Source organism: Eschrichtius robustus, chromosome 4 (assembly GCF_028021215.1).
Source record: "Eschrichtius robustus isolate mEscRob2 chromosome 4, mEscRob2.pri, whole genome shotgun sequence".
Classification (NCBI taxonomy): domain Eukaryota; kingdom Metazoa; phylum Chordata; class Mammalia; order Artiodactyla; family Eschrichtiidae; genus Eschrichtius; species Eschrichtius robustus.
The window spans coordinates 81063908-81135996 of record NC_090827.1 but is presented as its reverse complement, the minus strand read 5'-3'; the positions used below and the strand labels follow the sequence as shown (position 1 = coordinate 81135996).

Below are 72089 nucleotides of genomic sequence, written 5' to 3'. Positions count from 1 at the left end.
CGGCTCTTTCTGAGCAAAGAGAAAGAAGGAGAGACCGGAGACAGGGCTGGGGACAGGAACAGGCTCAGGAAAGGGCAGCTGACTCAGTAATCCAAAAGTGAGCCAACCCATGTACTACACACCCACATGGAAAGCACATATAATCTCCCAGCCTGCATGGTGACTGTCTGCCTATAAGAATAATAAATATTATAGACTATGCTCTAAAGCAGATTTACAAAGTCCCAGAAACAGAATAAACTCAAGGCAGGGAAAGGATTACCTATGTATGCATCTGTACTGGCTTGAATAGTGTCCCTCAAAAATTCATGTCCACCAGAACCACAGAATGGGACCTTACTTGGAAATAGGGTCTTTGCCTTTGGAATTAGTTATGGTGACATCATACTGGATTAGGGTGAGCCTTAATCCAATAAGACTGGTGCCCTTGTAATAAAAGGGGAGAACACAGAGACACAGGGAAGAAGGCCATGTGACTATAGAGGCAGAGATTAGAGGGATGCAGCTACAAGCCAAATGCCAAAGAGTGCCAGCAATCACCAGAAGCTAGGAAGAGGGGAGGAAGGATCCTTTCCTAGAGCCTTCAAGGGACATAGCCCTGCAGACATCTGGATTTTGGACTTGTAGCCTCCAGAACTGTTAGCAAATAAATTTTCAGTGTTTTAAGTCACCGGGTTTGTGGCAACTTGTTACAGCAGCCCTAGGAAACTAATGCAGCATCTCTCTATTTTAGCTACTTTCAAATACATTGCTGTATAGTCATTCATTCACAAATAGTTAATTTGTACGAATTCTGTGCCAGGCACTCTTCTAGCAATGAACAAAAGCAAAGAAAAATCTCTGCCCCCATGAAGCTTATATCTGAGAGTAGGAGGAGACAGAAAATAATCAAAATAAAGAAGTAAAATACATAGTCTGTCAAATGGTGATAAGTTCAGTAAGGGGTCCTATGGCATGAGGTGGAGTATTAGTTTTAAATTTGAATAAATTAACCATTCTCAGAGGATTCTGATCCAAACATTGAACCTAAGATTCTAGTACAGACAGTCCTCGACTTAACGGTTTTTCTGCTTTATGATGGTGTGAAAGCGATACGCATTCAGTAGAAACCACACTTTAAATTTTGGATTTTGATGTTTCCCTGGGCTAGTGGTACGTGGTAAGCTACTCTCTTGTGATGCTGGGAGGGGTCGCGAGCTGCAGCTCCCAGTCAGCCATGCGATCATGACGGCGAACAACTGATATACTTAAAAGAGCCCTGCACCCAGATGACCATTCCGTTTTTCACTTTCAGTAAATTACTGAAATTTACTGATTCAGTAAATTACCTGAGATAGTCAACACTTTATTATAAAACAGGCTTTGTGTTAGATGGTTTTGCCTAACTGTAGGCTAATGTAAGTTTCCTGAGCATATTTAAAGTAGGCTAGGCTAAGCTGTGATGTTTGGTAGGTTAAGTATATTAAATGCATTTCAACTTATGATGATATTTTCAACTTATGAAGGGTTATTGGGACATAACCCCGTTGTAAGTCAAAGTAGATCTGTACTGTCATTCTTGGGGAAAATGGTACAACACGTAAAGGTACGTAGGGGAGAGAAGAGCCTCACTCTATTATATCAGAGTTTCTGCTCTAAAACCAGGAAAACCATCAGCCATAAAGCTCACTGTGAAGGGAAAAGAACAATTCGTTAGCAAAAATCATCAAGGCTAAGGGTAGAATTTCTAAGGATTTTGTGACTAACACACACACTTGTTGGCTGATTTATAATAAATGTTAAATATAAAATTTATTATGTGATTATATAAATTATGTAAATCATAAATAGTCATTTACCATTCAACAAATGCCCTGGCAGTGATTCAGCTATGCAAAACCACTCTTAAGAGAAAAAGAAGCAAAGGGAGTGCTGGACAGAAAAACTTTTATCATCCAAGAGTCTCACTGAATTATCACTCAAGCAAAAGAAAGCTCTAGAGCTAAGAGAACATTCCTCAGTGAAGGATATGTTCTGTCCACACTGTCTAATACAGTAACCACTGGTCACATGTGATTATTGAGCACTTGAAATGTGGCTAGTGAGACTGAAAAACTGAATTTTTAATTTAATTTTGATTAATGTAAGTAACCACATTAATTAAATAACCACATGTGGCCAGTAGCTACTCCATTGGCGAGAACAGCTGTAGAATCACAGAAGGCTAGCTGCGGAGACAAACCTGAGAGGCTCATAAATGTGAGATGGGACCAGCTCCACAAATAAAAACAGGTAAGGGAGACTTCACAGAATGTATAACTATTATGTAGAGTTTTTCTAGGACATATTTCTTTCCTTAATGCTCACCATGCCCTTATAGATATTCAGTGGTATTATCCCCGTCGGCCGGAAGAGGAAATCAAGGTTCAGCAAGATTTTTTGATTGCCCAGGGCCTTGCAGCTTTTAACGGCCAGAGCCAGAGATTTGAATTTGGCTTTGACACCAAAATACATACTCTAGCCACCAAGGCACTCCATTTACAGCACCTTTCACTCTTGTGATGTCTTCCATTCAATCCACCCTCTCTGAACAGTCTGAAACACAAAAGTGTGTGTCTGCATGTGTGTGTGTACACATATGTGTGTCTGAGTAGATTTTGCAGAACAGGTAAGTCTGAGAGTTACTTGAGTTCTTAGTGTGGATCAAGTATTCCGTACAAATCAATATCCTCTAGACAACCAGCCCCATTCTCCACTTAATCAGGCAAGAACAGGATGCATGAATGCATGCTTGTTGACTAACTTATTAAGGCCAAAGTGGCATGTTAAATAAACCCTTCTTCCTCGGACACATTCAGCAAAAATTCTATAACCCAGCTTTCCTGGTCCTCAAGGAGCTCCCATTCCCCCCAGCCATAGACAAACTCAGAAACTCTAAGACCACAGGTCTTCAAGTCAAGGGAGCCTGGAGGTAAAGGAAAGAGGAAAACTGAGCAACAGGGCACCTCATTAACGGTATGGAGATTTGAAAATACCGGTTTCAGAGAGTGATGACACTAACCCTCTGGAGATACGGGGATGCTCAGCTTCTCCCCACAATCTCCTGTTTGCCCCCAACAATGGAGAAGGGCAAGTGAGGGGCTTGTGGGGACATACAGCCAGCAAGTGTGGAAATCCAGGTGAAGCCAAGGTGGGAGATATGGCCCTCCTAAGACACAATCACACCTGGTTGGTGGTGGAGGCACTGATGCCTGTTGTGCTGTTATTAGTAAGATTTCTGCAGCGTTCTGAAGAAGGTTTCTAATGGGACTAATTTTGCATCTTTTAAGAAAAGTTTCACTATGCCTAGAAATATACTTGCTGAGATTAATAAAGCAATTCTTATTTGTCTCTTTAACCTCCTGGAAGGTTTAGCTGAGTCTTTCATCACTGTACTATACACCTATCCTGCAAGGAACGGTCTGGGAAGAGTCCTTTCCCCAAAATAAAGCTTTACAGCATTTCCAGGTTTTGAGATTTATGTGATCCCATACCCAACTAACTTTGAAAATAGTTCATCCTAGTGTGACTCTCGGTGTCCTGGGAAGAATTCTATGGAAAGCCTGACTGCTCAGCCCAGTAATCACACATGTCTCTGCAGACAGCTAGTCTAACCTCTCAAGCCCCAGGAACCTGGTTCGAGGGACTGATTTCTAGCCTAATTTCCGCACAACAAAACTAATGACACCAAATAATACAAACAAGCTGGTGAATGTTGTGCTGTGACAAAAACTGATTTTATAACGGTTATTTCCAAAATTAATGTGTTGCGACATCTTTAATTTCAACACCTTCAGCTAAAATGTGTGTCTTTGGAAAATGATCACCAGTAAGTCCTGACTTCGCTCTGTTTCTGGTAGCAGTCGGCATTCCTTTGCAGAGTTTTGATTCCATCAGTAAATTATTGAATACTTTACAAAGGGGGTGGGGGGCGAGGGGAGACTACGAACTACAGATGGACACAGAGAAGTCGTCGCGGTCTTATTCAAGAGGGAGCCCGTCTTTGTAGTGCATTGTTCTCAGAAGTCTCCCGCGGAAGGAAAGCTCTACTTTACGAATTGCCGGGACAGCGTCCCTGGGAACGCCCAGCCGGGCCGCTTCCCTGATGAGCTCGCAGCTCTGAGCGCGCAGGGCTCGGTCCCGGGAATGACAAGCAGTGCAAAAAGCGCCTACACCGCCATCCACCGGCCCCGAGCGGGTGGCACCCGGAGTGGCGAGCTCGCCACGAGAGCTGGGGAAGAATCCCGGCAGGATCCGACCCAACGCCACCTTCCTCCCACAAGCGCAGCCCTGCGTCCCTGCCCCGAGAGCGGTCCCTGGTCCCCGGCTCCGCGCAGCGGGGACCACGCCGCAGCGAATGGATTCCGGGACCCTCCTGACACCGAAGAAGGAAGGCAGCGCCCAAAAGAGACCCGGTTCCTGGGGGCTCAGGCCAGTGAGGACCTGCCGTGGTGCTCTTCCCTACCTTTCCTCTCGCGAACCAGGGGCAACGTTGTCCCTTCCCAGGACAGGATCGGAGCCCGCCAAACCCGGAGTAGCTCGAACCCGCAGCCCCTACCCCAGCCCCGCCCCCCCATGGCGGCCGGCGCCCGGTGTGCCCAGGCGGGTACTCGCCGCAGACGAAGTTTGCGCGCAGGGTACGCAGGAGTTCCCAGCACCCTGCAAGGGGCAGCGCTCAGATGGTGCTGGGATGTCCACGCTCAGATGGTCCAAGGATAACCGGCACCGCTGGTTGCAGGGGAACCGGGCGCGAGTCCGGGCTCTAAGAGGGATGAAGACCCAGGCGCGCGCGGCCGGGAAGGGAGGCTTGCGTCTGGGGCAAGCGAGGCTGCGCGGTCCTTCCAGATGCCGGGCGTCGGCGCAGAAAAGAAGCCGCGGACCCCCGAGGGGCTGGTTCCGACGGCTCCTTCAGCAGCCTCCTCAGGCGCCCGGGCGCCGCCGAGCCCACTTGATGCGTGGAGGGCGCCCCTGCAGGGGACGCGGTAGCGCCTCTGGCAAGGAGAGCGTGGTCTCCGGACCGACCCGACCCGAGCTTTAAAGGAAACCCTACCCATGGCCCTGGGAGGGTCCCGGACGCTGGGCGACCGGGATGGAGGACCGTGCGCCCGAGGACTGGTCACAGGGTGCTTAGCGTGGCGCTGGGACAGCCGAAGCTCACCGACGGCAGGGAAAGAAGGTGGCACCCGAGGGGAGGAGGGGGCGGGACGGGAGGGATTGACCCTGAATTCATCCGGACTGAGAGGTCATGCGACCTGTTCGGCGGCAGAGCGCGGTTCGTGGATCTTACCCGCTCCGGGGCCCCGGCTGGGCGGTAGCGCTCTTCCGGAGCGCGGGCGGGGGACTGTTTCGTGGAAAACATGTCTCGCTTTTTCTTCCGTCCACTCTTATCCTGGTCGCTTTTCTCTCCTCTGCGTGCCCCTGGGAGAGGCACTACGGATGCCTTGCTCCTCGCTCAGGAAGAGACAAGTTGAACTTCAAGGGACAGGGGCTCCACATTTTGTCTGCTCGACAGATCCCACCTCCCTTCACTCCCATCTCTGGGTCCCACCCATAAGAACCCTTAATGACAGATCCTCTACAACCCCACCTCTTTGCATTCAAAGAAGTTATTCTTCAGGGGCAGAGGGGAAGCCAAGCGGACTGCGGGTCCCCCCACCCATGCCCACCCCAAACTTACGCCCCGCGACGGCAGCACGAAGAGGACGAGACCTGAGCGTTTGGGCTGTGGGAGACCGAGTAATTGGGAGCAAAGGAGTAACCTCTCGGCTCTCCCAAATCTCATCACATCCTAGACCATTCTCTTTTGGCCAGAGCGTAGCCAAGTAAAAATCAGAATAACTGCAGGCACTGGCAATTAAAGGGCAAGTTTGTTATCTCAACACAGATTTACGTTTCTAGGGCGAGCATTATTTGCTTTAGGCAAATGGAAACTAGCTTCTCTGTTTAGGGAAGGAACTGCTTTGCAAGAGTGCCTGAGACTTTGCTGAGGCTGCAGGGACCCGGGAGTGAACCTGAGCCTGCTTCCACAAACCTAGCAGCGGTTTCCTGCGGAGAGCAATCACAGGCTGAATCCTAGGGTCCAACAACTCTGTGCCTTTCTGTCACTCACCAGCAGCCCCTCTTCCTCAGGCAGCGTCAAGGAGGCACTGCAGGTATTTACCATGGTAGAGACTACCATTTGAAGCCCAAGTTGTCATACGTTTGGCAGAAAATGACTACACTTGAGTTTCTCTTAGAAATATATATTTTTTAATCCAACTTTAGTCAAGATCTAAGGAAAATTTCAAAAATCACTCATGAGGTTACTGAATAAATCCATCTCCATTATTCTGGCAGAGGCTATGCATAGTCAACAAAATATGTATCAGGCACTTGTTCCTTGAATATTATAGCTGGGGGAGGGGGGTTATAACTTGTAAAATTGGGGGGGAAATCGGTATTCTGTTTCTGAAGTGAAGTGAGAAAGTAGAAAATATTGCAAATGCATGGTACAATAGTTGAAATAGGGAGTTGAAGTAACCAGCCTAAGTTTTAAGTTTACACAGCTAGCAAGTGCTGAGCTGGGATTCTGCAGAGATGTAATTTCAGGACTGTGTTCTTCTAAGATACTGCCTCATCACACGTCATTGTCATCACCACAGGGACACCAGTCTGAAAATCAAGAGCCTAGGCGATTTGTCTGCCAGCTCTACCTTGAGCAAATCCCCTAGTCTTTCTGGGCCAGTTAACGCAGTCTGTAAAACAAGGGTTGGATTCAATCCTCAAGGTTTCTACAGGCATTCTGAAGCCAAGTATGAACTGCTATTCACCTCCTTTCTCTTCCACTTTCTGCCCTCTAGTGGAGGCGTTAAAGGAACTGTGAAATTTAAGTAGCTAAATCAGTGAATTTGAGATAACTAGGGTAAATAAGTCTTCTCTCTTTCACTACTATACAGTACTGTTCTTCAGAGAGCTAAAGCTGATTGCATTGGTAAAACAGCATTCTTAAACTTCCTTTTAGCAAGAAAACCCAACCAGTTCTAGGCACCAATGGCATCAGAGTAAATATTTGAGGTAGTCTTTGCATGAGGGCAAACAGCTATTTTTATATTCTTTGTAACAAACTTCTATAATGTAAGGAATCATAACAAAAGTTAGAAATCTCATAACATATGTGAATAATTTGAATATGCAGAGGGCTCACAGTAATCTTCAATGACCTATTTGAATTATTCCTTTTAAAAAAATTTGCCACATTTGCTTTTCAACTTAAAGTGACAACCATCATCTAGTTTCTTACATTTCATTTTACAAAAAGAAACATTTATGGCCTTTTGAAATTTTTATTGTCCAGTATTTCAAACATATATCTAACTAATTAGATGGTTTAAAAGAAAAAACATAAACCTTAATGAGATTTATGGGAAAATTAACTTAAAGGTGTAGTGAGTATACTTCTGGAAAGGGTGATTTTACAGATTAAACTTTAGTCACATTTCATGTACAGACCAATTTTAGTGCTTAGTACTACAAATAAAGGCAATTTGAGAAAAAGAAAGAGGTATCTTAGAGAAGCAGCCAGCATCCCAGGATAAGAAGAGGAAAGCAGTGGCTAAAATAGATATGCTATCCCACGGCTTAACACTCATTTAGGATTTATTAGCTGCCAGATGAACAAAATTGAGTTCCTGCCCTCACAGAACTTCCTGGCATAATAAATACATTAAACTGGGACTTCCCTGGTGGTCCAGCGGGTAAGACTCCTCGCTCCCAATGCGGGGGGCCCGGGTTCAAACCCTAGTCAGGGAACTAGATCCCACATGCATGCCCTAACTAAAAGATCTGCATGCTGCAACAAAGACCCGGTGCAGACTAAATAAATAATTTAAAAATAAATAAATACATTAAACAAACACAAATATGTAAACTATGGAAAAACACTTACAAGTAATATAGGACTATATTTCAGGTAGTCAGAATGTGATATTTTTAGCTGAGATCTAAAGATGCAAAGCCTTTAAAATAAAAAATATATTAAAGAACAGAGCAAGAAACAGGCGAATTGGACATTTACCTATTGCAGGGAAGGAGAGTTTACTTAAACTAAGAAGGGAAAACAACATGCCCATATCTGAAGTAATATATTCCAGCACACTGAAACATTCTGTATATGATAAAAGTAGGCCGTGTACACATTCTGTTTGCTGTATATAATATTTCTGGGACATCAATCTCTTACTCTAATATACTAGTCACTGGGAGAAGGTAATAAGAACCGGCCCACAAAAAGTTTCAAAGGAATTTTATTTCTAGCACCCTCACACACCTAGTGCTGGTTCCCCCCCACCTCCAGGGCTGCCATTTGACTGCCCACATCCGGCCTAGTCTTCCTAGGGATATTACCCCCTCAATGACAATGACCACGTGAGCAAAAAACTAAGGTGGCTCAGTTTACAATATGTTTTTCTGACCTGTGAATCAATTTGTAAGAGAAGTTATGATGTTAAGTCACATTTATCTGTATTATTATAGCTAAGAATTTCTAAGCACTATGTGCCAGGCCCTTCACAAAGTGACATGTATATTTTTTCAGTTTTTAATTCTTGAAACAAAACCTAGTTTCCTTTGTTGTAAAATGAGAATAATAATAGCCCCGCTGCACAGGCTGTCACGGGGGTTAAGTAAATACAAAAAGTGCTTTAAAAATAGTTGTAGACACATTATAATAGCTAACACTTACTGAACACTATTATTTCTCCTTGTTTCTATTTTACAGATGAGGAGGAAAGTGCGTCTTACGAACGTTAAATGATTGCCCAAGATCTCACAACTAGAAAAGGGCAGAACCAGAACTGGAGCCCAAGCAATCTGGAACTAGACTGACCTCTTAACCCCTACCTCCTGTAGTACAATTATTAAGACAGTAATGGAAAATGCCCCAAAAGTTTACGGCCTAGAATGACACTGTGAATTCAGTCATTCATCCATCAAATATTTATTGAGCACTGCAGTGGGTTGAATTGTGTCCCTCCCCAAAATTAATGTCCAACCGAAACTAAATATGTAACTTCCCTTATTTGGAAAGAGGGTCTTTGCAGGTGGAATTAGGTAAAATGAGATTATACAGGAGTAGGGTGGGCCTTAACTATGGAGGGTGTTCTCCTAAGAGACAGAAAAGGACACACACAGACATGGAGAAGGCAGCCAAGTGGAAATGGAGGTAACACTGGAGTGACGTATCTATGAACCAAGAAACGCCAAGGATTGACGCCCAAAACCAGAAGCTAAGAGAGAGGCATGGAATGGCTTCCTTCACTGAGTCTCCAGAAGGAACCAACCCTGCTGACACTATGATTTTGGACATCTGGCCTCCTGAACTGTGAAAGAATAAATTTGCTTCAAGCCACTTTCTTTGTGATAATTTGTCATGGCAGCCCAAGGAAACTAATACCAGCATCTGCTATGTGGCTCAGCATGGTTCCCCACTCCGGAGTTACAGCAGTAAACAAAACTGCACCCCTGCCCTCATGGAGCTTTCCTTCTAGTGAAGGAGACAGACGATAAACAAATATAGAATACAGTGTTAGGTCCTATGTAGCGCTACGAGGAAAAAATATTGTATGAAGATAGAGAACACCAGATGAGGGTGGTTATTAGGGAATGTCTCCCTAGAGGCGTTTTTAACTCGAATGAATCTGGATTGTGGAATTTTAGGCTGCATATGGGTAATTCTTCACAGCACCACTGAAATACATGCCCTTGCATTAACTGGAAATAAAACTTAGCAAGAACAGCAGATCAGCAAACAACAGACCTAAACTTGCTCAACAGACCAAGATTCTGAAACACATGAAAAGGGTTTCCCAGAATGGACACCCTTAAGAGTTTCTGGAAAGCAGAGGGGTTCCCAGCTCCTCGCACTCCTGCCAAATTCACATCTCTTCTAGGAGGTAGTAACCAGTACTCTGCTTTTCCCTCCTTCTATGAAGCTTGCTAACCTCAGAGGTAGACCCTAAGGTCTAAGGCTTAGACAGTGGTCTAATCACTGTCACTGAATAAAGAGGCAGCTTCCGCAGACCAAAGAGATATAGCTACCTTACATCAGCTCTAGCTCCAGAGCTCAGACTTCTGTCTCACTTCCCAGTACCCAGGGATGGACAAACCTAGCCGCCGGAGGAGTCCCCTGGGTCATCTGAAATACACGAAGAGCCCAAATTTTTTATAGGTCATCTATAAACACTAACACAAATACTTACCTCTTTCTAAAAATTTTAACATTCATAGCCATGAAGTTCAAGCATCAGACTTCTTTGCAAAAAGCAAACATTTTCAATGTTTTGCTTCAGTAAAGTTCCTTTGGCAATTTCAGCAAAGATTACACCAATTTATTTGATTTTAATTTAGACTTGAATAGTGAAGTTAATTGAAATACAAGCACTTAGATGTTGGTCAATCCCTAAAAGTGTTTAAACTGAAAAATACTAAAAGATTTCAATATAAATATTCCACAAATTTCAAACAGTAAGCTAATAAACTTTTATAATGACACACAGTAAACAGTAAAATAAGGCCATCACATTCACATTTTTGTCTATGTCATTGTGAGTGGCTATTTGGTAACTCTTCCATTCCTTCTCTAACTGGCTTAGATTGAAGCAAAAAGGTCAACATGTACCGCTTTATTTCCCTCAGAACAAATTAACGTTAAGTATTTAAACAAAATTTCATTTCATTTTGACCCTTTTAAAGAAATGACTTATTTCCTCCCCACTCCACTCATTGTGCAGCAGTTTCCGCAGTGTCCTCATGCCACTCCTTCAGGGCAGTGGGGAACCGAGGGAACTGCAGGCCCGAATCACTGAGTCGAAGCACCACCAGCACCTCCACCCTGGGCTGCCTCCCGCTCATCTCCCTCCCTGCTTTTACCCTGGATTCCTTAGAGCCTTCTCTCCACACAGCAGCCAGAAGACAGTTATCTTAAAAGAACAATGACCGACAACTATTCCCCACTTAAAACTTTCCAGTGCTGCCCACTGCAACTAGAAATAAACCCCAGTTCCACAGCATGGTCTATCAAGCACGCTGTGAACCGGCCCTGGGCGCTCTCTCCCCATCGCTCACTAAGCTCCAGCCACACCAGCCCTTCTGTCTGTTCCTCAGCTCTGCCAAACATCTCCCGACTTAGTGACTTTGTACTCGCTGATTTCTCTCCCTCATAGACTTTTCCCTCAGATCTTCAAATGTCCCCATCTCAGAGGGACCTTCCCAATCTAAACTAGCCAGTGCCTTTTCACCCGCCTCTTTCATCACTTTCTGTAACATTTCTCTCATTTTTTAATACCGCTTATCATACGTGAAATCACGTTCATTTTACTGTGTATCTATTTCCTGCCCGCTCTCTTCCACTCCTTAGCAGGCCCCTGAAAGGATCACCATTATCTCCAGTACCTAGAAGGTTCCTGGCACGCAGTAAAGGCATACGTTGATTGAATAAATGAATAGTTGGGCAACGTTGGGTTAATTAATTAAGCTCTGAGCTACTAGCCAAGCAAATAAAAAACAGCAAACTGCTTCATTTATCATTCACTCAATCTCCCTCTTCCGCACAAATCAGAAAGAAAACTTAGCAAGAACACAAGCCCAACAAAGAGGCATGAACTAGGCTTCAGGTTTGTTTATTAGGCCAAGATTTTGAAATACATGAAAAGAGCTTCCCACATGGACACCTAACATTCATTTTAGAGTACAGTAAGGTAATGACTTGAGTGTAACAGCTCTAGTTTAGAGCTTCTGAAACACCAACCCAGTAACTCTAACATTGGGAAAGGTAAAAAAGAAATCTAAAATTAAAACAAAAATACCATAAAGAAAGGAATGACTGCCCTTCCACTTTAGATACCAGCAATACTTGATTAAGGAATATAACATCAAATAAATTGAGTTAAAGAAAGCAAAATTTTAAAATCCTTCTTTGTACTTTTACCACTTCTACCACTTTTTAGTACCTATCAATTACTATGTTTTACATCAAGCATTAGAGTTGTATATCGCGATAAAATTATAGGTTCCTGAATATTTTAAATAGTAAATATTCTAGATTAAAAATTTGGTATGAAAAATTTTAATGAAAACATTAATTATACAAAAATTAAATAGCAAAACCATTTAAAATGACTTACAATTCAAACAGATTTGGCTTACTGATATTTCTCTATCAGCTTGTTTTCGTAAGAACTTATTATTTCCAGCTGAAAAAAATCTACTTATACGATTGTGGTAAGAAGAAATGAGAATAAAGTACATAAAGCTCGTAAGCCTGTGCTCAGCATATATTGCTCATAAATATTAGTTTTTCTTTTATTATTACTTATTATTATTACTTTGAAAAAACACATACAAGTTTTACAAAACATGTCAACTTCAGTTAAAAGTTTCTTATACAAGACATAGCCACACGTGAGGAATCTAGCCTGGCATTTTTTGAAAACAATTATATTTTCCTCTGAGTGACATACTACATAAAATTTTACTTCAATAACTGATAAAAATTCCTCACTAATAAACCAATTTCTTAAGTCTAATTATATAGCTTCATGTTATAATTTATGAGGTCTTTTAGAGAATATATATATTTTAAAAAGTACAAAGTTACATGATCAGGAAAAGTACCTTTTAATAAGTAACCAAAACATCGTGAAATATTCCTCTTACTACACATACGGCTCAGTTTCATCTTAATTTTGCCAAAAAAAAAAAGATGGCTCTAAATAGTAAATGAAACAGTTATGGTAATACAAGGAAGCACAATGAACAACTAACATGTTACCCTGCCACTGGCTATGCCTTATGAAATATTTTACAATTTCAGTCATGCTTTTACTATTGCTACTTCTAGTATGATAATTAAGATAAAGCTTAACATTCTGTCCTTCTAACAACCGCTGGAAGAGAATAGAGAGGTGAATGTGAATATATATCATGTTCTACAACATTCACTTTCTAATATTCCAAATTTAACAACTTATCGAAATCTAATCTGAGGTATATTAAGAGATCAAACACTTTTTAATCCACACCATGGGCTATGTACCATGCAAACACTAAAACCAGAACTGCACACACTGGAAAGAGATAATATTTATATTTTTGCCACAGCGTTAGCTCAACTGCCACTTCATCTCTCTTCCTGTTCTTCTTCCGACGACCCTTCAGTCTGTTTTCAAAAGCCTCCAGTTCGGCCTAAATCAAAACAGTATCACTTTTGTTAAATTCAATACACACACTGATTTAAAATTTTCCACTTAGATAAAAATAAATTTGGGAAATGTTTTAATAGTAATGGTATATAATAAACATATTGATTTGATTTTTTAAAAAAACATCTCTCCACTACTGATTGTATTCAACAAATTCAGAACTTAGGTAAGCAGAAAGGGAACTAGGGAGTAGTGAAAGAGATTATTTCAGATTGAAGGCCTGCCTTGGATACTAAATACAGAAACATCTGATTTAAAATATAGACATTAGTTTTATACATCAACACCATTAACCTATAATTAATGGGGCTCTATAATATAGAGCTTCTAGTAAGTGCTAACAGATGACCCATTAGAATAAAGACACCTATAATTCTAGTTTTACACAATGCTGGTAATAAACATTACTGGCTTGTACGGAAGAAATTCAAGTGAGTGAAGAGAAAAAAGCTGCCGGAAATTGATTCCTCTCTGTCAAATACATTTAAAAACACAGAGTAAAAATTCTTCAGGGGAAAAATGCTTCATGCTTTAAATCAAAATGACTCTTTTAGAAAGTAGAATTATATAAAAACTCGTTCTAAAAAAGGATAACTAGATGACACTCATTATAAAGTAGAGATTTTCAGTCTACTGTTAAGAACTTACTTATTAAACTTTAATGCATGATAATATAACACGATACACTATAGTGCACTGTTATTAACTAAAACCGGATACTTATTAACTAAAATATATATGTAATATTCATGCAAGATTCTGTAAATGTGTATTTAAAAGGAAATAGAAATTTCAGTTAACATATCCATGACTTTGCTCATAAACCACACTGGAAGAAGACCTAACGTATACTTAATATAAAGTGGCATTCTTCGAAGAACCAAAATGTCAGAATATTCTCAAGTAGTTGTTGATATACAGCAAAAGGTCAAAATACATTAAAAGCAGTCAAACTTGAGAACTACTGACACAGTAAAATAACTAATGCTTTAATGATGACTCACAGTCATCAAGCATGGTTTAAATTATTTTCTATACACTCTGTTTAAAAGGTGAGTAAATAGAGAATATGTCTAAGATTTCTATCCACAACTGTTTATGAAAAGGGGAGGAAGGGACACCCTAAACTGTTCTTAATAATTTAATCTCCCAGGATTTTAGTCGATCCATGTCTTACTGTATTAGCTCTGGTAACTTATTTTTTGATATTAGGCAAACCAACTTTATAGAACCATAAAACACCAGAGGTCATTTTATCCCACCCTTGCTACATGAGTTGTTTTTAGTGCCCTGTCTCAAGTCATGCAAATTTCAATTTCTTCATTCATAAAGGCAACAGTTTGCATACAATATACACTGCTTGATAAGTATAAAGCATCTCAAAATGCAAACTGACAAAAAATTACATGTCACTATTACAAAGTTAAGACACTCTTTGGACTGTGATCAATAAATATAGTATTTGAGCAAACAGGGGATATCAGGAATGTACTTGTTATCTAGGTAATAACAAAGAACAGATAAAAATCCTGCATTCAAGTATCTAATGGGTAAATAAGGGGATGTATTATTAAAACAAATGTATTGGTTAGTAAACAGCACTTATTCGTCACAGATAACCTACAACTCAGTAAAACAGAACTCAAATAATTTTAGATGAGCGAAGACATGCACTCCAGAGGATGACCTGAAATGGATGCTGCCATGCCCTGACCCCCACCCCTCAACCAAAGGGGGAGTTATCTCTTGAGAATGGATGAAACTGGCAAGGAAGTAAATTGGGAATACACAAAATATCTGTGAACATACAAGGTCCCCTGCTTCTTCAGAGGTTCAGTATACCTGGACTGAAGTAAGTGAGTGGCTAATTTTTGTTTTACAAGAACTGTATTTTCAGTCCAGAACTGAGCTCACCAGATCCTAATTTGTATGTTTCCACATATCTTGTATTTGCATAAAAAGTAACAATGATGCAAAGAGACAGAAGTCTGTGTATTTTTTGTTTAGTTACCTGTTGTCTTCGTTTTTCCTCTTCAAGAGCAGCTTTGGCTTCTGCTTCTTTTATCTGTTTATAGACATTTAAAAGTAAATTAACATTGTAATCATCAAATTTTACATAGAATTTTAACATCTTTCCTCCCAGGCTCCACTAACCCATAACAACTTCTGGGAGCTTTAAATTGAAAATTATTTAAAGAAACGTAAATGTTACATACCAAGGTATATCTAACAGAGATGTGTTACCAAGGCACTATCTAACAGATGGGGGGTAAGGGGAGGTAGGTTGTTATACCTTATATAAACATTTCAGCTTTACAACTGTAAGAGATATTAGATCACAATTCAAAGAGTTACAACACTGCAAACTGAAATACTTTTAAAACTGGACTTTTTCTCTTAAGTTACCATACTAAGACTCTATAATAAATTATTGAATACCACTCTTTGCCTAGAGTTGAAATTGACCATTTTCCTAAAATGCCCTTTCTGGAAGGGAATCCTTAGTTTCAAACAAAACCAAGAGCTTACTCCTTGATTGGGTTGATGGACAGAAACAGTGATGCTAGAAGTAACCCAAACAGCAAAGAACCCCAAAACCTTATTTTTATATTATTTTAACATAATTTTCAGGAGGCTTAAACTAACATTAAAATGAATAGCTATGTTCCAGAGCATATACACTAACTGGTACAGAGGATGGAAAAATCTAGTACACACCAGACCATAAAAAGCACACCTGAGGGTTCAAAATAGGCCAACAAACTAGGCTTTTATCACAAAAACAAAAAAGGATGAGATTTTGAGTTGTTCATAATAAGCACATAAATTAATGCACAAAGTTAAGTAGGGAAAGGCCACTAACACATTAAAAGTGACATTTAACCTGACATTACCTCAGATGCTTTCCGCTTCATTTCCTTGCACGTTATGTCACATTCTATGGAAATCTGATTTTCACGTACTTTGTTGCACTGCAATTCCTACAAATAAAAGTTTTTAAAAATTTGATTTTAAAAGATTTTCCCTCAAAGTTGTAACTGTATGCCATAAAAAAGCAAAATTTCTCTAGCAGCTAAAGATTATGCATATTATTTAACAGTCGTGTTAATATTTAATAATGACATGGCTGCATGCATTAAATGTCTTAGTTCAAACAGTGATTATTCTCTATCTCTTAACTGCGAAAAAAGTGAATACCATAAAATTAAAACCATCCATTTAATAATCATTTACTAAACACCACTACCAACTCAGCTTCAATTTCATTTTTATTCTTCATTTTTCTTTATCGTCTCTTGTTATTCTTCTAAAGCTTCCAGGGAGGTACTAGAGTACTAGAGTAGTGCCATCCAACACAGCTTTCTGAAATGATGGAGATGTTCTAAACATGCACTACACACAAGGGTAGCACTTACCACACATGGTTCCTGAGCACTCAAAGCATGGCTACTGAAATCGAGGAACTGAATGTCATAGATTATTTAATGCTGACTCATTAAAATTGCAATTTAAATAGCCGTATGTGGCTGGTGGCTACCAACTCAGCGCAGTTCTAGAGTGTTCTGGAGAGCTACAAATTTTTCTCTCAACCATTTTATCTTTTTAAAAAATGTTTAGATGAAAATTATTCTAAAGCTTATATCTGTACTTCACTGCCTCCTTAATGGAATAATAAAAAACTAATCTACTCTTTTATTGATGAGGTGACATCAATACTATGATCAATTTGTGTACTATTCTGTAATAAAGTAAGTGGTCCTCATTTTAAATAGTCTTAGACTTTGCTTTTGTAGATCTTTTATCTGCCTTTTATTTGTTCCGTATTTCTTGCCGCCAGATGTCACTTTTGCTCTAAGCGTACCTATTTGTACCAGTTGCTCCTTTCCCACCACACCCTCAGACGCTAGTTTTTTAGTTCAAATCTACCAGAGTTAGGAAATGAGATCATCAAATCCTGAGCAAAGTGCATATACTTTAATGAATCACTTTATAGCACAGAACTTCGGCTGACGTTGGTGATAAACACAGTCTTGTCATCCAAGGACAGTCCAGACAAAGGAAAAAAACATGGACAAACATTAGAGGCAAAAATAAATACTGCATGTTTGTGGACATGAAGTCTATCAGCCTGGAAGAAGGATCATCATATCTTTTCTCATTCAAAAGGTACTTACAGAGTACCTGTTAAATGAAAAGCACTGTATTAGGGACGGGGGATACAACAAGGAAAAAATTAATATGGTAAATGCTAAACTAATAATAATAATAGCTGCTACTATTTATTAAACATAGCAGTCATTGTGCTAAATGCTATATAAGCATTATCTCTTTTATTCCTTTCAATAAGCCTATGTATAAACTATTTTACAGATGAGGAAACAAGGTTACACACGTCCCTGGAATCACAAAGCTCTTAGTCATGAACGTAGCACAAAGTACAAAGAAAGCCAAGAGGAAGGAGCACCTAAGTCTTCCCAAAGGAGGCAGAGGAAGGAAAACCTTCCCAAATAAGGAAACGCTTGCCCTGAGTATTAACAGGATTCTAGTAAGCAGAGCAGTAAAGGAAAAAAACAAATATATGGCCACAGATTAAAGGGGAAATAGCAGATGTGTTAGGGCACTTAAGTAATGGATTCACAAAGATGACTGCCAGGGGATGAGACTGGACAAGCAGGCAAAGGTAATATCATAGATCCCCCTTTATGCCAAGTCCCTATATACGTACACCTCCCTTATAAAGTGCATATTTTTTCCCAAGTGATGAAGAACCATGACGAACTTAGATTGGAAGTATTACAATTAGAGGCAAGGAAATCTGCTATGAAGCTGTTTTCAAAGTCCAAGAATAATCTGCTGCCAGAGTTCTAACGGGTGGCAAACTGCACTCGGAAAGTAAGATGAGATTTCAGAGAAAACTTGAGAGACATTTCAGACTAAAAGTGATTTGACTGAGTACTGATTTTCATATAAAGGTGGTCCATTTAAATATCTAACACTTAGGGATCCAACTCCAGAAAAGCTCAGGCCTATAAATTTAAATTCAGAAGTTACCTGAATCCAGGAAATTATATAGTAGGAGCTATAAAAGTAAATGAAAAGCAAAGGTCCTCAATAAAAGCTAAAGATTTTCAATAAATATTTGCTGAATGGATGAATAAATGAGTGAATTGAAAGAGAAAGGACAGTAGCTTTAGGGAACAACCATAAGAATATGAAGGCAAAAAAGGCATTACAACTATAACTGAGAAAGGGAAAATCGTAAGTCAAGAAAGAAGAAATCTTCAAAGGAGTCAACAGTGTCAACAGGAAAGTCAAGGAAAAGAACTGACCTTAAGAGTTCAGCGAGATTCTTCCTTCCTAAGTTTTGCTAAATGGTATGTAGTTTGCTTCCACTGAGCTTTCCAATCATTAGCTTTTGCCCTTTTACTCCTTCATTACCAGTATTTTATCTTAAAATTAACTCTCTCCAAATTTGAATGTTATTGTATAATTTTATAAGGCTACGTGTATGTGACGTCTTTTCAAGGCAATATGTTCACAACATAATACTGACGGTAAAAAAATGTCATAAATAAGGCAACAAAGGTTAATTCCAGACCATTTCTTAAATCATGAAACTTACCTTATTACTCACATTGTGCATCTTGTGCAAAGACCTCAAATCTAGAACACACTGATTCTATCCAAAAAAGGGCACTGAACTCAGTTCCAATATAAAATAATCCTCTTTTACTATTAAATTGCAGAAAACTAAATTGCCAAACAAAGCTGAGTTTTAAAATAAGCATTTGCAGAAATAGATATGCCAATAATAAAAAGATTCTAAGAAATAAGACCTTAAAATTAAAAGTCAAAAAAATAAAGTCAAAGAACTACCAAAATACAGACTCCCCCTCCCCGCCAAAAAAAAACCGCACAAAAAAACAAAACCAACAAAAATGTACACAGAAAAGAATTTTCAATGACTTAAAATATTTACCTTTTTAATTCTTTTACAAGGACATCTAAGTTTCACCTTTTGGTTGCAATTAAAGGGACATTCACCAGGATGGCACATTTCTTTGCATCTATGACCACAAGGAAGCTAAAATAAAACCAAAATAAAACAATTACATATTTATATTTTAGTCATACTCTACCTCCCCTTTCCCCAGCAACTATTTTAAGAAAAAGTCCATTACAATAGGGTCAATAAATCCTGGATAATTGGCTGATTTTTCAACTTTTTTCTTTTGGATATAAATTACCTTAATTCCCAGAAATGCTCAATATTCTCCCTGGTTCCACTCTAACAGTACATCTTACATCACTCTTGAGGCTAGTTAGAGCCATGTGACTAAGTTCTGGCCAACAGAATGTAAGCGTAAGTGCTTTTGTGCCTTAAAGCTTCTCAAGAGCACACATCCATGTTCTTCCCTCCCAATGTGCCGGAAATGAGGATATCTAGAGCAACAGTGGGGTCCATGAATCAAAGAGAGCAGAGCTGCCCTGCTAACTTGGGTCCCTGGATCCTCAGGTCCAGGGATCTATCCCTGGATCCCTGCTCTAGTCCCTGGAGCACTCTGACACATCCACCTTCTCTTGTACTGTTATGTGAGAAAGAAAGAAAATTTCCCTGTCCTGAAGCCACTGTATTGTGAAACAACTGCTTAGCCATTTACTCTAAAAGGCTTGCAACTATGTATTAAAACATACTAAACAGATAGCCAAACCAATTCAGTAATTGCCCTGATGTCTATGTGCTCCTTGACTTTAATTATTTACTATATCCTCTGATCCCAGTCAAGCTTTCAGATGAAAGCGGTCTCTCCTTCTTTCTATTCAAATCTTATGCAAAATTTGACACATAGCTTAAATCATCATAAAAGCATGATATGAGTTTGCCTACATTTGAACAATAACAGTAATAACACAAGAAATCTATTTCTAAACTGTTGTGACATTGCTTGTATTATCTTGAACTTAAAAAAAAAATTTTAAGCACTTCATATATTTCTGTCTCTCCAACCGGAGTGTAAATAAAAGATACCCATTGGTTAGTGGTTAAATTTCAAAATCAGACTGCCCAAAACTGAATCCCAGACTCTCTGTTGACTAGGTATGGGTCCTTGGGTAAGCCACCTGACTTTTCTTTCTGTGCTTCACCTGTAAAACTGGGAAGAGTAATGGAACTTTATAAAGCTGTTGTGAGGATTAAATGTGCTTAATATATTTACCTATCATAATAAAGGTTATTATTGTAAGTGAGTTAAGGGCAATGGTCTTATATTTCTTTGTGTCTCTCATATTCATTAACAAAGATACTTAAAAATAGTGGACACCTCAATTAACATCTGAATCCTGAATTCTAATCTTTATGACTCACCAGATTGATCCTTCAAACTATTGACTCTACCACCTACTTTAAGAAATTCAGAATCCTTTTCCATCATCTTTAGTCTCTCTCTAGTATGCAATTACGTTTCTTTTTCTTTAATTTTTAGCTGAGACATTCATACCAAAACTAAATTTGGATCACTCACACTGCATTTTCACTAATCCTAGCATAGTGCAGTGCTGCTAGAATGAGCATTCCTGGGCCACTTCAGTTTTGCTTTTCTCTGCATCTAATACTAGGCCCTCAATACTGCTTAACAAGCTCAATATTTATTCACCATCAAATACCTGCCTCAGAGTGGTTGCTTCAAGTATCCTTCACTTCACTCTCACCTTCATTCCCGCCAGTGCCTCTAGCCTGACTTCATAAACGAGACAAACGTTTGGCATTAGCTCACCATCTATCCTTTTTCCCCCTCAAAATATGTCTCTACAACCTCTTGTTCTTTCCTTAATCTGGGAGGTAATTATATCAGTCATCTTCTCTAAAACTAACTAACCACTTTAACTTCCAATCAGTGATTCTGAAGTGGAAAGTGAATAGGGAAGCATATCAGAATCAGTAAGTGAAGATCTTTTTCAAATTACATAGAATCGTGGCTACAGTGTGGTCTCTTACTGATCAGTGTTCTATCTCTTCAATGTGCTGGGACTTATGAAACGTTAAGAACCATCATTCTAGATGTTCTATCTTTCTTCCTCCTAAAAGATCTCATGCTCACTCTTCACAATTTCACCAACATCTTGAAAGTCTCTCTTTTCTCTGGCTGGGTCTTCTGCCTTCAAAATGTACCTCTTTTCTCTAAATCCTTCACTTGATCCTGTCATCCCATTTGACAACTATTCCATGAATCTCCTTGCCTTCCACGTCCAATGCTGGTAGAAGCTGAAGACATAAATTGGGATGGCTGCCTGATTCACCACAATTCCCCCAGGAGCCATGGCCACAGCTAAGCTACCCGTCCCTGTTCCCCGCTTGTTGCTGCCTGTGTTAAGGGAGCCCCTGGACCCCAGGTGGGCCAGATTCTCTCTCCTGACCACGTGAAAACTTGAAAGGGAGAGGTGCTGGTTTGAACAGAGTCATCTCGCTACAGAGACCCCTGAGCTTCTGCTGCCAAGCCCCTTGGGACTGCCTAGATACTGCCCTTCCCAAAATTTGGCTGTACAGCATTTCCTTCAGAATCTGTGAACTGTCCCCCAATATCCTCCAAATAGATCTTCTTTTTGCAGTAAGTTAGCCAAACTTATTCTGTAGATTGCAAGGAGGAGAACTGAAACTCATACAGAAGTGTACTGTGCTCATATCCAACGTATGTCCCACAGGCAAAGTAATACCATTAGTCCTGAAAAGGTATTCAAACTCACGAGTAATCATGGAAATGTAAACTAAAATCATGAGATGACGTAAGATTGGCAAAAATTTAAAAATTTTGACAATACCAAGTATTGGTAAGGATATGAAACAAAAAGGAGCTATAAAATCCTAATGGTAAATTGGAAAATTTACTGGTTACATATAATTATTTTGGAAAGCAGTATGACTTTAAGTTGAAATTACACATTCCCTATGACCAACCAACTGCACTACAAAGAGAAATCTATACACATAATACCAGAATGTACAAACAAGAACATTCATAGCAGTATAACAACTCTACCTATCTACCTACAGTAAAATAAATAAACTACAGTATATTCACAATGGAGTAAATGGACTACAGCCACACGTAATAAAAATGACAAGTACAATGTAGAGCAAACAAAGCAAGTCACAGAACTTCATACTTTTGAACTTTAAATATAAAATTAGGCAAACAAGCAATACTGCTTCCAGATATACACATAGTAAAAACTTTAATTTACAGTAAAAATTATAAATTAACGCAAGGAAATAATTATTATAAAAGGCAGATGGTGGTAACATAGAATAGAGGGCAGGAACTACACTAAGAAAGGAACTTTGGTAGACTTCTGAGATGCAGCAATGCTAAATTTTTTGACCTAGGTGGAGTTACATGGTGTTCACTTTTTAACCATTTGTTAAACTGTACATATATGTGTTGTGTACTGTTGAGTATGTAATAATTTCATTATTTAAAAAAATCAAATCACATGACCATTTCCCTGTTAGATGTGCAAGTATGTATTATCTCAAAAGCCAGGTTATACTCTTTTTTTTTTTTTAACATCTTTATTAGAGTATAATTGCTTTACAATGGTGTGTTAGTTTCTGCTATATAACGAAGTAAGGTTATATTCTGAAAGAGCAGAAAAGTAGTCCCAAAGAAAGTTGATTAGAATGTATAATATATAGTGACTATCTTCATTATAGATTTCACAGCAAAAAATAGAGGTTTTTCTAAAACATTCAACCTTGATATTCATTTAAAGATGAGATATCCTACCCCTTCCACTCACAGTGAGATGGTTTTCTTCTACTCTACTCAGGCCTTAATATCATTCTGCCAGCACTTTGGTTAAGTCATATCAAATGGCTTACCAATAAGCAACACGGTCTAGTTCAAAATGTTCCATTTTAATCCCAATAATTCAAAAATTTAAAAGCTCTCTTTAAAGATACTTAAGGAAAGCTTGAAAATCAATATTATTTGTGGATAAATACCCACACCATAATCACCATAGCCAGCACATCTATAGCACTTACCACATACTAAGACTTTTACATGTTATTAACTCACTTAATATTCAGCACTCTAAAGTGAGTATTACTATTGCCCGCATTTTACACATGAACAATCTGAGATACAGAGACATTAAACAATTTGCCCAAGTAAAAAATAGAAAAGCTTGCATAAGAATGATAAAACCAAATTCAGAAATAATTTTTAAAAGTAGAATTGTATATGTGGCGCACAATTTAAATAAAGGTGCAGTTCTTAATATCTTTATATTTCCTCTTACTTTAATTCAAACCTAACTGAACAGTCCAATAGACACATAGAGTGTATATCAAAGAAGTAGTGGAGCTGGAAGGACATGCCTATGCCATTCCCACAGTTCACACTTACGCTCTCACTCAATATACATTTACCAACTACCTAATATGTACAACGAGGGAACCAGAGACTGGATATAAAGACAAACATGACACAGTTCCTGCTCACAAGAAATCTACAGTATGGAAAGGGGAGGAGAAAGCAAACAGGAATTTATCAATGGATCAGAATTTGTCATAATCCCATACTGTAACTCCGAGTCTAAGATATCTATGGCAGATTCAAAAAGACATAGTTTTTGGTTGATCCAGTGTATGACTTGATACCATAGCCTACTGGTTCTCAAAGTGTGGTGCCGGACCAATAGTATCACCCTTATATAAGAGCATATTAGAAATGCAAATTCCTGGGCCTCCACTCCAGGCCCACAAAATCAGAAACTCTGGGGTGGGGCCCATTAAGCTGTTTTAACAAGCCCTTGAAGTGATTCTGATACACACTAGAGTTTGAAAACCACTGTTGTAGTCTTATCAATGTCAAGAGAACATAAACTAGAATGAGTTCTATTAACCACAGTAATACTCACCTGTCTACCCCTAGACTGTTCTAAACCATAACAGCCATTTGGATTGTTCCCAACCTAAGAATACATTTTTCAAGAAAGTCCAAGGAGACACTAGCAATACCAGGGGCTCCAGGATGGCCTAGATTCCAAAAATGATGAGCATGAGAAAAAATTTTTTAAATAAATAGTGCCCACTCATCTCCAGTCCCACCAAATGTCGTAACAGGATCACAAACGAATCATAGCCAAGGCAATGCTAAATTGCAAATTAGCAATCCCTGAATTCAATTTTATTTCTAACTGCAATCTCATACCAAGTTACTGTGTCAGATTAAAAATAAAACATTCTCAACTACTTATTACCTGGAATTTTAATCTGGACAGAAGAAAATTTATTTTAACAAGGGAAAACTTAGAATTTGAAGAATTCAGAAAATTAAACTTGAACTATCCCATGCCTCTAGTTTCACTCATATAACAAAGACAGGATTATTAAAATAATCATTTATTGCTTGAAATGTCTCCCTTTTTGTAATCTTACATAACTTTTAAAATTCGCAGGTTCAATTTCCAATAGTTGTTAAACAGTAATCCATAAAAAGTGTCCAAAGTTTTAGTTAAAAGGAAATACTGTAAACAAAAAGGCATACCATGAATTGATTTGTTTTTATTTAATCAAAGAGACAATACTGTATTTAAGACTTCGTTGCCATCTCTTCCAATTCTAAATAGGATGAGAAACACTTAGATAAGTATATAAAGACGAAGAATTAAAAGAAAAGAGGTTCTATTAGTACACCTATAAGTCAAAAGAATTCCTTTATAAGTGTCCACCCAAATCAAATAGCAGTCACTTCCCTACCCCCGACAACAGCAAAAAAGGAACAGCCTAACTGTTAAGTTGGCCAAGGAGAGATAGACTACTTTAGTTTCTTAAATCATTGCTGGGATAAATCACCAACCAGTGAGTTTTTACCCTTTTACTCTGAACAATTTTTCTGAACCACTTTCGATAAATTAGTTTGAATACAACGCATATACAAGCATCAGAATCTCTAAAAGCGAAACTTTATATATGAATGCTTTATGTTAATTAATTCAAGATAATAATGAGCTTTACAGTTTACACACACACACACACACACACATACACACACACACACACACACACGCATGATCTGTTTTTTCTACTGTGGATTTACTGTCCAACTGCCCCTGAGCCACACGGTTCTTGATCTACTTATATTTTAAGATGGGTAAACATTAGGTCAATATTTATTGTATAAAGTATATAAGCTTTCTTTAAAACTGCTTAAAAAAATCTTCAGAGTCATTCCTGGTCCTAATATCCCCAAATTTCATAGAGATGTGCTTCTACCCTAACCATACGTTTCTACAGACATCAATCACATTTTCCTTTCCGTACCCACATTTCTAGGGGTCCAGAAAAGACCTGGAATAGGATGACCAAACAATAAAAGAGAAACAATGCCTAAGAAATACAACGTAAAAGTTTCTATTAAATCTTACCTCTTTAGGACACTGATTTTTGCAACAACTGAGGAGGTTCTTTTCATTTACATCAGCTCTGGTTATTTTTCTAAAAAGATGAGAGGAAGTTTTGATGACATTCAAACAAAAGTCCATTTAAAAAAAAATTTTTTTTTTAATTAATTAATTAATTTATTTATGGCTGTGTTAGGTCTTCATTTCTGTGCGAGGGCTTTCTCTAGTTGTGGCAAGTGGGGGCCGCTCTTCATCGCGGTGCGCGGGCCTGTCACTATCGCGGCCTCTCTTGTTGCGGAGCACAGGCTCCAGACGCGCAGGCTCAGTAGTTGTGGCTCACGGGCCTAGTTGCTCCGCGGCATGTGGGATCCTCCCAGACCAGGGCTCGAACCCACGTCCCCTGCATCGGCAGGCAGACTCCCAACCACTGCGCCACCAGGGAAGCCCAAAAGTCCATTTTATAGTATGGTTTTTCTAAAAAATAACTCACAATTTCAAACATATCCATAAAATTATCTTACTTATTTACTTCATTTTTTAAAGAAATATTTTAATTGTATCTCATCTGTAACATCCTCAAATTACTTAACTGTTTTGATAATTCAAACCTTCTAGCCCTGTATCTTCCACCAACAAATCAAATGCCAAAAATGGCAACTGCTGCAAAAAGGAAGTACAAAACACACACAAAATATCATCTATGCCTGGCTTTTCTTTAACAGTTCCTGCTAGTTATCTCTCCCTGTAGATCAATCATTATTCATAATTATAATTCTTTGTAAAGCTTCTACATAAAAGATTTAAAACTAATGGTTCAATATGTTACTTGAAAATTGACCGAGAGAAAATGCTCACCCAGATTTACTTCTAAAGAACAGGGAAAAAAATGTTACTTCAAATTGAGGAGTTTAGGCTATTCAGTGGGAAGTGCAGTAAGCTTATTAGAAAAACTTTTCTTCAGTTGATTTTGGATTAAGCTATCTATTAATGTTAGAAATTGATTCAGATCATTTTAGATCAATCTGTGCTTTTATAGCTGTTTTCAGCGCATAATTCAGAAAAAGTCACAAACACCAATGAATAAAACTACTTCCTAACAAACAGCTGAACAGTAGACACTGCATGAGTCAGTAAACAGTGACAATGCTGCAAATGCCCATCACCTGTGTCTCACTTTACTCTTCCCCATTACCTTCCTTCTCCTTTCCTTTCTTCTTTCCTCTCCTGTTCCCTTCACTAGACATAACTGCCAAAATATACCATAAGTTTAGCCTCACTAATGTCAAAACTATTATCTTAAGTATTTGTATGCAATTAGCTATAAATGTACTCTAAGATACCACATGCAATTTTCCTGGCAAAGTTGCAAGTAATAATAACAAAGTTTTTACTCTGGCTCTATTAAAGTTGTATATTTTCATCCTTACAGGTAAGGTGCTCACCTCTGAACTTAAGAGCTAATATCACTTTGTTCCTGTTACTCTGTCATTAGGAACAAGCTTTTCAAGGCCTTCATCTTTTATATCTAATTTCTATAGAAGAAATTACATGAAGCAGAAAAGGACCAAAAGGAAAAGATGACTTATGAAATTATTCACTGAACCGAAAGTAAATGAAATTATCAGAACAAATACTGAGACTGAAGAATTCTATATAAAAACATATACTTTAAACATGCATTCAAGAAACGGAAGAAGCAACTCTGGATAGCTATGGCAATGGAAACCACCTCAATCCAAATATATCCACACATTTCCTCCCAAAATCATTCAGTTCATTAATAACAAACAAAATCACTCAAATCCCATGACCTCAGCAAAGCCAGAAGACAGAAATTTCTGCAAACTTCACATTACCTGTAAGTAGAAAAATAAACACCAATTCCTAGCAGAGCTACTTCTCAAGCTCCCATAGCAAGTCTTTTCAGAGAGCTTGGTAGAGTTCTGGAAAAACTAAGCAGAAAAGAGAAGAGGGGCACTGAGCTAACATCACACCAGAAAGACAAAGTCCACCATAAATGTAAAAATACTGAAAAAGTCTTGGTGGATCAGAGCACCAACTAAAGAGAAGAGACTTTAAAAACTGTGCAAGAATCAAGGAGCCAATATTGGAAAGGCAACACTCTGTGGAACAAGACAGTAAAAAGGGAAGGTGTCCTTTGGAGACGACGTGACAAAGGGAAAAAGAAGCAAGAGGGGGAAATTTAGGACCCTGGAAGACCAAAGAAAACAACGTCTTGGGACTTCCCTCGTGTACCAATGGTTAAGACTCCCGCGCTTCCACTGCAGGGGGCACGGGTTCAATTCCTGGTCAGGGAACTAAGATCCCTCATGCCGAGGGACACGGCCAAACAAAACAAAACAAAACAAACAAAAGAAAACAACCTCTTCTCATCAGTCATCACCCATTAATAAAGCAAAACTGTCCTCTTAACTCGCCCTACAAAACTTATAAAACTAAAAATTATAATTTTTTAAAATTTCAACAAAATAATTTTAATATTTAAAAAGAATAAAATTTGACTTTCCAATTTAAAGCATGAGTCCAGAGTATAAGTGACAAAAACAAATTTAAGATAATATTAACAGGCATTTTTCTGCAAGTATTTATGCTCAAAAAATCAGACATAAACTCATATTCTCAAATTTAATCTGAGGGCTTCCCTGGTGGCACAGTGGTTAAGAATCTGCCTGCCAGTGCAGGGGGCGCGGGTTCGAGCCCTGGTCCGGGAAGATCCCACATGCCGTGGAGCAACTAAGCCTGTGAGCCACAACTACTGAGCCTCCACTCTAGAGCCCAAGAGCCGCAACGTGCGCCTAGAGACCCGTGCTCCGCAACAAGAGAAGCCACTGCAATGAGAAGCCCATGCACAGCAATGAAGAGCAGCCCCCGCTCGCCGCAACTAGAGAAAGCCCATGCGCAGCAACAAAGACCCAACGCAACCAAAAATAAATAAATTTTAAAAATCTATATATAAAAAAAATTTAATCTGAGTAAAATATACTTACAAAAAACCCACTTTACAGACTTAAGTGAAATGGAGCTGAACAAGTTAGGTTAATTACATTAGATCATGATTAAACAGAAAAAAATGTAATTTTTTTTTCCCTCTACATAATCCACAAGCAAAAAATTTCATTTTTAAGTAAGGAAAACATAGAGGTCATACCCTAGTATGATAAATGCCATAACAGCAACATTTGTAATAAACAAAAGCGACCTTTTAAATCTATGATTTAAAAATTGTGCCTAAGTAACTATGTGCAAGTCAACTTTTGATCCAACAAAACTCTAGCTGACACTGTTATTTGAACAATCTGCTATAGGAGTGCTTCTCCTGTTTTTTTTTAAAGCAAATTTTTTCCGAACAAAATCTTATACAGAATCCCCAAGTGGAAAAAAGCAGAACTGTCTTGGTTGAAATCAAGGTAAAGTATCTAGAAGATGAAATAGTCTATATTTCTTTCTTCCAGATCTCTACTGGAAAATCTAGGTCTCCAGCCCCTAAGGACCACACTGGAAAATATTCCTTAAAGTATTCTATAAAGGGTTCTGAATTATGAAAATATACCACTTAAAATGATTTTAGTAAAACAAGAATATTTCTTCAGTCCACTTACCTACATTCCACATAAAGACTTGTGATCTTGCAGTGACATTTTACTCTAAGCATCTGAACACAGGGAGGACACTCTCCAGGGTGACATGGCAAAACACACGGATGAGGACAACCTGGTGGCCGTGATTTAGAGCACCCTTCTTCACACTGAAGGCATTCTGGGCCAGCCTGATAAGTACCAAGGAAATAACTCATCTAAATACAGAAGTCTAACATTTCTATATATGTTAAAGTTATAAAATTTATATATCCCATTAAAAGAAAGTACTTCTGTAGCTCTTAGAAATACAGTTAATAAAATGGTACCATGCTTTCACTCTTTTAAAAATATTCAAAATGAATAACAGCAAGATCATCAATAGGACCATTATTCACAAAGATTTTTATGTCTACAAACCTCATTTGATCAAACTGCCTCACCTTTAAAATGGACTTGTGATTACATGAAGCATCCCTATTAAAATGTTAATTACTTCTTAGTCAGTGGCAGAAAAAAAAAACAGAGTAAAAACATTTTCCACCCAAGAAGCACGATCATCACCTAACTAAAAAAGCAACACCCGTGCTTCCCTGGTGGCGCAGTGGTTAAGAATCCGCCTGCCAATGCAGGGGACGCGGGTTCGAGCCCTGGTCCGGGAAGATCCCACATGCCGCGGAGCAACTAAGCCCGTGCGCCACACCTACTGAAGCCCGTGCACCTAGAGCCCGTGCTCCGCAACAAGAGAAACCACCGCAATGAGAAGCCCGTGCACCGCAAGGAAGAGTAGCCCCCGCTCGCCGCAACTAGAGAAAGACTGCGCGCAGCAACGAAGACCCAGTGCAGCCAAAATTAAATTAATTAATTAATATAAAAAAGAAAATTAATTATCTCCCTTTCATAACCAAATTTAAAAAAAAATCACTTGGGAATCTTGTTAAAATGCTGAGGCGGGGCCTGAGATTTTGCCTTTTTAACAAGATTCCAGGTGATGCCAGTGCCACTGGTCTGCAGAGAACACTCTGAGTGGCAAGGGTCTGTAACATACATAATATAGAAGAAATGCATGTGTATATCTATGCATGTGTGATTATGTACGTATACATATGTTTTCTTTTTTATTTGTTTTTGATGACAGACTTTCCTCACAGAGAAAATATCCTCATTCTTCTTTCAATCAATGAATTAGGGTTATATTTGCTGCTAATGGTATCAATCAGAGCCATCCCACATAAGAATAGCATTGACTGAACTGAGATCTGAGGGTAAGCCAAGGGAAGGAAAGAGACCAGAGCAGAGGTAAGAAGCAAAAGAGCTTTGATTTCAGTCAATTCAGTAAACACTTATTGAATACCTGCTGTGTTATAGGCTCTGTGCTATACCTCAAGGTAGAAACTGCATTAAAAATTCCAAAGGCATTTGGGTCAAGAGAGACCTATTAAGAGCCTTTCTCCAGTGGGTCTCAATTGAGATGTTACAGTAAGGAATTAATTTTTAAAGTTTCTGAATTATTTAACCTTTAATACATAAATTAGAATGATTGCAAAGTTATCCTCCAAAATAATATAATTTCCACTCACTTACACTGCAGTAGCCTTCCCTGAGTGGGAGATAGGGTGGACTTGTAGCTAAATTGAGAAGAATTGCACATAACTTATCACCCATATTTTACCACAGGCACTGACTGCCTAGGAAGCCATGTTGGGATAATCCAAGGTAATTCCCCAAACATGTCATATCACTTCTTAAAATGAGTTTTTTCTGATTCATCTGATATTCTGGAAGTCTAATGGAGGAAAGCCATACAGCAGCTATTCTCTAACTAGTTAAAGTGGTTTTGAATCATTATGTTAGTTTGATTTTATAATTCCAATATCTTTTTCATTTTATCATGAGAACATTTTTATTGAGGATCAAGGCATGACTCAGTGAAGAAATTATAAGCAATACGATTTACATATATATCTGCACATGAGGAAGAATGATACTATAGACATTTATGTTGTCATGCATTACAATTACCAAATCAAAGACCAAAATATCTAATAACGCAAGTGAAATTTTCAATAACACAATTCATAGTAATAATTTAAACACTTGTAAATGTAATGTTACTTAATAATAAAATGAAGCTTAAAATCTTTGGCTTATTCCTCATTAATCACACTTGCTAATATTATTATGATTCCCTACAGAATGGAAACCTAGGAAAAAACATTAATTATTTTAAAAATAAAATTTAATATTATTTAAAATTTGATTAGCTACATTTGTTTTTCCTTGTGACATGGCAATTTTTAGACATCTCTGAATGGTTGATTTCTCATATGCTTGTAAAAGGCTTTTAGTAAGTTTCACATAACTTATACATACCCCGTATCTGTGACGGTATTTACTTCCAACAAAAGATTGAGAATTTATTAAAATTGTGAACATCTACCTCATGTATTACGTTTAAAAAACAGCTGAGAGCAAATGCTCCAGACTAAATTCAGAGATATAAATGGATAGCAGTAGAGGTGCTACTGCTACTTACTATCTAAAAAGAGACAAAATTTCTGTACTTTTATCATAAAATCAAACCGTATGTGTTAACCCAGGTATAGCATGTAAACAGTACCAAATTAAAAGGCATATTATTATGAACTAGCACAAAGACACAGAGAGATATACACCAAGTTGTTAAAGTTGGTTGTCTGAGGAAAGGCAAGGAAGGAGAAGGGATGAGGGCAAGAAAAAGGAAAGAGAAGTTAGAGCAAAATGGAAAATATTTATGGCAAAATTACTGAAAAAAATGTTTCAAGCATACTGTAAGCATGTATACATTCAACCCAAGGACATTACCTTGTTTTTGTCAGTGCAGGAATCAATTTCAGTTACTTTGTGGCACTCTTTCATACACGTATGATTCTGACAATCTAAGGTTCGTCCACAAACTCTCCTACAAGAGTAGGGTCCTACAGTGTGGCATGGTAGTGGGCTCACCTTAAAATTTAAGAAAAAAGGAAAATCAGCAACACAGACACACACACACACACACACAACCTATCGGAAGCATGTTTCAAAAATGACTCTGTTATCATTTGAGAACAAGTTTCATCTAATACATTTTCATTAATAATTGTTATTATCAAAATCAAAGTAACCGGGGCTTCCCTGGTGGCGCGGTGGTTGAGAATCTGCCTGCCAATGCAGGGAACACGGGTTCGAGCCCTGGTCTGGGAAGATCCCACGTGCCGCGGAGCAACTAGGCCCGTGAGCCACAATTACTGAGCCTGCGCGTCTGGAGCCTGTGCTCCGCAACAAGAGAGGCCGCGATAGTGAGAGGCCTGCGCACCACGATGAAGAGTGGCCCCCACTTGCCACAACTAGAGAAAGCCCTCGCACAGAAACGAAGACCCAACACAGCCATAAATAAAAATAAATAAATAAATAAATAAGACTTTAAAAAAAAAAAAAAAAAGAATTAGCATTGTCGTCACTGTCATTGTTGTCATCATCATTGTCTAAAATCAAAGTAACCTATCCAAAAACACCCAAAGAATGAATGCCAAGGAGCAAAACATTCTATTCCTAAAAGGGAAATTCAATGTAATGATTCTGCAGTGAATGCATATACATAGGCTAAATCTCAAATAAAAGCACTGTGTATTTTAAAAATTAGTAGACAAACTCTTGTACTCTTTAGAGCACTAAAAAGACAATACATTGACTTTGCTATTTCTAACAACCATCATATAGAAGAGGTACACAGATTACAAGCTTTACTTAAAGTTTGTGCCTGTAACTCACCTCATGCTTCCCAAGACATTCCCTGCAAGAAAAAAATAAAATGAAATGAAACATTATACAGTCTTCAAAAAGAATATTTTTAAAGCAAAGATGCTAACTCTACTGGTTTTTCTGTTAAGAATAAAAAATAAGCACATATGGAAATAATAAGTGATTACAGAAAGGTTGCAGGATACAAAGTTAATATACAAAAGCCAATTGTTTTCCTACAATACCAGCAATGAACAACTGGAATTTGAAATTAAAAACACACCACCATTTATACTAGCACACACAAAAATGAAATACTCAGATATAAATCTAACAAAATAAATACAAGATCTATATGAAGAAAACTACAAAACACTGATGAAAGAAATCAAAGAAGATCTAAATACATGGAGAGATATTTCATGTTCATCTATAGAAAGGTGCAATGCTGTTAAAATGTCACTTCTTCCCAACTTCATCTAGATTCAACACAATTCCAATCAAAATCCCAGCAAGTTATTTTGTGGATATCAACAAACTGATTCTAAGGTCTATATGGAAAGACAAAAAACCCAGGATAGCCAACACAGTACTGAAGAACAAAGGCAGAGGATTGACACTACCCAACTTCAAGCCTTACTATAAAGCTACAGTGATCAAGACAGTATAGTATTGGTGAAAGAACAGACAAATAGATCAATGGAACAAAACAGAGAGCCCAGAAATAGACCCACACAAACATAGCCAATTGATCTTTGACAAAGGAGAAAGGCGATCAAACGGAGAAAGGGTAGTCTTTTCAACAAACGGTTGGTGCTGGAACAAAGGAACATCCACATGGAAAAAAATACAAACAGACTTTATACATTTCACAGCAGTTAATTCAAAATGGATCACAGACCTAAATGTGAAATGCAAGACTATAAAACATAGGAGAAAATCTAGGTGGCCTCGAGTTTGGCGATGACTTTTTAAATACAACACAATCCATCAAAGAAAAATGGTTAAGTTGGACTTCATTAAACCAAAAACATCTGCTCTGCCAAAAACACTTAAATAAAAACGGGTTAAATGAAAACACTTAAATGAAAAGACAAGCCACAGACTGGGAGAAAATATTTGGAAAACACGTATCTGGTAAAGAACTTGCATCCAAAATATAAAAGAACTCTTAAAAACTCTATAATAAGAAATTAAACAGCCAATTAAAGAATGGGCAAGATTTGAGCAGAGAACAGACACCTCACCAAAGAGGATATACAAATGGCAAATAAGCATATGAAAAGATGCTCAACATCATATGCCATTACAGAACTGCCAATTAAAACGAGATACCACTACACACCTATTAGAATGGCTAAAATCTAAAACACTGACAAGAGCATTTGCTGGCAAAGATGTAGAGAAACAGGAACTCTCATTCATTGCTGGTGAGAATGCAAAATGGTACAGCCACTGTGTTAGTCTGGCAGTGTCTTATATAGGTAAACATAGACTTACCACATGATCCAGAAATAGCACTCCTAAATATTTACCCAAATGAGTTGAAAACATATGTCCACACAATAACATGGACACATGTTCTGTGAACATGAACGTTCATAGCAGCTTTCTTCATAATTGCTAAAACTTGGAAACAACCAAAATGTCCTTCAATAGGTGAATGAATAAGCAAACTGTGGTATATACATACAATAGAATATTACTCAGCAATAAAAAGAAATGAGCTATCAAGCTGTAAAAAGACATGGAGGAAACCTAAATGCATATTATCAAGTGCAATATGCTAAAAAGCCTATATACTGTGGGATTCCAACTATAGGACATTTTGAAAAAGGCAGAACTATAGAGAGAGTAAAAAGACCAACAGTTTCTAGAGGCTTGAGGGCTGGGGAGGTGAGGGATGAACAGGACGTTGTTAGGGCAGTGAAACTGTTCTGTATGGTACTGTAATGGTGGATACATGAGATTATGCATTTATCAAAACTCATGGACCGTACAACCGAAAAAGTAAACCTTTACCAAGGTAAACTATAGACTTTAGTTAACAATAATGTATCAATATCAGTTCCTCAACTGTAAAAAATTCTACTCTAAGAAAGAAATTATATTACCTGGACAGTTTATGTGACAAATAATATTTTTCAACATATACTTCATAATAACAATTTTGTTATACATGCCACTGAAAAATCATTATATCAGAGTTAGAAGGATCTTTATACATATGTTTTTGGTTTTTAAACTGAGATAAAATTCACATACCATAAAGTTTATACTTTAAAGAGTACAATTCCACACTAATGTAAGATATTAAGGGAAACTGTGTGTGTGTGGCAGGACCATATGGGAACTTCTTGTATTTTCTGTGAAATTTTCCTGCAAACCTAAAAAATCACCTAAAAAAACCAGTCTATTTAAAGAAACAAAACAAATATTTCATTTCCCTTTCAAGGGACTGGTTTAGAAATTGTCTTGTGATCCTATTCTGGCCAGTGAAATGTGAAAAGAGTTTTACTATGGGGCTTCTGGGAAAGGTTTCCTCAGTCCTTAAATAAAGAAGAAAATGATGACTGAAGGCTTAAACAGTGTCCATTTCTCCCTTTGGAAACTTCACTAACTGGATGGGAAGTTTATCAGAAGGGCAAGTAGCCTGAGAGCAAAGAGGACACACTGAGGATAAAATGTAAAGACAGAATCTGGGCCCTTGACCATAAATCACTGAATCAACCAGACTAACCAACCATGAAGCAGCAGTTCTACCTCCAGTCTAACTGTGCAAGGCATAAATGTTACAATGTCACGTTTTCTTTAGGGTTTTTGTTACTTGAAACAAAAGGCACCCTAAATGATACAGCACATATTATATGTGTTATATGCACATGTTCAGAATTCTTTTATCACATGGCCAAATTATTATTAAACATAATGTTATTTTTAAAACAAGAGGGCAAGAAAACAGGAACACTGTCCTCTAATAAGAAATTATATTAACTGGAGAGTTCATATGACAAGTAATATTTTTTAATATATCCTTTACAATAATAATTTTGTTAGACATGTCACTGAAAAATCATATCAGAATTAGAAGGATCTTCCTACATGTTTTTCTCCTTTTAAAAACTGAGATGAAATTCACATACCATAAAATGTATACTTTTAAAGAGTACAATTCAGAGGAGTTTAGTATATTCACAAGGTTGTGTAACCATCGCCACTACTTAATTCTAGAATATTTTCATAACCCAAAGAGAAACCCTGAAACTATTAGCAGTCACTCCCCATGGTCTCCTATCCCCAGCCCCTGCAACCACTACTCTACCTTCTGTCTCTGTGGATTTGCCTACTCTGGACATTTCATATAAATAGAGTCAAACAGCATGCGGCCTTTTGTGTCTGGCTTCTTTCATTTAGAATACTGTTTTCAAGGTTCATCCACGTAATATGTAAATGTGTCGGTAATTCATGGATTTTTATAGCTGAATAATATACCATTGTATGGCTATACCACATTTTGTTTATCCATTCATCAGTTGATAAAAAATTGTTTTCACTTTTTGGGCTATTAATAATAATGTTGCTATGGACATTCATGTACAAGTTTTTATGAATCTATATTTTCAGTTCTCTTGGGTATAGTCCTAAGAGTAAAATTGCTGGGTCATATAGTAACTCTATGTTTAGTCTCCTGAGAAACTACCAAACTGTTTTCCAAAGTAGCTACACCACTTACATTCCCAACAGCAATGTATAATGGTTCCAACTTCTCCATATCTTCACCAACACATCATATGTCTTTTTTATTTTAGCCTTCCTAGTGGATGTAAAATGGTATCTCTTGGTGGTTTTGATTTACATTTTTCTAATTAATGATATTGAGCATCTTTTCACGTGTTTACTAGCCATTTGTAGATCTTCTCTGGAGAAATATCTGTTCTAAGCCTTTGACCATTTTTAAATTGGATTATTTGTCTTTTGGTCTCTCAGTCTAAGAATTCTTTATATATTCTGGATAATATAAAAGATATATGATTTACATAGGTATAGACTAAGTAAATAATATTACTAATTAATAAGTAATATTAAAAAAAAGATATATGATTTACAAACATTTTCTCCCATTCTGTGGGTTGTCTTTTCAATTTTTTTGATAGTGTCCTTAAAGCACAATTTCTTGATAATGTCCTCTGACAATTTTCATAAAGTCCAATTTATTTATCTTTTCTCTTGTTGCTTATGCTTTAGGTGTCATATCTAATAAACCAATGCCTAATCCAAGGACACAAAGATTTACACCTGTTTTCTTCTAAGAGTTTAATAGTTTTAGTTCTTACTTTTAGGCCTCTGATCAATTTTGAGTTACTATTTATATATGTTGTGAGGTAGGGGTCTGAGTTCATTTTTTTCCATGTGAATATCCAGTTGTCCCAATACCATTTGTTGAGAAAAGCATTCCTTCCCCCATTTAATTATTCTGACACTCTTGTCAAAAATTAATTGACCATAAATGTATGGATTTATTTCTGGACTGTCAGTTCTATTCTCTTGATCTTTATGTCTATCTGAATGCCAGTACTACAGTCTTTGGTCTTCTTTAATTTCTTACAACAATGTTTTATAGTTCTCAGTGTACAAATCTTGGATTTCTTTTATTAAATTTGTTAAATAAACAAAACGTTTGTTCTTCTTAATGTTACTGCAAATGGAACTGTTTCCTTAATTCAATTTTCAGATTGTTCACTGTCAGTGTATAGAAATAAAATTGACTTTTGTATATTCATCGTGTTTCCTATAAACTTACTGAATTTATTTAATATCTCTAATAACTTTTGTGAAGATTCCTTAGGATTTTCTATATACATGATCATGTCGTCTGAAAATACAAATAGTTTTACTTCTTCATTTTCTAGTCTAATTGCTCTAGCTAGCACCTCTAATATAGTATTGAATAGAAGTGGCAGAATAGACATCCTAGTCTTATTCCTGATCTTAAGGGGGAAAGCTTTAAAATCTTTCACCATTAAGTGTGATTTTTTTTTTTTAACATCTTTATTGGAGTATAAAGGTGTGATGTTAACTGTGGGTTTTCATAGATGCTCTTCATCAGGTTGAAGAAGTTCTCTTTTATCCCAAGATTGTTGAGTGTTCAAGAAAGCATGTCAGATTTTGTCAAATGTTTTTCTGCATCTATCAACTGTCCTTTATTCTACTGATAAAGTATTAACAGTGACTTATTTGAATCAATGATTGATGAATGAATGATTGATGTTGATTCAAGTTCATATTTCTGGGATATACCCCACTTGGTCATGATGTATAAATCTTTTTACATGTTGCCAGATTCAGTTTGCTAGTAACTGGTTAAGAATTTTTGCATCTATATTCAAAAGGGATATTGGTCTGCAGTTTTCCTGTGATGTCTTTTTCTGGTTTATTATCAGGGAAATAGTAGCCTCACTGAATGAGTCAGGAAATGTCCCTGCTTAGTGAAGCACTGGTGTTAATTCTTTAAATGTTTGGTAGAATTCACCAGTGAAGTCACTGGTCCTGAGGTTTTCTTTGTGGTAAGTTTTTGGTTACTAATTCAGTCTTTTTACTAGGTATATTCAGATTTTCTACTTCTTCTTCATTCAGTTTCAGTAGTTTGTGTGTTTCTAAGAATTTGTCCATTTATCCATGCAAACAGTAACCAAAAGAGAGTAGGAGTAGCTATACTGACCCATCAAACTCTAGCTGGGGAAAATGACTCAAAAAAGATATCTAGAGGAGGGTTTTAAGCAGTATGCAAAATGTATTTGGAAAAGAATGAAACAGAAAGAGAGACTACTTTATAGGCTAGGCCTGAAATAATGATGAACTGAAGAAAGAAAAAGGGGAGAAGTTTCTCAAGATACACTTTGAACTATGTCAAAAGATTTTTTTTAAAAGCTAAAATTCTAATACTTACATAGGAATAGGCACTTGACATGGAGGACAAGGCAATGCAGTCTGAATAAATGCTGGTTCAGAAGGCTGTTCCCAAGGGCCTGAAGGCTGGTGCTACAAGTAAAATAAATAACAATTTTTAAGTCAGAGGGGTTAATTCATATAGCCGATTTAAGGATCTAAGAAAACAGTTCCACGAATCCTCTGCTCAAGCCGGTTGAAATTTTTTCAAGTACTCAACAAATTGTGCTTATTGAAATATTTTATTCCATCCTTAAATTCTATCAGACTGTTCCCCTCTAACACGTTTATATTAAAAATTGAGCCAGATTCCAGTTTTTAAATGACAGAACAAAGGCAGTATAGACTCCTTCACTCCAAAAGAATAAAACACAGAATTGTAAAATCCATATTCCACCAATAGAATTTAATCTCCATTATTTTGTTCACTGTTGTCTCCCCAGCACCTAGAAGAATGCTTAACACATAGTAAGAATTCAATAAATATTCACTGAATATGTGAATGAATCTTTGAGGAAACCAGGAGATATTTATAACCCTAAACCACAATATATGAAAGAAGACTGACAAACTCATCTGTATGATGATTATAACATGACTATCACACTGTACTTGCAAACATTTGTTTATTGGTTTTTCTCCTTTTCTGTATTGTGTATTTCTTAAGACAAAAACCAAGTATTATTTACCTTATACCCCAGCTCCTATCACAGTGTTTAATACCCAATAAGTACTTAATCATTGTTTGCTGAAATGACTAAGTAAAATTAAGAAAATATGACCCACAGCAATGCATTATGTCTTAATAGTACTGTTCCCTTACCCTGCCAGTTTGCTTTATTAATGCTTGATCATGACATGGAACAGGACACAAGTGACCACATTTCTCCAAAACCTTTCGGCAAGCTTGATGACATGGAGGACAAGAGCCAAAGTGACAGCGATGTTTTTCTTGACTTGTATGATGGCAAGTTGGTGGTCGACTAAATCATAAAGTACAATTTTTAAAATTACTTTTGATCACTGAACAATTATATCTAAAGTGCAATTATCTATTTATGTATCTTCTGATTCCATACAGAATGGGCATACTGTGAATATTAATATTTTAGAACATTAAAGCAAAATTGAAAGTACTAACAAAATTAAAAATCTGTATGAATTTAAATCTGTAAGACACGAGATGTAAGTCTGTACAGAGCTTTGTACTAACCTGCACTGCTCTTTGCACTTGGGGGGTCTTGTGGTACGTTCTCGGCCACAGGGTACTGTCACCTTTGTATTACCACAATTGCACTTCACATCTACAGTTTCTGGGCAGGGATAACAGCTGCCTGAAAAAAAAGTCTGAAACTTAAAGAGAAATTTCCTTAACTACCCAAATTCCCATCACTAGTAGAATCAATAAGTTTAGTATATTCACACAATGGGATACTCTAGGATGAGAATAAATGAATGAACCTCACACATATAACATTGAGCAAACAAAATCAGACACCAAGAATATACAGTATATGATTCCATTTATATAAAATAAACAGGAAAAACTAATCTATGCTGTTCAAAATCAGGATGATGATTACAAAGGACACAAAAAGTTTGGGAAATGCTGGTAATGATCTGTTTAATAATCTGAGTTCTGGTTATATGGTTATGTTCAGTTTATAAAAAGTCATCAAGCTGTACACCTGCAATTTGTATACTTTTCTATATCTACACCAGTACTTCAATAAAAAGTTTTAGAATTTTCTTTAAAATTTGCTAAAAGTTCTGTTCTAAATAACAAATTTAACACATTACTCATTCAAAACTACACCAGCAAAATGGAGCTAAGTCTTTGGAAAATCTAATGTTAGCAATAATCTTTTTGGCTTAGTTTCATACATACATCTATTCAAGTACATTACTTTTAGATAAATTCTCCAATAAGAGTGACTTCTCTCATAAGGTTATTAACAAGTACAGTCAATTTTCCATTACTCGTGCTTTGCAAAAGACTCTAAAATCTCATTTTAGGCTATAATTCCAAATACTTCTCTTCTAAACATTTCAAAAGGAAACATTTTTAGGGTTTCAGCTTTTTACCTTCTTTTGTTATGGGTAGAAATACACAAAGACCAATTGAAAAGAAATCTTTCTAGACAGGCTATAAAGTTCTCCCCAAGGCTTTGACACCATCCTAAGGGCTTTCTTCCCACTCTAGTTTTCCGAATAGGCTATCCCATTAGAAATGAAATAATAAGAAAGGAATAAAGAGTCTTCAACTAGGAAGTTAAGTATCTCAAGAAATTGCTGCCTAGGTGTCAGGACCAAGCAAAATACTGAATAGCAATTAACCTGATAAAAAACAGATTAATGATGAAAAATAGTCTGGTTAAAGCCTCTATTAGTTCTAAACAGTTCCCTAAAACAAAAAGAGGTTAAGAATTTTGATTCAAATAATGACCACAGAAAAAGAAATAAAGTAAAAAGCACCACAGGGAAAAAACACATGTGTATTATACAAATTACCAAATTTATACTTCAGTGTTTTGATAAGTATAATCCAGTAAAGTATTATCTTGATGGTAATGCAAGCCAAGTTATCCTGACTCACATGATCAAACATTATTTTGATCTTTCCAAAAGAAAATTTGATGTCACATTTTTAAAAAAATTAATAGTGACATTTATGTCAGTTCTTACTCAGCACATTATATTAATTTCCATACTTAACAATGATAATTTTCATTCACCTTCAGCAATCAAAGAGAAACTTATCAAACATAACCTTTTTGCCACCCTAAACTACAGCATCACTTTACCTTTTTTAAAATTAAATCTTGAGAACAATAAGGGGTTGTTTTCCTAATGAACTCATTACAGACACCTGTACAACATGACATTAAATTCAAGTAACTTCAGTGATAATATTTTTTAAATGAAAAAGGAGCATACAGAGTATAAATACAGTGACTAGTGGGTCAAAAGTCCAGTAATTCTAGAACCATAACCATAGAAGGCCTTAAGCTCAAAAGAACTATAAGTCAAGTCAAGCTTTCATATATTCACAGCGCAAACATGCAGATAGCACCCTCTCCCTATGAGTTACAGTACAACTTTGATTATGAAGGTATCTAGAATAATAGAAAATGACATAAAATAATGATTCTATGTATCTTATGTAACTGAGTATTAAACAAATGGTAAGAGCTGCACAAAGGTATCTTCATACACTTTCCATTAAGGTAAACTTTTTTTAGGGGCTAATAAGTTTTTTTTTAAAAAAATAAACATTCTGCCAAAAAATAATTAATAATAATTGAACCTGGATCTGATCAAACCTCTAGTTCCACTAACAGTTTATAGACAATACAGAGGAAAATGTCAAATAATACCACGGAGAGGCAATCTGCAAAATCCAGACTCTGTGAAACTAAATAAAGCAACCTAGTTTCTTAAACAAGTGACAAAGGAAAATATATAAAAAGATGGAAAATTATAGAAAAAGAGGGAAATTACAGATTCATAGACTTCAGAGACATCAACCAACTGCAATGTCAATCTTATTAAGGTTTCTGAGTCATACAAACTGAAGTAAAAAATGAAGGCATTTATGAGACAACAAGATATGTGAACACCAGATACTTGCTGATATTAAGAAACAGATTAACTATTTTCAGGTTAAGAATCCATCTTTCAGAGATGCATATTGAAGTATTTATGGGATTTGCTTCAAGATAATACAAGAGGGGGATATGCTTTCAACATTTCTCCACTAAGTATGATGTTTTCTCTACCCTTTTTGCAGATACTCTATATCAGGTTAAGGATGCTCTCTTCCATTTCTAGTTAAGTTTTCATCATATATGGATGCTGAATTTTATCAACTGTTTTTCAGACATTTACTAAAATTATCTAATTTCTCCCTTAATCTGTTAACGTGATGGAAACATGTTATTAGATTTACTAATCTTAAACCAACCATACACTACTGCAATAAACCCAACTTGGTTGGTTATGATAGATTAAGGTTTTGGATAGCTAATACTGTAGTACCAGATAGCTGTATTTGAGTGGCAAAAACTTTAATATTTTACAAACATGTTCATGAGTTAGATTGGCCTGTAATTGTCTCTTACTTTCTTTGAAAGATGATATAATGAACTGGAACACATTCCTTTTTTACATACACTATCAAATAGTTCACAAAGAGATTAAACGTGTACATACCTTAAATGCTCATTTGTTAAAAATCATGTGTAAAAATCAACTAGGCCTGGTGTTTTCTTGGTGAGAAAATTCTAAACTACTGATCCAATTTCTTTAATGGTCATACAACGTCAGGTTTTCAACTTAAAGTGAAGGCTATGTTTTAACAGTGGCCTCCAAGGCCCTATACATATTCTCCTTTCCCCAGCAATCATTTATCCCACCATCTCTCTGACCTCATCTCCTAACATGTGTCCCCCTGAGCAACCACTTCAGTCCTCCTTCAAATGTTCCTGTCTCAAGGCCTCTGTAATCAAACTACCCCATCCCCATTTCCCCAGGGCTTGATGCCTACTTCTCTCAGGATTCCCCACACATGTCATCCTTTCAGAGTCCTACTCTGACCACACTATATAAAACAGTAGATACCATCCCAACTATCACAATTTTAATTTTACTCTAATTTTCTTTCTATACTTGTCACTATCTGATATTCTATATTAATTTGATTATTTACTTGTATTCTAATTGAGGAAGAATAAAAAAATAAGCTCCATAAAAGCAGGTACTTTGTCAAAATTGTTCACTCGTAATTCCGGTGCCTGGTACTTAGTAGACACTCAAAAATACTTATTGACTGAATTAATGACTAACTTTAGAATGTTAATGAAATTCAAATTTAATGGGTCAGTGATATGACTACGAAAGGAAATAAAATCCTTTTACATGAGAACCAAAAAGCTAGTTCTAAACTTTACAGTTTAAAGACACTGACATTTTTGGATTGGGTTGTTTGTTTTTTTGATATTGAGCTGCATGAGCTGCTTGTATATTTTGGAGATTAATCCTTTCTCAGTTGCTTCGTTTGCAAGTATTTTCTCCCATTCTGAGGGTTGTCTTTTCGTCTTGTTTATGGTTTCCTTTGCTGTGCAAAAGCTTTTAAGTTTCATTAGGTCCTGTTTACTTTTGGTTTATTTCTATTTCTCTAGGAGGTGGGTCAAAAAGGATCTTGCTGTGATTTATGTCATAGTGTTCTGCCTATGTTTTCCTCTAAGAGTTTTATAGTGTCTGGCCTTACATTTAAGTCTTTAATCCATTTTGAGTTAATTTTTGTGTATGGTGTTAGGGAGTGTTCTAATTTCATTCTTTTACACGTAGCTGTCCAGTTTTCCCAGAACCACTTATTGAAGGGGCTGTCTTTTCTCCATTGTATATTCTTGCTTCCTTGATCAAAAATAAGGTGACCATATGTGCGTGGGTTTATCCCTGGGCTTTCTATCCTGTTCCATTAATCTATATTTCTGTTTTTGTTCCAGTACCATACTGTCTTGATTACTGTAGCTTTGTAATATAGTCTGAAGTCAGGGAGCCTGATTCCTCCAGCTCCGTTTTTCTTTCTCAAGATTGCTTTGGCTATTTGGGGTCTTTTGTGTTGCCATAAAAACTGTGAAATTTTTTGTTGTAGTTCTGTGAAAAATGCCATTGGTAGTTTGATAGGGATTGCACTGAATCTGTAGATTGCTTTGGGTAGTATAGTCATTTTCACAATGTTGATTCTTCCAATCCAAGAACATGGTATATCTCTCCATTTATATCATTAGTTTCTTTCATCAGTGTCTTACGGTTTTCTGCATACAGGTCTTTTGTCTCCTTAGGTAGGTTTAGTCCTAGGTATTTTATTCTTTTTTCTTGCAACAGTAAATGGGAGTGTTTCCTTAATTTCCCTTTCAGATTTTTCATCATTAGTCTATAGGAATGCAAGAGATTTCTGTGCATTAATTTTGTATCCTGCTACTTTACCAAATTCATTGATTAGCTCTGGTAGTTTTCTGGTAGCATCTTTAGGATTCTCTATGTATAGTATCATGTCATCTGCAAAGAGTGACAGTTTTACTTCTTCTTTTCTGATTTGGATTCATTTTATTTCTTTTTCTTCTCTTATTGCTGTGGCTAAAACTTCCAAAACTATGTTGAATAATAGTGGTGAGAGTGGGCAACCTTGTTTTGCTCCTGATCTTAGTGGACATGGTTTCAGTTTTTCACCATTGAGAACGATGCTGGCTGTGGGTCTGGCACATATGGCCTAAATAGACATTTCTCCAAAGAAGATATACAGATTGCCAACAAACACACGAAAGGATGCTCAACATCACTAATCATTAGAGAAATGCAAATCAAAACTACAATGAGGTATCACCTCACACCAGTCAGAACGGCCATCATGAAAAAATCTACAAACAATAAATGCTGGAGAGGGTGTGGAGAAAAGGGAACCCTCTTGGGTGGGAACTGTGGATGGGAATGTAAATTGATACAGCCACTGTGGAGAACAGTATGGAGGTTCCTTAAAAAACTAAAAATAGAACTACCATACGACACAGCAATCCCACTACTGGGCATATACCCTGAGAAAACCATAATTCAAAGAGTCATGTACCACAGTGTTCATTGCAGCACTATTTACAAGAGCCAGGACATGGAAGCAACCTAAGTATCCATCAACAGATGAATGGATAAAGAAGATGTGGCACATATACACAATGGAATATTATTCAGCCATAAAAAGAAGCAAAGTTGAGCTATTTGCAGTGAGGTGGATGGACCTAGAGACTGTCATACAGAGTGAAGTAAGTCAGAAAGAGAAAAACAAATACCGTATGCTAACACATATATATGGAATCTAAAAAAAAATGGTTCTAAAGAACCTAGGGGCAGGACAGGAATAAAGACGCAGACATAGAGAATGGACTTGAGGACATGGGGAAGGGGAAGGGGAAGCTCAGACGAAGTGAGAGAGTGGCATGGACATATATACACTACCAAATGTAAATTAGACAGCTAGTGGGAAGCAGCTGCCTGGCACAGGGAGATCAGCTCGGTGCTTTGTGTCCACCTACAGGGGTGGGATAGGGAGGGTGGGAGGGAGACGCAAGAGGGAGGAGAAATGGGAATATATGTATATGTATGGCTGATTCACTTTGTTATACAGCAGAAACAAACACACCATTGTAAAGCAATTATACTCCAATAAAGATGTTAAAAAAATAAATAAATAAAAATAAAGACACTAACAAATCAGAGAACATCCACAGGGAAATGCGTATGGGGTTAACATATCTGCCATTTTTCCTAATGGGGAGGCAATATGGCATAATGGAAATATTATTAAAGTTTGGGTTCACATCCTGACCCTGCAACTAGTTCTATGACCTTGGGCCAACAGTCTCTTTGCCTGCTTCCTCCTTATACAAAACAACACTAATACCTTCCAAGATTCCTGAAAGGATTAAGACATTAAGGGAGATATCTAGTATCCACCTAATCCCAAAGGAAGGCAACAAAAAACAGTAGTTTGTCCCAGGTCATAAAGCTGTTATTGGGTTGGCCAAATTCGTTCAGGTTTTTCCATAGATATGGAAACACCCAAACAAACTTTTTGGCCAACCCAATACTAAGTTCACTTTTGACTCAGGACCTCTTAATTTAAACCCATGCTCTTTCCACTGCCTTATACTATCTTTCAGTAGATTCCATTTCATACCAACATACTCCAAATGAGTAAAGTTAACTCAGTTTTCAATCTCTAATAGCTTAGGCACCCCTGAGACCCTTTCAGGTGGTCTTCAAGAACTTATATACATAGATTAGAATTTTCCAGAAGCTATATGACAAGGGATTATCACAACAGATTGAATGCAGAAGCAGATATGTGAATCCAGCTATCTTCTATTAAGCTAGACATTAAAGACATTTGCAAAAATGTAAAACAGTATCATTCTTCTCACTAAATTTTTTTTTAGAAAGTAGCTACTTTTCACAAAAAAGTTACTGTATTAAGATGTAATGGGTACTATGGTACTATTTTTCAATAAAATAATAAATATTATTATATTTTAATTTAACTTCAAATACAATAAATATCAATAGATAAAATCCACATTAACTAAAGGTCTTTGGGTCCAAAAAGAGTGTAAAAGGTCCTTGAGACCAAAAATTTCAAGAACCACTGGACAGAATATATCTAATCCTTTACTAGACTTAATTTCATATCAATGTCTAAAATTCAAAATAGTACTGAAAAACCTATTAATTAACTTAAAAACTATGTGGGGAAGGTTGGGTAGAAGTAAGGAAACAACATGGTATTATAGAAAGAACAGAAGTTTATATTCAAAAGGTGTGGGTTCAAATCTTGGCTATAATGCCTTACTAGATATTTCCCTAAGTAAATCACTGGATCCTCTTCAGCTTAAATTTCCTCATCCATAAAATAAAGATAGTGGCAACTGCTCTAACTTCTCAAGATTGCTAAGAGTAAGATAATAAATGTGAAAGCTCTCTATCAACGAGAAAGCACTATGTAAATATGAACATTAAATTACAGCTGTTGTTAAATTTTACCTCTATGGCAGACAGATGGACACTTATGGTTTCTACATCCTAAAGTCCGTCCACAGTTTTGATCACAAGGTGGACAGTTTCCAGGGCAACACTGAAGGGAAAGCAATACATAAAGAACAGGTAATTTGGAAACCGTACGTAATATGAATGTCATTACTAGTTATTTACAGAACTTAGGGAAATCAAAAGATAGTTCTTTTCACTATAAGAATAAAAGTATTCAAGAATATCAACATTCTTCTGTAGAACACGTTGTACTAAGAACTTATAAGTTTAAATAGACAATGACCTAATTTAGTGAATTCAAGCTAAATTTTCTTGCCCTTTAGTTAATTATTCTATGACTTAAAATAGTTCCATAAGATAGTTTCTCTTCTACTTATCTACATAGAAATTGACAACATTAACCACAGGAATGGATCTGGTCAAACCGTATAGTCAATTCAGGCAAATAATCTGGCTATTTTAAAAATTTAATTACAATAAAACCCATTCAATATATACATCAGTTTGGCAGTTATTTTCAAACCAAAGAATCAGAGACTAACTAAAGGAAAGAAGCAGAGATAGGCTAATTGCTTCTAGTGCTGTTTTGTTACTCCCTGATTTCCAATCTGTGAGAAATATAGCTGTCTATGACCTGTCCCAATTTTCATTCATGAACACAAGGCAACTACTTAAAGTTCCATCTTGCCATTCTAACTCCTTGACAAACTTTGGAAAGGAAATACAGACTACAATTGTCTTAAAGAAACTTGGGTTTGTAACCTACTTAAGAACAAGTTTCAGTATATAAAAATAGCTCAAAGCAAAATACACATTATTGAAAAGCAATTAAAAGTTAAAATAGTTCATTCAATTAAGCAAATATTTACCAAGTAATACTATGCGCCTATCACTTTCCCAGTGGCAGTGGGAAAAAAGAAGGTTATGTGGTCCACAAGGTGAATAAGCCTTTAGATGTTTGTTTCTCACCATGATGAGTAACAATGACCAGATTTAATCTCCTGCCTTTAGATGTTTGTTTCTCACCATGATGAGTAATAATGACCAGATTTACTCTCCTGCCTTAAACAACTAGAAAATCAGACAAAATATTTGAAACAGCAGTTTTTAGACATTAGACAATTAGGCAGCACAGGACAGAAACCCCTATGAGAACAGAAACAAACAAGGTGAGTTCTATGATAGCACAAGCTTAGACCTGGACACAAGGAGAAAGATCACAAGCAGAGTCCAGTGGTCTCACCAAGTTGAGGAGACAAAATTCATAGTTCAGAGAGGCAAGTGTGGTTAGAATTTGTGGAGAAGTGGTAGCACAAAGCATAAAGTTTATAATGTCTGGAAACCAATCAAAAGTCACCTAGCAGTAAAGAATAACCCAAAAGGAAAAGAAAACTCAATCAACAAAAATAGACCCAGAAATGACAGATGACAGAATTAGTAGACAAGGACATTAAAATAGGTATTTGAAGTACCTCCTATTCACTTATATTCAAGAAGATAGAAGAGAGCATGAGCATGAAAAGGACAGACATGGAAGGTATAGAAAAAGTCACAACTCCAAGTCTCAGAGATGAAAAAATACTGTCTGAGATGAAGGAACACAGGGGATTAGACAATGCAGAAGAAAATTAGAGAACTTGAAGACAAACAATATAAGCTAACATTAAATATGAAAATTAAAAGGACTAAATAATAACTGGAGCATCAGTGACCTATGGGACTTCAAGCAGCATGACATACCTATCACTGAAGTCTCAGAAGGCAATGGGTGGGGGAAATACTTGAAGAAATAAAGATTGAAAATTTCACAAATATGATGAAAACTATAAAGACATACAAGAAGCTCAACAAAAATTGTACTAAAGAAACATGAAGAAAGCTATACAAAGGAACATCACAAATAAATTACTGAAAACTAATGATAAAGAGAAAAATCTTCAAAAATAGCCAAAGAAAAAAGATACATTACATACAGAGGAACAAAGATAACAGAGACAGTGGAGCAACATGTTTAAAGAATGGGAAAAAAATTGTCAAACTAAAATTCTACAGTAAAAATATTTTTCACAAACAAAGGCTAAAGACAGTTTACAAAAGTTGAAAGAATTCATGACGAGCACTACAAGAAATGTTAAAGGAAGTCCTTCAGACAAAAGAAAATGAAATCAGATAGAAAGCTGAATCTATATAAAAGGATGAAAAGCACCAAAAATCATGAGTTTGATGATAAATATAAAAGACTATTTACTTTTTCACACTCTTTAAAAGATACCTGTTTAAAGCAAAAATAAAAACAACATATTTGAGGTTTATAAAATACATGGGTATAAAATGTGTAAGAATAGAATAAAGGAGGTAAAATGGAATTATTGAAAGACAACACTCAAACAGAAGACACAAAAGAGGGAAAAGAAACAAAGAACAGATGAAAAAATAGAAAATAAATAGCAAAATGACAGACTTAAATCCAACCATTTTATTAAAGATCACAATAAATGTAAATGATCTACACCCAAATTAAACGATAAAGATTTAAAACAAAATAATTATCTAAATAAAACAATTATCTAATTGCTGTCTATAACAAATCCACTTCAAATATAAAGATTTGAATAAGTTGAAAGTAAAAGAATGGAAAATATATACTGTATGAACACTAAGCAAAACAAAGTTGAAATCACTATATTTAATAGACTTAAGAACAAGGTATCTTACCAGAGATAGAGGGATAATTCATAGTAATAAAAGGGACTCAAAAAAACTTCAAATCTACAGACTCAATAAAATTCTCCAGTTGACCTTATACTGAACCAAGATTCTATAAATAAGATCTGAACAGCAGAAGTTAAGCCTCTACCATGCCAAACAAACTACCACTAACACTGCTATGATGTTTTAAAGTCAGGGAACAGGGACTTCCCTGGTGGTGCAGTGGTTAAGAATCCACCTGCCAATGCAGGCGACACAGGTTCAAGCCCTGGTCTGGGAAGATCCCACATGCTGCGGAGCAACTAAGCCCGTGTGCCACAACTACTGAGCCTGCGTTCTAGAGCCCACGAGCCACAACTACTGAGCCTGCGTGCCACAACTACTGCAGCCCGTGTGCCTAGAGCCTGTGCTCTGCAACAGTGAGAAGCCACCACAATGAGAAGCCCACACACCGCGACAAAGAGTAGCCCCCGGTCGCCGCAACTAGAGAGAGCCCGCGCGCAGCAACAAAGACCCAATGCAGCCAATAAATAAATAAATAAATAAATTTATTTTTAAAATAAATAAATAAATAAAGTCAGGGAACAGAAACAGCCGAAGAACCAAGTAGAAGGAATTATGCATAGGACATAAAGAGACCCTTGTTATTTAAAAACCTTGGTAAGATTTCCCACTAATACAAACAATAATGTAGAATAGTTATTAATATTTCATGTGGAAAGCAAAGAATATGCCTAAGTATTTGAGGAACAAGTCAAGATGGCACTTATCATGGTCCCAAAGAGGAAAAATCCAAGAGAATTTTAAAATCAGTTTTCCAAGCTTATTACCTTTCTCCTACACTGATGCTTCTGACAGTCCCGCATCTTAACACACTTAGTTTCACAAAGATATGGTTTATGACACGGCATTCGTTTTGTATGCTTTCCACAACGACAATGCTTCTCCACTTCCTGGAAGAATCAAATAAATGCTATTAAAATTGACTTTTGTTGACATGATTTTTTTCACACTGCAATCTCTATAATTACTAAAAAATGAAAGAGAAAAGTTTAAGAGTGTTTTGTAAGAAACACTTTTAAAAAAATAAAGGAGAATTTCCTAAGACATTTGTTTGTTCCAAAAAGACTTCACAGAATTTCCATTATTAAATTTAGTAAAAATTTGATATTAAATAGTAAAACAACATCACATGTTAAAATCCCTTATATCTAGTTACACCATAACATCTACACATCTAGTTTCAGTAAAACAAAAAAACTGGATTATCTAGTAGTATGTCAAAACCAGAATGACATCTAGGCATTTTTTTCCCTATCATCCCTAGGCCTAATTCATCATTGTTTTGAATATCTTCTGAGAATAAACAACCCCACACTAGTCTATAAAAATGACAACATTCAAACTTTTACCAAGCAAAACAAAAAAAAGGTAATTTCAGATTTAATTGCTGGCATACTCTCCTGCTTCATCATAAATATTAGATCATGACACAGATGTTTCGGAAAACAATTACAAAACAATCCCACTTGACATATTATGACAGATAGCTGTTAAAAGTAATCATTACAGGACATGACTAACTTGTCTACATGTTTCGCAAGGACCTCGGTGACAACGCTGTGAACATCTGTGGATTCCACATTCAAGTACTTTGTCACAACTGTCTCCACAAGTTGGTACATCTTCTGTACAAGGCAAAGAAAACTCTAGAAGCAGACAAAAAAAAAAATCAATATTAAAAATAACATACATTATTATAAAGTACTAATAATGTGCCATGTACTTTTGGATTCCTAGAGAATGACAGGTCTTTCAGACTATGAACTTTTGCATCTACATATTTATTGGAAAGTTAACTTTAAAGAAAATAACCCCTATATTTGTAAAGTTTATGTTTTTTAAACAGAATTCGATACATGACAAGTTACCATTCTCAAGAAGCATATTTTTATGAGCTAACTACTTCAGAAATACTTTTCTAAAGAAATGAGTAAGCCCATGTAAACCACTATGAAGAATTCTACAATATATAGAACGATAAAAAAAATTTGCTCTAAACAACCTCATAGGATGGAGAAAAAAAAAAAGATCTAGACTGAAAAACTATGAAACTGACCTTTAACATAAACATATTATAACAAGTGTTTGCAATAATCTTATAAATATGTGTGCTGGTATTGGTGCTGAGTCAAGAAAGTGAACTCGAACTGTAACCCTTCTATGCCTTTATCTCACAGTAGCCCAAACTAAATTCACCTATAATCTAATACACAACAATAACAATAGCTTATAATTATCAGGTTTCCTTTATGTGCCGGCCACTATAATAAATACTTTACGTGCATTTTATCATTTAATTCTCACAATTATCTTATAAAGAAGGTACTATTATTGTCCCCATTTAACTTGAGAAAACTGCAGTTCATGAAGGTGGGATTTGAACCCACATACGCCTAGTCATTGTTTTTTTTTTTTTTTCAAATTTTAGCAGAGATTTATTCATGGAAGGAAAAAAAGAAAGGGAGAAGGGGAGAGGAACTAAAAGGAACACATCTTGGAACACTTACATTCATCATAATCTTATTTAAACAGATTTACATGTGTCCGCACACTATTCAGAATGGTGACCCTTGGATAATCGAAGATAATGAATCTCGAAAAACAGCCTATTATTTTCACTCTACTTCACAGTTTTTTTGTGGGTTTTTTTGTCTGTTTGTTTGTTTGTTTGTTTATCAGCATGCAGAGCAGTTGATTGACATTTACTGCCCAAATGACTTTTCCTCACTGGTTGAAAGAACTGGGGAATTGGGAGGGGGTACAGATGGAAACCAAAGGTACACCTTCAATGTGCTTTGATGGACTGAAAAGCGGTTGGTCTGAGATTGACAAGCCCCCCATTTCAGAGGCTCAGGAAGTTTGGGCCCAAAATCTGAGTTCTTAATCCACTATGTTATATTGTCCTCTCATCCAAATGTACAGAAATCTAATATCAAATTTGTATTATTATTGAAACTACATTATGAGCTCCCAGAGAAATCTAATTTAATTAGGAAAGTACTCTAATTAGCATGATAAATAATTATAATCCCATTAAAGGTTTTTAAAAAAGTCTTACTTGACTTCTGACACGGACAGAACCTTTTCCCAGATCGAGGACATTCTCCACAAGCACCTACATGGCAAACTTGCTCACATGTATGATTACCACATGGCAGTGTTTTCCCACATACCTAAAATAAAATGCAATAAGCACTAACGACGTAAAAGTTAACAGAAGACTTTGTACATGACATAATCATTTCTCAGTCACAAACAAGCAACTTCTTTAGATTCCTCAAATTATTATGCTTTATATCTTACATAGGTATCATATGTATATATGCATAAGCATACACACACACATTTCTCATGCGCCAGGGAGTAAATTTTTAAAATATAATAAAGGAAAAAGAACATGCAGTTTCACATGGTCATCCACCAAAGATTTCCAAATGGTACTAAAACCATGCCAATTCTAAGACAATCTACAGAATCAATACTACTTCCTCAACTGGATTAACTCAAGAAGAGGGAAAAGAGGAAAGAGTACATATGTACTAAATCCAAAATTCAACAAATAGCTGTTAATTTGAAAAAAAATTTCCCCTGGTAATTAAAATGATATTAAACTGAAAAAGTTTCCTAAAACATGAATATAATTCATCTGAGTTGCTATTCTTCCTCTCCTTTTATCCAACTAAACCTAACTTGCATTTCTAATTGTTTATGCTTCTGCATACTTTAACACCCACTCCTCAAAATGCATATACACTTACTTGATCACAGTGCCACAGTGGACTTGCACAGCTTCTTTCAGCTACTTGTTTGCCACAGACACACTTTTGCCTACTAACTCTTGGACAGGGTGGGCAACTTCCTAAAATCAAAATGATAAATTAGCATGGAACATTATAAAAGCAACAGAGACTGCTTTGACTTCTGCTTAAGGCCGGAACACCTAACAGGTATGACCTTTTACCTGCATGACAAGGATTTTCACATTTATGCTGTCCACAAAGCAATTTCCGTCCACATGGCAGGTGACAGGACCATTCCTTAGCACTGCACCGACGAGGGATAGGTTTTGCTTTCTTACAATAACAAGTAGTTGTAACCATCTTAGGACAAGGAGGGCATGGACCTAGAATCCAATGAAAGGGACAAAAAAAAAAAAATTAGAAGTCAAAAGTAAAAATTTTCAGTTCCTACACCTATCAGTAATTTCTAAAGCTTTCCATACTGATACTTTAAAAGGCAATCCCTTCCAATATTTTCTTATGTAAACTTAAGTTCTGAGTTCAACTCTCACAATTTGTTTTTACTTCAACATAAGAAGAAATAACCACCCACAATTAGAAATATAATATATAACTCACCTGGATGGCAGAGGAGTAAACACTTATGGCCACAAGGAGGTTTAAAATCTCTCTCACATACTTGGCCGCAAGAATGAGGCACAAGCCACGGATCTAAAGGTGGATCTTCCACTTTGCCACAATAGCAATAGTACCTACTAGGTGTGTCAGATCGTTTGTATTCAAACCTACATTTTGGACTACAAAGAATGAAATTACTGAAGTTAATTTCATTTATAAAAGTGACATGAGGCAGAAATATAAATATACTTAATAATAGAGTATACACAATCAGTTTTATGTTAATGTAACCTCTGCTCCATCTTTATATTAGTAAGAAACAAGATTTTACTAAAATCAATTTCAACCATCTAGAAGAGCTCTGTCCAATGATTTCCTGAGACGATGGAAGTGTTCTATACCTGTCATGTCTAACACAGTGGCCATTAGCCACACATGGCTAGTGAGCACTTGAAATGTGGCTAACGCGTACAACTGAGGAAGAAACAATTTTCTATTTCATGATTTTTAAGAATTTAAATAACCATGTGTGGCTAGTTGCTACCACATTAAACAACACATATCTAAAATACAGCTACAAAAGAAAGCAACATTAGCTTCCTACTAACAACCTGAACTTTATTCTTGAGATATTCATTCCAATTTTATAAAGTTCAATGTTTTAAAAGTTTGGTTGGGTGGTCTACAAATAAGCAAAATATATTAGCAATAGCAAGAAGAAGAGAGAACTCGGTTATAGGTAGGTAATACAGCAGCAAGAAACATAACTTAAAATCTAGAATTACGGGGAAAAGTGTTTGAAAATAAACAAAGAATTTCATATTTCTCAACATCTAATACAAAATATATATATATTTCAAATGTACCTAAGTCAAAGAAAAGTTGAAATACTGTTTCACATTCTCTGCTAAAGCAGATTTTTACCTATCAAGATTAAAATAAAGCAGTTTTAGTCCTAGAAGCCAAACTAACATAATAAATATAGAAAATTTAATAAGATTGGATAATATACACCTGCAGTTTTGAGAGATTTTGAGGATAAAATCGGAAGCCATTGATCAAAATGTTAGAGGACAGTCTTGTACAACGTGATACCAATACATACTAAAAGGAGCTCCTGAGAGAAGTACCAGAATTTTGATGGATTCTAGTTCTAAAGAAATGAAAGTTCTTTAAAAAGGATTACTAAGGAGTTGTTTTGCAGGGGAAAAATAGAGTCTGAATTATTTATTAGTTAGCAAAAGGAACTAGTAGTTATATAAACTGAGGTGGTGGGGGGAGCCATTAGCAGGTCTCATATCTTCACAAACCAAATGACTAATTGAAGGCCAAGCATGGATACTGAAACTGCCAATAAAGCAACTGAGGAGCTACAATTTTCATTTATTTTACAACTAAACATTCCAACTAAATTAGAAAAAGTTACCAAGGCCAGGGATAATCTCTCTTTCCAAAATCATCATCCGTCAAAGGAGAAGATACCAGAAACTGGCTATCTTTAGCCCACTTCTGGATACAGGGCATGTGAAATATACAGAAACATCCTGAACAACTCCAAACCTAAGACAAAGGTATCAGAAATTAACAAGTATGCAATGATTTTTCTTTGATAATTCCACAATACTTTAAAATAAGCACCACACTAAACTATTTCAAGAGCTACCTAAGGATTAAAGAAAAAAACTTTCCTTCCAGCATAACAGAAGAAATGTTCTTTATAAAAACTAAGGTACATGTAGAACACTTTAAAGAAAAATAGTATTAATCATGCAGATTCATTCAGCTAGAAACAACTACTGCTAACATTCTGCAAAGTCTCCAATTTTTTTGTATATATTTCATACTTTTAAAAAATGAGGTCATACTGTACTGATATATAACTTTATAGCCTTTTCTTTTAACACAGTATAAGCATTTACCCTTATCAAGTAGGTTCATACAATATGATATTTATAGCTGTACAGTAGATATCATGTTGATTTGTTTACCATAATTTAACCAAGTTCAGGTTGTTGGACATTTAGGTTTTTCCAATTATAAAAAAATTCTTAAACACAAATATGTACATACAATCTCTATGTTGCCCTACAGTTATATAAAACCTATTAGTCTAGCACTTAATGCTAAATTCTAAAAATTAGGTGAGCAAAAAACTTCAGTGTGTATACACACACACACACCCCCACAAACACACATATACAAAATTTAACAGCTTAAGGAATAACAGTAATTAATTTTTTTACCCAGCCAATACTTTGCTATAACTGACAAAAATCAGTTCACTTTTTGTCATAATATTTTGCAGCTGTTTAATAAAATCAGACATGGAATATATTGCATAAGCCGGCAGGAGCACTGAAAAAGAGCCAACTTCTTAGTTTGAGTTCCCCCCCAAAGCAGTGCCTAAGAAAAGAACTGGGATGCAGAAGTAAAAGGCCAAGATAGGGAAGAGGAAATGCCAATAAACTGTATATTGTTGAGCTGACTATCGCTAAGGGCCAAAGTTCAGTCCTGCTAGGGATGCTCTGAAAAACCACGTAAAACATGCCTAGGACAACCCCAGCCCCAACCACTAACAAACAGGAGGTTAGGGCACTCATTCCCCAGCTCCCTATGGTGGAACACTGCCCCAACGGGCATTAACTCTGCTCTGCACTACACCCATTTCCTGGCTGAGTCAGTTCCCAAGGAGAAAGCACTGAGGTTGGAAAAAAAAAATTCACACACATAGCAAGTGTTTACAGTGAAACTGCATCCGCATGCAGAGAGACTATTCCTCCACTGCAGCTGAAATCAGAGTAAGACAACCAGATGTGACTCAGGGCACCAAAGGCACCTGCGTCTGCTACGCTATCCTACCCAATATATTTTAAATTTCTGATTCACTCTACACGACCAATCCATTTCACATCTGACCTGTCTTTCTTTCTCTAGGCAATGCTGCTATACTAGCAGTGGATTAAGCTGAGGTCTAAATGGTGAGTCTATCATATTCAGTCATCACATCCCCTTAATTGCTTTATTAATGCCCTTTAAATGTATATATACATAACTTCACCATTAGGCCATAGTGTCTCTACGTACATGAGTTATCTCTGAATCCATCTCTCCCCATTAACCCTAGCCACTTTCCACAGTGTCTTCAACACAAGAGAAGCTCACTAATAAACTGTAATTGTCATTGCTAGGTTTTACTTCCTTGAAGGCAGGGAGCATATCTGTTTTTTTAAACCTGCTGAAAGTAATGAAATACAGTTTACTTAATATTTTAGTATTTATGGGAATCTCTAAAGTACCGATACTAAAAATGCTTTATCAAATTGACATATGCATTGAAACAGAAAATATTTGCTTCATTTATTTTAATAGTGCTAAAAATATTGATTGCTCATTTAGAGCTAATTTTCTTTTAATTAAAGATTCCCAAAAATTGAGTATCAATTCATAAAGAGAATTCTCAAATGAAGTATTCTTAAACAAAAATAAGCAAAAAGAATAATAAATGGTTACAAATTATAAATGCAAAATAAGATATTTGGGGGAGATAACATTAATTTAGATAAGGAGAAAAACTTACTGCTTGGTTTCTCTTCACTGAAGCAATACAAATTAAGCATGTCATAGCCCCTGCTTGAAAAGCTTCATTTACATACTGTTTTGTTCGCTCTAACTCACGAACATCTCCATCTTGAAATTTAAAAATTGAAAACTTCAGGTTAAGCAACATCTGAAAATAACACAGACTCACTAACAGCACCACATTATGTGAGAACTGTCTAGTAATATCAATTGCTCAAAATATAGCTGAAAAAATGAGAAGTTTAAGAAAAAGGCAACCAGTGAACTGCCAAGAGGTCACAAAGTCCATGCATTACATCTTATGTACTTGATTCAAAAACAGTTACCTTGACCTTCTCTCAGAGTATACTTGCTGTTACAGTCCTTAACAAATCTGGTGGGGGCAGAGTCACAGGCAACAGCAGCAAGATGTCAAGTAACAAGGGAAAGCATATCAAAAAGCAAAGTGAAAGGAACTGCAAAGTCAAAGCTCAGCAAAGCCATTGAGCCTAAATATAAGCATATGCGTATGAATGTGTAAATGTCTAAGAGTGTATGTGTGTGTCTGACACATAGCAAATTCTTAGTAAAAATCTGTTGAATGAAAAGATCCTGAGATCAATACAGTATAATAAACTTGTTTCATTAAATTATGCTATTTCTGCTAAAAAAGGAAGCATGACTTCGTAGAAAAAAATTACTAGACTGTATTTCCTTTAAGCAATTATTAAGCATTTACTTGCCAGGCACTGTACTATTCGTATTTCAGTAAGATTAAATAAGCTATTTTTACTTTCATTTTACAGATGAGAAAACTGAGGCACAGAACACTTAAGTAACTTCAGTATGACTCCTAAGTGAGCCCTCTTGACGACTATGCTATGCCACAGCAAGAGTTTAATACAGGAAGGTCCAAGAAATAACAGCATGATGAAAGGCAGAAAAGCTACCCAAAAGCACACACAACAACAAAAGGACAATAATCTGAGTCACTTTAGTGTAAGAGAAATAAACCTACAGGCCTTTAGCACAATAAAGATTGTTCAATAGAGGTTAACTGAGTCTCCAAGAAAAGTACACTAATAACATAAACTATCATAAGTACAGAACGTACCATGGCAATAAAATGGTACAAACCAAAATTTAAGTTACCAAAAAGAAAAATTAAATAAATAGGACACTTAGACAATTCTTTACTTTCTAAGATCATCCAAGTAAACACAACACTCACAAAAACTTGCTCTACCATAATATAAATACAAGTATAATTTATGATATTATACAAAATATACATAAAATTACTCCCCAAACTATAAAATATTATAAACTTATTAAAGACAATTGCTTTATTTTAAACAAATATCGAAGTTTGAAGAGGATTCGTAAAGGCAGACTTAATAATCATATTCTGTGTACTTATTTTGCTTTCTGACACAGCTGGCTCTAACAAATGTATAACATTTTAAAATTTCATCTAATTTAACAGCTAACATGTAAAATAGAATATGAAAACAAGATGAACAGGCTTTAATAAAATAAAGTCTGATCTTATATTCATAAAATGTATGTAAGATTTCTTTGAAAAATGTGCTAAAATTTGGCTGCAACAATAAAGTATACTGCCCAAGATGTCATGACGGATAGCATGACACTTGAAGTCATGCATAAAAAGATCACTCTGGGGGCTTCCCTGGTGGCGCAGTGGTTGAGAATCTGCCTGCCAATGCAGGGGACACGGGTTCGAGCCCTGGTCTGGGAAGATCCCACATGCCGCGGAGCAACTAAGCCCGTGTGCCACAACTACTGAGCCTGCGCCTCTGGAGCCTGTGCTCCGAAACAGGAGAGGCCGCGATAGTGAGAGGCCCGCGCACCGCAATGAAGAGTGGCCCCCGCTTGCCGCAACTAGAGAAAGCCCTCGCACAGAAACGAAGACCCAACACAGCCATAAATAAATTAATTAATTAATTTAAAAAAAAAAAAAAAAAAAGATCACTCTGGCAACTGAAGAAAAATGAGTGTGAGGAGGCCAAGACTGGAAACATGAAGTACCTGAAGTTAAGTGGCAGTTAACAGCAGATAAAGCAAAAAATGACCTCGAGCAAGTTAATGTATCTGTCCCAGTTTTCTCATCTTTAAAATAGTAACAATAGTAATAGTAATATCTACCTCACAGAATTATTATGTGGATTTAATCCACATATTAAACAGCTGTAGGGGCCTGAATTAAGGTGATGATAGCATGTGGGGAGTGGTGGGATGAATTTAAGAAATTTAGGAAGTAAGACTCAGCAGGACTTGGTGAGAATTAGATTGTGTTGCTCTGAAAAGTCGATGTTCAGAAGGAAAGAGTGCTGTGTTAGACGAGCTGTCTGACATGGGCAGAGGGGAGGAGTAGTAGCGAATAAAACACACTCATGCGTGTATATGCCAACCCTGCTCCCAGATTTCTGGCTTAGGTAGGTGACTGGGAAAATTGTAGTATTAATAGAGATAAAGACAACAAGAGAAGAAATAAGTTATCTTTCAACATATGTTTTGTGTTTCCATAGGCCAGCAAGACAGCGATACCCATCAGGAAGCTGACCATTCAAGTTTGAAATCTGAGAGATCGCAAAAGTATAAAGGCTGTGCTCAGACAGAAAGAATGAACTTCTTTGGTAAAGTTTTGGTGTTCAATTCACTAATGTGAGATGGGAACCATCTCATGACCCTGGCATTTATCGTTCTAAAGTCAAGTGATCAGACTTCCTTACTTTGGTAGAGGCAAAGTACAGAACACAAAGGAACAAAAATCAAAATATTTATGGATTTGACATAATACAGCATAAGAAAAATTGCCTTAACACTTTAAGATGAAAGCCACGTTAAAAATTAATAAAACTGGGACTTCCCTGGTGGTGCAGTGGTTAAGAATCTGCCTGCCAATGCAGGGGACACAGGTTCGAGCCCTGGTCCGGGAAGATCCCACATGCCTTAGAGTAACTAAGCCCGGGCACCACAACTACTGAGCCTGCGCTCTAGAGCCCGTGAGCCACAACTACTGAAGTCCGCGTGCCACAACTACTGAAGCCCTCGCGCCTAGAGCCCGTGCTCTGCAACAAGAGAAGCCACCGCAATGAGAAGCCCGCACACCGCAACAAAGAGTAGCCCCCGCTCGCTGCAACTAGAGAAAGCCCACACGCAGCAATGAAGACCCAACACAGCCAATAATAAATAAATAAATTTTTTTTTAAATTAATAAAACTTACAAACGATAAAACTTTTCTAAACACTAGGCAGAAATACTGAGTTATATCACTGAATTTCCTATTTAAAAATAAAATTTGTATCTAGAGTGGTTTCAGTGAGGTCTTCTTGAAGCAGGAAACTTGAGGTTACTTTCTATGAAGTTCTCTAAAAGCAAGAAACCTCCTAACCTTAAGGTTCCTCTTTATCAATTTTTACCTGGCTGAACCAGACTTCTTAGTCAAGCTTACTAATCTTAATTCCTTGGCAGGTATGGTAAATTCCTTGGAAACCTTTTTGATGATGTGTACCTATGCTCATGATGCCATCAATATACGCAGGCAACTAATATGCATAATGCATGCAAGAATGTTTCTAATAATGACCGTAAGCATAAAATGTGGAAAGTGTAAGAGACTTACATTTAAAATAATCTACTTCTACACTTAGTCCCAAATCTTCACAGCAACATCACTTTGGCCGTCTCTCTCACAAACAAATGTGGCTTTGAGAGTAACCCAGGTATATACAACATATAATGTGATTAAACACTTCAGACCTGAAGAGACTTAGATTTTTTTTTACATATAAAAATCAGAAGTTGTAAGATATAAAATAAAGGAATTAAGTCAAGAAATGAAATTGACTTCAAGATACATTTAACATAATGAAAAAGAGAATAATGAAGAATAGATTTAAAGGACTATTCAAAGTCCTCAAGTGCAATCAAATCATCATTAGGAACAACCTGACCCCACTCATTGCACAGGGACCTTTGGCATCCCCCTCCCAGCATTCTAATGAAATTCCAATTAAACACAAAAGAGAACTTCTAAGGCTGTAAGAGACATTGCCATCCTATTTGCTTTATAGAAAGATTAGCATTATACAATGTATAACTCAAACAGTAAAAGGTACAAAAATTCAACTCTACAACACAAAAATGCTCATTCTTAAGATGCAAAACCTATTCCACATAGAGTAAAGGTGTCAGAAAAAGTCAGGAATATATTTTCATTGATGTAAAAATGTCAAAGTTGAAAAGATCACACAGTACCTGTCTGAGTAGTGTAAGTTATAAACGTATTAGCAACTATTTTTCCTCTTTTTCCTTCAAAATCCTCATCTCCTTCTTCTTCAGATGAAGAGTTAAAGTGTTCTTCAACAAGTTTTTTGGCTGCAGCTTGATTAGCCTTCTTGATTTCCTCAAATTTCTTTTGAGACATTAGCTCTGCTTAAAAGAAAAAAAAATGAGTTTCAGTTCTGCAAAACAATCTCTCAAAAAGCAAGGCATGATATACCAATACGTTATTAAAATACAGATTTAGAAGTCACCTTTGGTGCATTCTATTTCACTATCATCCATGAAAAAAGTATTTTCAAATTTCTTGTCACACGAGTAAAGAGAATACCACAATATAAACTTTCACTTTTGTTAAATATTCTGCTAAATGCCAACTAATTGTTCTAGAATGACTAACAAATCAATTTTTAAAATTATAAAGCTATGATAAAGTATCAAAAAACTGGTGATCAACCTCAAAACAGGATATTAACAAAATTAAAGTGAGATGTTTAAAAACTGAATGGTACACAGTGATTTTTAAAACGTGGGAAACATACCCACTGGGAGCACATCAGAATCAGCAGAGGCAGGCACTTTCTCAAACCATCCTCTTGCACAATATAACCCACCCTGGCTTGGCCCACCAAAGACCTTACACAAACAGTATTCACTGTCTACCCACTATGTTTACAATCTGCTTCTTAGAAAGCTCAAGGACTTTGTGTCTTTATTAAAATGTGGTCACAGAACATATTTATTTAACATTAATCCCACACAAAATATTGCTAACGTGGAAAATATGCTTCTTACAACAACTTCATTCCAAAAAGAAATGTTAAGTATTGTTTTGGATTAGTTCTTCTGCTATTCTGTTTAGCACTGTCTGTACTTCCTACTTGTTACTTGCTTAAATAATAACACAAAAAGAATTAGATTACTTCACAGCACTTTCCCAATGAGACTTCAAACTCCTCAAGAGCAAGGACCATGAAAATTCTCTTCAAGCATTAAGTGTTAATAAACTCTTCTGAACAGCCACCATAGTTCAAGAAAGGAGCCACAACATACTGAACTGATCTTAATTCATTAGTGCCCATATTAGTGCCACTTTACGCTTGAAACCGATGAGCCACTACTAATACAAACTTTCTTATTTTAGATGGTGTATATGTACTTAATGATGTTTTATCTTTTATTTTCCTCATGAAATGTTTTCCTTCTCTTACTGCAGCCAGCTTGGCTGGGGACTACTCAGTGTTTCAAGTAAAAGTGGAGGAAAATGTGCAGTGCCCACACAGGAATCTTTGAGTACAAGGAGAAAAGTAATTTCTATAAGATATATGACTCAAAACATTATGTACAATACGAGGATAAATGTCATTATGAGAAATGAGCACTTACAAGACATTTTTTAAAAGGCTGAATTAGACAGATATAATAAAAACATTCATAACCTGATCAATGGACCTACGTAAGATCATCTCAAAGAAAGCTGACAAAGCAACCTTACCATATATTATTTCTTACAGTCAAATCTCAATTATCCAGTTGAAGGATGCTTGCTTTTCTACTATCCACAAAATCCAAGAAAGCTTACCAAAACTGTTCACAGTTCTCCCTCTTGCACACCTCACCACCACCACTATCATAAACTCAGTAACCAAGAGAATACCACTTATCTTTAAAATTACTTTAGGAGACATTCAGAAGCTCAATTTGCTCCTCCCTGCAAAAAATATACTTTGAAAAATACATTCCAAATACAACAATAAAATGATTTTAGGGATTATTCTCTTAGCCCCCTGCATTCTTTCATTAGTATGGACAACTTAGAATTGCGTGTGTGCTCCCAGGCTCCACTAAAACACTGCCTTGGATGAAGGATATTGAAAGCTGGAGAAGGCCACACCAGATACATCCCAGAAAGGACATGAAATTTGTGACTAGGAACCGCAGTTGAAAAAAGTACCACAAGCTCAAGTGTTTACAGGACATAGATAATTAAAGTTACTAAACTAAGGCAATCAAATAAAAATGGAAAATGACAACTGGCCCCAGAAGTAGGAAACACAATGTCAAGTGGAAAGCCTAAACCCAATCTAAATAAGATTTCTGCTACTCAGCCCAGCCGACTGTTGCCACCCACAAAAGTACCAAAGCCACAATACCTTACCTTACAAGAAAAGTTGTTAACCAGATTTTTATGAGATTTTAGAAAGAAAAACCAAAAAACTGCTGGCAACCAATTCAGATTTAATGCATTGTGTTAACCAAACCAAACTATAGGCTAAATCAGCCCCCGGGCCACTGTCTGCAACTGTGGGGATTCAGTAGGCAAAAGAGAGTGAAGGGAAGAATACTGGACGGAGAAGTAACATTGATTAATATCAATTAAAGTGATGATGAAAAAAAAAAAAAAGTGATGATGAAAGAGGTGTGATGGGAATCGGCCTAGAATGAGTAGCTGCCTGAAAGGTTTGAGAAGTGAGGCCAATAATAAACTCCCGAAGGAGAAGGAAAGAAATAAATGCGAAGGCAGTTCTGACTAGCAAGTGCCTTAGTAGGTAGGCATCCAGGTGAGCCCGAGGACGGGAGCCATTCTCACCACTGGCCACGGAAGTCTGCGGCGCTTCAGATCCCGCGGGGCCGCGCCGGGCTGAGCTACCTGCAGCCGCAGAGGTTGCAGCTCCACCGGGAATGGGGCCAAGGCCAGCAGCGCCCACCGACCCCTTCTCTCGCCCTCCTCCGACGCCGCGAAGATGGACTCCATTTCCTGAGGAGGGGGCCGCAGTGGCCCGTCCTCGGGCTCGGCCTCGGCCACTGGCCACCTGGCGCCAGGAAGCTTCCATCCCTGCAGAGGAAAAAAAAAAAGAATGGAAGGAGCGTGAGCGCGGTGGTACCAAGGCGGGGAAAAAGGACAGCGGGGGAAGCCGGTGTGAGAGGCGGAATGAGGACGCGGGGTGGGGACCGAGTTTGAAAAGGTCGCGGCCCTGTCTCTCCCAGAGGGCGAGTCCCCGCTGAGCCCGGGCTTTGGAGATGGATCCAAGAGGGAGAGGACTAGGCAGAGAAATGGACCGCGAGTCAAGGAGCACCCAGCGCCGGAGAAGGAGAACCGGGGAGGAGGAAAGCGCCTCCTCGGACTCAGGGGGAGCGCCGTGACGGGAGAGCTGCAGACTAACCCGGCGGTTGCCGCCGGGAACCAACTGCAGTAGCGAACCCGGAGGTAAGAAAGCTACGTCCCCTTACCGACGGCGCCCGCTTTCAACGACTACAGTTCCCAGAAGCCCCCGCCCACCGCTCGCAGAACGCGTGGCATCACTAGCCGCTTCCTCATCCGGAACCGTGTCTGTGTGTGGGCAAGGCCTCCGAACGCATGCGCTAACTGGAGCGGGCCTTCGGAAACTACAATTCCCGGCGTGCTTTGAGGCTCGGACGGGGTGGGCGCACAGAGAGAGCGCAAGGTGGGGAGGAGGTGTTCAAAACCCAGAGGATGCCGCTTTTTCCGTGCGACTACCCTAAACCCAGCTCGGTATCGGGAGGCTATCTCAGGGGTCGTAATTGACTGCCCGCCATCTTTAGCCTCGCCTTCGGGCTTTCTGGTGGCAGGAAACTTTTCTCACAGAAGGGAAAAGTCACTTATAAAGAAGACTCTTCGGGGTCGGGGAAGAGGGAGGCACAGCTGAGGGAGTGTTGCGGCAAAGTGGCTGGAGTGGAGAAAGTGCCCTTCTGAATTGCAAAAGCAACGTAGAGGATAAATCTAACGGCATTATTATCATAGTCCTTTATAGTTAACAATATACTTTTCCTGAAGCAGGCCGATTTTTACCGTCACGACAGCTCTCTAAAGTAGCCTTTATTAAGGAAAGTAGTCGAGAGCCAGGTCTGGTCCTGATTCTTCTGACTTCGCTTTCAATAAGAAATAAAGAGAAAGGGAGGGGAGGGAGTGGGAGAAATTTCAAAAATTCGGGGCTCTATTTGGGATTGCGAAATACACTGATTGCTGTTTGGGACTACACGGTCCTTTACAACCCTTCAACCTAATTAATTCCTCTACATTAATAATAAGTACCTAATATTTATATAGCATTATTAAGTTCCAGGCACTATTCAAAGCGTTTTACATACATATGTATATTAACAATGTGGTACTCAACAATAATCCTGTTATCCCCATTTTACAGCTGAGAACACTGAAGCACAGGTTAAGTAACTTGCCCTTGTTATAGCCAGGTATTATTACCGATTCCATTTTTTAAATTAGGAAACAGAGACACAGAGAACTTTCTTATTCAGCATCCTAGCAGAGCCAGGATTGCAACTGAGCTGTGTGAATCTTGGACTATGCTCTTAAAAACACCATACTATATTATTACTGTGAGAAGGTATTTAATGTTTACCTAGAAATTCCAGTTACTTTTAGAGGACCTAATCAGGCAAAAAGACTCACATAATCAGTTTTTCCCCTGCCATATTATACAATGATAATTGATAATCATAATAATTACTGTGGCATCAAAAAGAATGTTATGTGCTCTCTGAATGAGCAAACACTTATTATAGTATTATAGTAAAGTTTAGTAGTGGAGAGCTGATGTATATCATATTGTGGAAGCATATGTAAATTGAGAATACATTTCAAAAGCTACCATTGCTATAATTTTCACTTTGAAATTTCAGATAACATTTGAGGAAAACAAGAGTTCTTTCTGTTTATCAAAAGGGAACATGAGAAATATATGAAGCTGATAAATATATAATTAAGATTATAAACATTGAGAAATATAATTGTACAGTTCTAATTAATCTTAATTCTTAAAAATACTACCCTCAAGAATAGCTGAAAACAAAAGACTGGCCAACTGTTGGCAACTGGAACTCTCATACTTACTGGGGGGAGTGGAAATTGGTTCAAACACTTTCGAAAAATGTTCAGCAGTATCTATTAAAGCTAAACAGGACTTACTACTAAAGCATGTGACCAAGCAGTTCCACTTCTGAATATATACTGAAAGACATGAGTGCATAGCTCCACAAAAACTCATGTTTATAGCAGCTTTAGTCATAATAGCCAAAAACTAGGAATAACCCTCATGTCTATCAACAGAATTTAAAAATAAATTGTGGTATAGGCATATAACGGAATGCTATGCCAAAAAAAAAAAAAAAATACTGATACGTGTAGCAAGATGGGTGAATCTCAGAGATATCATGTTGAACAAAAGAGGCCGGACTCAACAGAGTACAGTAGGTCCCCTACTTATGAACCTTCAAGTTGCAAGCTTTCAAAGATGCAAACGTCTGTTCGCATGTCCGATCACATAAGTTAGTTCACATGTCTGGTGTACATTGTCACATGTGTGCATCGTTTACAAGTGGTTGTGCTTTTGTGTACTTTACTATACAGTACTGTATAGAGTACAGTAGTACAGTATCTTTATTTCAAGCCCAGAATGTCCAGAAGCAAGAGTAAAAGCAGTGATGATGTAGCTTGTACTGCTAAGAAGCGCCAGGAATTGGAGGCCCAGAGAAAGGACGAAGAGAGACAAGAAGAAGAATAAGTAACTGAAGAACTGAAGAGATTCACAACGCAGGAAATGGCAAGGGGATTTTCTTTATTTGAGGAGGCACTGTTAGTTTTTGAGGCACAGGACAAGAACATAGAAAGGTACACGAAGGTTGCAGCAACCCTTCAGAATGCAATCCCGTGTCATCTATGAAGAGAAAAAAAGAGCTACTACCCAGACATCACTGGATCATTTTTTCAAGAGGGTAGATAGAATTGAATCCAGCAAGGAACCAGAACCTGTGCCATCAACGTCAGGAGTGAGTGAAGTTGCAGCTTGCCCTCCATCTCCTATTGCTGACGATCCTTCAGCTCTACCATCTCCCACCTCCTCCCCCTCCTCTAGTCAGTAACTCTTCTTGCCTTTTCACACGATGCCACCCCCTGTGTGCCAGCTGTTGTACTGTACTACTGTACTTTTCAAGGTACTGTACTGTAAGATTTAAAATGTTCTATTTTTTGTATTTCTTTTTATGTATTATTTGTGTGAAAAGTATTATAAACCTATTACAGTACAGTACTGTATAGCGGACTGTGTTAGTTGGGTACCTAGGCTAACTTTGCTGGGTTTACGAATAAATTGGACTTTGAACCTGCTTTCAGGATGGAACTTGTTCATATGTAGGGGACTTATTATACTTACTTGTGAATCCAATATCATGAAGTTCCTGAACAAGTAACAGAAGCCAGATTAGTGCCTACTTCTGGTAGGGGTGGGAGGATTTTAACTGGGAAGAGCAGTAAGGTATCCTCCTGAGTGGTGGAAAAATTCTATCTTGATCTGGGTAGTAGTTTCACTTATGTGTACACATGTAAAAACTCAAAAAATTATACATTTATGATTTGTGCAATATACTGTATGAATGATAACCATCAATTTTTTAAAAGAATAATGAAATAAAACATAGAAAAAATAAGACATCTGAATACCTTTATTGTCCAGTCATTTAAAAAATTGTGGTTTAATTGTATTTATTCATCCATTACTGACACGTCTTCCTTTTTTTTTTTATTGGAGTAAAATTGCTTTACAATGTTGTGTTAGTTTCTGTTGTACAATGAAGTGAATCAGCTATATGTATACCTATATCCCCTCCCTCTTGGACCTCCCTTCTCCCCTTCCCCCTGCCCATCTAGGTCATCACGGAGCACCAAGCTGAGCTCCCTGTGTTATACAGCAGGTTCCCACTAGCTATCTATTTTACACATGGTAGTGTATTTATGTCAAACCTGATCTCCCAATTCGTCCCACCCTCCCCTTCCCCCCAGCCATGTCCACATGTCCATTCTCTACATCTACGTCTCTATTCCTTCCCTACACCTCACACTGGTCAGAATGGCCATAATCAAAAAATCTACAAACAATAAATGCTGGAGAGGGTATGGAGAAAAGGGAACGCTCACACACTGTTGGTGGGAATGTAAATTGATACAGCCACTATGGAGAACAGTATGCAGGTTCCTTAAAAGACTAAAAATAGAACTACCATACGACCCAGCAATCCCACTACTGGGCATATACCCTGAGAAAACCATAATTCAAAAGGACACAAGTACCCCAATATTCACTGTAGCACTATTTACGGAAACAACCTAAATGTCCAACGATACATGAATGGATAAAGAAGATGTGGTACATATATACAATGGAATATTACTCAGCCATAAAAAGGAACAAAATTGGGCCATTTATAGAAATGTGGATGGACCTAGAGTCTGACATGTCTTCCTGATATGGATTCTTTTTGCCAGTGTATCCATACACGGCTCCCTAAAAACATTTACCTTTGACAGATACATCTATACTTAGGTAAACATGGTGCCAGTTATCAATATATTGCCCCTCAGCTCCAATTCACCCTTCAATATATGCTCTGTGACAGAGGACAGAACTCCTTTAAACATCTCCACAGAGAGCACGATATTAAGTTTTCTCAGCAGAGGGCACTGGAGAGGCATTGGAGGAGGGAAGACAATCTCCTGTTATTTCCTGCTGCTGTACAGTGGAGTCAGCAACCTTGCAGCCTTTGCCTGGCCTGGAGATAAACTTCTGAGCAGCCCTCTCAACGTGGAAACTGACCCCAAGCTCTTCTGCTCACACTGGTACCCTGCGTCACTGCTCATTTTGCAGCTGACACCCCCCTCCCAATACCTGCCACCCTCCCACTGCAGACCCAGACACAGCACACCTGTGCCTTGGTTCCCATTCTCTCTGCAAGCTCACCCCACTGGTTCCTGATCACCTGCACTCCAGAGGAGACTGCAGAACGGCTGTGGCCAGGACAAACCAGCAAGCTTCTCTGCTATCCAGTGGGCTGAATTACACCTTCTCCAATAAGATCTGATCCAGCCTTGGGGAGGGGGGACCCTTCTAAGTTTGTCCTTCTTTGGGTATTCTCCCTTAGCCCTAGAATACCATACACAGTTTCCTTCTAGTCATTCTTTTATCAGGACTTGATAATTCTTTATATTAAACTTAACCCACTGTGTGGTTCCTATTCTTGATTGGACCCAGACTGATACAAGCACTGTATACATTTTATATCAGTTTTACTTGACATACTGGATATGACCCAATCAAACTGACAGCAAAAAAGAAAAAAGAAAAAAGAAAAAGAAAAAATGTTAAGAAGGAAAAAAAGGATACAACATAAAGTGCAAAACATACCAGCTAAAATAAGAAAGATGTTCTGCCATATGTGGGGCAGAAGAGAATTAGAAAAATTAAATAATCGGGTTGATTTTTCTAGCCAGGTTAAATGCAAATAACTTTAGAGGGCTGATTCTTTTTTGCTTTACTTATTTTTTTTTTTAAAGAAACAAATTTTTTTTTAATTTATTTATTATTTATTTATTATTTATTTTTGGCTGTGTTGGGTCTTCGTTTCTGTGCGAGGGCTTTCTCTAGTTGTGGCAAGCGGGGGCCACTCTTCATCGCGGTGCGCGGGCCTCTCACTATCGCGGCCTCTCCTGTTGTGGAGCACAGGCTCCAGACGGGCAGGCTCAGTAGTTGTGGCTCACGGGCCTAGTTGCTCCGCGGCATGTGGGATCTTCCCAGACCAGGGCTCGAACCCGTGTCCCCTGCATTGGCAGGCAGATTCTCAACCACTGTGCCACCAGGGAAGCCCTGCTTTACTTATTAATACTCAGAATTGAGTGATAAAAATAGTATTGTATAATGTCAATTTCATGGAAATAAAATAATAATTTTTTAAACTGTGCTATCACTTACTTTTCCTAGGAAAACCTTCAGAGACAAAAATCAACCAAACATTTATTCATATTTAATGTAAACTATTTTCAAATATTCAGGTAAATAATCTATCCATCAATCAATAATTGAGTCTGGCAGTTATCCAATACTGTCAGGCATTGCATATTTGCACTCAGAGATGGGAAGGGTTCACTATAAATAAAGAACCAGGATAGGAACGAAAAGGCTCATTGAGATGCTGAGAACTGAGAAAACTATTCAGGGCAGGGTAAGATGTGGATGGGATGGAAAGAAGCACTCCACGTGGTAGGGACGGCATGAGTCAAGGTTTAGAAGTGAAAATAAACATGGCACATGTTTGAACCAGAAAGGAAAAAATTCTATTGAATCCCCAGGCAAAGGTGACAAATAGGGTTGGAGAGCACCTTGAAAACAGAAGTAGAAAATTTTGGTTTCAATGTTGACACTAAGTAGCCACTATAAGGTTCAAGAGAAGGAAGATGACAGTATAAAAGGAAGATTTTTCAGGAAAACTAATGTAGAAATAATAGGAAAATTTGAGCTGGGAAGAGCCTTGTGAGAGAATGGTTGCACAGAATTAAATCCTAGTTGATATGACTCTCAGTTTACAAACTCAGATGTGCAAATTATCACATTAATCATCATCTTTCAATTACCTTAATTTGAACTCTGAGATTTATCTCCTCAGGATTGGTTGGAAAATGCATTTACTACTTCACTCAACAGACATGTATAAAGTCCCTTTTATGCCC

The 72089-nt window shown here is 37.2% G+C and overlaps 1 protein-coding gene across 4 annotated transcripts; it reads right to left on the bottom strand.

Moving 5' to 3' along the window:
- Positions 1-12632: 12632 nt before the first annotated feature.
- NFXL1 (nuclear transcription factor, X-box binding like 1) lies at positions 12633-65811 on the bottom strand. 4 transcript variants are annotated; one of them, XM_068542229.1, is made up of 23 exons: positions 65786-65811; positions 65145-65390; positions 62531-62707; positions 58268-58377; positions 56117-56250; positions 54691-54869; positions 54294-54455; positions 54091-54191; positions 53391-53505; positions 51854-51978; positions 51100-51222; positions 47555-47645; positions 40176-40296; positions 39786-39945; positions 38964-39055; positions 33047-33068; positions 32099-32239; positions 29279-29445; positions 25683-25752; positions 19234-19338; positions 16148-16234; positions 15265-15318; positions 12633-13236 (listed from the first exon to the last, which is right to left on the bottom strand). In XM_068542229.1, the coding sequence occupies exons 2-23, from the start codon at positions 65386-65388 to the stop codon at positions 13063-13065; spliced, it is 2754 nt and encodes a 917-aa protein (XP_068398330.1). In that variant the 5' UTR covers positions 65389-65390; positions 65786-65811; the 3' UTR covers positions 12633-13062. The 4 variants fall into 4 exon arrangements, with proteins under 4 accessions (XP_068398330.1, XP_068398329.1, XP_068398331.1 ...); XM_068542228.1 differs by lacking the exon at positions 65786-65811 and adding an exon at positions 65719-65769; XM_068542230.1 differs by lacking the exon at positions 65786-65811 and adding an exon at positions 65719-65769 and having other exon boundaries at positions 62531-62704.
- Positions 65812-72089: the final 6278 nt, after the last annotated feature.

What these genes read in the sequence shown, in the direction of transcription:
- NFXL1 (XM_068542229.1), bottom strand. Translation starts at nt 65,388, where the DNA reads ATGGAAGCTTCCTGGCGCCAGGTGGCCAGTGGCCGAGGCCGAGCCCGA. An exon ending in CTGTCCGTGTCAGAAGTCAA is followed by an intron (nt 51,979 to 53,390) that starts GTAAGACTTTTT and finishes GTCTGCTTCTAG; the next exon opens with AGTTTTCTTTGCCTTGTACA. An exon ending in CTTGTAAAAGAATTAAAAAG is followed by an intron (nt 16,235 to 19,233) that starts GTAAATATTTTA and finishes TTTTATTTGTAG; the next exon opens with GAATTGCAGTGCAACAAAGT.